At 38.8% G+C, this 72,089-nt stretch overlaps 1 long non-coding RNA gene across 1 annotated transcript; it reads left to right on the top strand.

Moving 5' to 3' along the window:
* The first annotated feature begins 32,463 nt into the window (after nt 1-32,463).
* Nucleotides 32,464-67,721, top strand: LOC144310655 (uncharacterized). The gene is made up of 3 exons (XR_013376301.1): nt 32,464-33,071; nt 63,777-63,919; nt 66,663-67,721. It is a non-coding gene; the product is annotated as an uncharacterized LOC144310655 (long non-coding RNA).
* The last annotated feature ends 4,368 nt before the right edge of the window (nt 67,722-72,089 follow it).

The following is a 72,089-nucleotide window of genomic DNA, read 5'->3' as shown; positions in this document are numbered from 1 at the left end:
AGTGAAACTAAAGAAACTAAAGATTAAATAAAAGGTGCCATGGGAGTGTACACAAGGAAGAGTTCAACTGATGTGGAAGGTTCTGGAAGGTGAACCTACACAAGTGAAGTTCATGCTGAGACCTGAAGTCCAAGCGTTAACCAAGCAAAGATGTTCCCAAGCACAATGGGAGGGCTGGGGGAGAACCTGGGGAGCCAGGGAGAGAGAGGGGTCCTAACAGGGGAACAGAGACACCAGCTTGAGAAGGGCTCATGAACACTACAAGGGATTTGTGGTTTGTCCCCATGTCAATGGGAAGCCATCACTGAGTTTTAGGTAGAGAAGTGATATGGTCAAATAAAAAGGTCCCTGAGCTCCAGTGTGGAGAGTAGAGATGGGAGGTGAATTAGAAGTCTTCTACAGTGGTCCAGGTGGCATCTGGAGATGCCATGATTAAGGGTCATGATAATGGGGAGGGAGTAGTTGGATTTTTAGGAGGTAACATGTACAGAACTTGAAGCTTGAATAGGTGGGATTTGAAAGAGGGAGCTTCTGGTTTGAGCCACTGTGTAGATGGTGGTTCCATTTACTGGGAGAGAGAAAGGAGGGCAGGGAGAAAGGGGAAGACACACTGAGACAGAGACTGAAGAAGAGAGGAGGGATGGAAGAGGAGAGAAGAAAGACCAAGGTTCAGCTATGGATATGTCATTACTGGAATAGACATGAGCTCTGGAATTGGGGTGATTCAGTTTTAAAACTAGGTTCTGCCACTTTCCTGCTCAGTGCATATAGACAAATCACTTAAAATTTCTGGCCCTAAGTCCCTTATTTATAAAATGAAGATAATTTCAGCTTTTAATGTAGTTATAATGCTCAATGAAGATTAAATGCACAATGACTATCATATGGTAGGTGATCAGTAAGTGATCTTTCTCACCTATCCTGCATCTAGATAGTCTTATCAGTCAAATCATTGGTTGAGGGAATAGTACTGAGTGACAAAGAATTCAAGTCTGGAAATCAGAAGACTAGAGCCTTACTGATTGGTAAGTCACTGTGTGACATTAGGTAACTGAGTGCCCTATCTGTGTCTGTGTCTTCTTCCATTTAGTGAGGGAATCAGTCTGGATGATTTCTAAAGCTTCTTCCAGTTTAATAAGTAAATGCAATCAGAATGTCTATAGATCTCAGAGGATCTTCTGGAAAAATATCTCATGGGCACAGGATTGGGACATAGAGAGATGGGAAAGGTACAGAGAAATCCATTTCCTTTTCATTCAAAACAACATGAATCATCTTCTCAGCAATTAGCCTTTCTTTACTGACGTCAGTGACATGCCAATTGCCTTGAAGTGCTTGACCTTCACTCTCCTTGTCAGGTTTTACTGGTGAGAGACGTGTGTATTGGTTTCTCAAAACCAACAGCTTCATGGAATGGGTGTGCCTGAAAGAGAAATTCACATGAAAAAGGAGAATGCCACAAAACTGTATTTTCAGGATAGTACAGAGAAGCAAGAATCTGTTTTTCATTAGAAAGGAGAATGTTTTCCTAGATGGTGCAGGCAGCCTTAAGTGTAGCATTCTAGAATGAGGGGATCAATGTCTCCAATGTATACTATCCTGGTCAGACCACAAAGTAGGGATCGTGTCTGAGAGCTGTCATGTGTAAAACCGCAGACTCTGCAATCAGACAATCCTGTGTTCAAAACTTGACACTATGGTTTTCTGGCTGTGTGACTTTGGAAAAGTAATTTTACTAGTGTAAGCCTCAGTTTCCCCATCTTAGAGTAGGGACAAGAATCACAACATCTCTCCCATTGGTTTCTTGTGAGGATTAAATAAGAGATTGGAAGCAAAGGAATTAACACAGTGCCTGGCAAGTCATGCTGCTGCTGTTGACTGACCTTTGGCCCATAAAAGATTCAAGACCTTACCTCTTGTGGAATTGTTATATTAACTGAAGGTGCTTGGCTGGGAGAAGAGGATGCTCGGGGCTTATGATCATAGGTTTTAAAAGACTGAAGAGCTATATTGAGGAGAAAAGCAGACTCATAGATGGGGTTCAACCACCAGATGGAAAGTTGATTAGATAGTTTTTAATGGCCCTTTTGGGTCTGGGATTCTGGGACCCAATGGGAAGTCTAGAAATAAGTTGCTTTTTTGCTCTTCCATTTGGTTAATATTTGCAGAACACAGAGTATCTTTGTCAGGTGTATCAGGATTCAGAAATAAACAAAATAAGGTCTTGGCCCTCCAGGAACTCAGTCTGATCTAGCAGAGAAATCACTGGACAGAGAGAGTCAAGAGACACGATTTCCATGATCAAATCCTGGATCAGATTGACATTCTAGCGTTAATTTTTTCTGCAAGTCACATATCTTCCTTAAATCTTAGTTTTCTCTTCTATAAAATGGGGTTCACAAATACCCCTACAAATTTACAGAATTGTTTTGAGAATCAAATGAGGTAATAGATGTGGGTTGCCCATCACACTTTGATAGAGTGAGTGTTGGGTGCTAAATAAGACTTTTCTTGATTTTCACAGAATTACTACTAAGATCTAAAGATGGAACATAGTGCTTTAAGTATCCAATGTTCACATTTTAAGAGGGAAAAGTATCAAATTTGGGAGGCACTGCCCTCTCAAGAGGGCTTGCTGAGAACACTGTCACCTCCTTCCCAATCTTGTAGTGGAGGAGGACTGGGGGGAAAAGTGTCATGCTTTAGGAAAGTGCTGGTTTGTCCTTTCATCTCTCAAGTGTCTTCCCCTCCTGAAGCACAGAGAAAAAAACCCAAGAAAAGTGCCCATAAAGATTGAGGACACTCAGGTGTTGTCCCTTCCCTAAGCTGGGGACTGCTCATCTCAGAGGTACTTAGCCAATGACTCAACAAAATGGCCATGGCCACTGCTGTCAGGGTGTGGAAATGGAGGAGCAAGATGGTGGAACTGAATGCCAAAGGGCAATCCCAAGGACATGTGAATTTTCCTTCATCAGATAGCGACTGGATTTGAGCTACTTTGCTGGCACTCCTGAGGCAGAATACTTAGGAAATAGATACCCCAAGCAAGAGAGTGGGGGTGGGATGTCCTTGCTAGAGTACTGAATGGGAGAACAGAAGTCCAATGCAAAGGAGTAACTGCAAGTCAAGATGCTTATTGGAGTACTTTCTGCCTACCAAGAGGGAACTAATAGCCAGTTGGCAGTACCACAATCCAACCTAGAGAATCCAGTGAAGAGGGGACAGTGTGTTCCTGCTTCCTCCACCTCACACCCAATATCAGATGGGAAGCATAGAGAAAAAGGAGAGGGAGGGGATATATGTAAAAGCTGACTATGGTCCTGTCCTCCAGGACCAGAACCATTAGCAAATCTGCATGGTGTGGGGAGGAGGACAGGGAGAAGGAAGGATTGCAAATGGGTTTTTTTTTTAAAGATTTTATTTATTTATTCGTGAGAGACACACAGAGAGAGGCAGAGACACAGGCAGAGGGAGAATCAGGCTCCCTGCAGGGAGCCCAATGCAGGACTTCATCCCAGGACCCAGAGATCATGCCCTGAGACAAAGGAGACACTCAAACACCGAGCCACCCAGGTGCTCCTGCAACTAAGGTTTTAAAATGAATGGCACTATCTGTAAAATGTAATGAAGTTTTATTAGTAACTGTGAGTAACTAAAAGTTATGGGGTCTTGTTGAGGTATGATGTAGGGAGCTTGTATCCTGACCTAGATGGAGATTTAACAGAATATAGTTGATAAGTGTTAGGATAAAACTGTTTCGTGTTTGCTCTTCAACACATGAAGACACCTTACTAAAGCAGTTACGCTGAACATAGCTAACAAATGGAAAGGTCATGATCACATGATTCTGTCGCTAAATGCAGAGATCTCTCTGTTAGAATCTCAGAAGGTGGCAGATGGCAAACACCCAAATAGGGCAACTGAGGAGAGTTTAATAAAGGGTGTGCTCAGAATTTATGGAAACTAAGAAGGGATGGGGCAGTTCTCTAAGCCATCACCAGGTAGGACCTGTGCCCACAGGCCGGAATGTTGGGAGAGAACACCGAGCCTAGCTGCATGGAAAGGGTCCCGTGCAAAAGGTATGGCTTTTGGTGAAGAACACAACCATCCCACGACAACCCAGCAGGAAGCTTACTGATGGGGCCTATTCAGGTCCATCTTCCAGGGCAGAGCAGAAACGGAAGTGTGGGTCTAGAAGGGCAAATGGAGAAGAGCCAGCATGTCCTACAGCTTTTCCCTTTAGCCACCCATGCTATCCTGATTAAAACAAGTAGAAAACTATCATTCTCTATTACCATTTTGTCCACATTCCAACTTTTGGTGATTACCATCCATTTAACTGCAGATGTCAGATATACTGCCTTTGGAAAGCCTGGAGACATTCTCCAGGAATCCGAGAAAGGAAGGCATGTTAATATACCAGTAGCCTTCATCCTTTCACCTACTAGGCTTTAGAGTTAGTATTTGCGCTTTTCTAAATCTCAGAGGGCTGTGATTCAGTGGCAGGCATCTTTTTTCTAACTCTGCAAACCCCTTTAGGGTTAGCATGCCTTTCTATACCTCCTTTTGCCAGCCCATTAGGTAGGTGGGCTTGGCTTAGGGGTTGAGAGAGGAGAGCTTTTCCAGTATTCCAAAAAGGGACAAGGCCTGTGTTTACTCCTTCTCTATCCCCAAATGCCTCATCTCTGGCAGAAATCCTGGATTTTCCTGAGGTCACATAGCACCCAATATAGTGACTTGGAAAAAATAGATACTGAATAAACATTTGTTGAATAGAGTAGAATAGAAAGCAGCAAAGCCAGGTTTGTCTAGATCCAAAGCAGCTTTCCTTTTTCTCTCCTACAGAATGTTTCATTTGAGGCAATTTCCTGTCAGAGCTCGTCAGAGGCCACTGAAAGTCCCCTGCATGAGAGCAGAGTGTTCCAGGCTATGCCTCAAGTCAGCCCAGCCTACATCAGTAGAGATTGTGTAAGGTGGTTTATATAAGCAAGATTTGTATAAGGCGCCCCAAGCATGCTGGGCCTCAACACCGGGAGAGATCTGAGGGGCTCCAAAGATGCTTATGGTTTTTTTTATTTACATTTGTAGCATTCCTGCAAGTTGTCACAATCCATAATAGGTTCTTCACAGATGCAGATTTTCAGAATTCTCCCCCAATCCTTTAATATAACTGGGCAGATTCCTGCTGGATAGGTCAGGAAGCTGAGGCTCAGACAACCAGAATCACTTTTGTAATTGGGTCAGAATTCTAACTCATGTTCATTTGACTTGAAGGACCATTCTCTATGCCATAGTTGACTATGCTGTGTTAGCCAGATCAGCCCAAGTCCCTGGGGTGGAACTCCTAAGCCTTCAAAAGAAATCTTTATAGTCCAAGTACATTAGATACATTAGCTTCCCTATTACATGTTTATAATTATTGTTGAAGTTGCTTGAGTTTGAAGAGAGTGTATTCCTTTAAAGATCTGAATCTGTCTCAAAAGGGAATCAGTGTCTCTTCTGGGTCTTGTGGGCTTCACCACTGGGGCAGATGATTATGACACAAGAGAAAAACCCTCCCTTGCACATTCCACTAAGGGCACTAAACTAGCTGGCCCTCTAAGCCTCTTGGCTGGAAGTACAGCACATATTGTTGGTCTCCACCCCACCCCCACAGCCCTTGTATCTTTTAGGATAATTCAGCAGACTCCTTGATGCCAGTTTTGCATCTCTATATTTTTGGAATGACAGCAGACCACCCCATCCAGCATAGCAGGCTGGAAGTGCCAGGGGATTGAGCCTCAGCTCCTCAGTGTGGTAGCTGACTTAATAATACATCTTTATTGACCACCCCCCGTACCCCCCTCCCTGCTTTGCTTCTCCATTTATCTACCATTGTTGTCTGCACAACCTAAATAAAACCTTTGTACTCAAATCCTTACCTTGAGGTCCACTTCTGGAAGTGCCAGAACTAAGAGAGCTTAAGAGTCATGGTTTTGTGTTGACTCTTGTTCTACGAGGGTATGTCTGAACTTTTTTTTTTTTTTTAAGATTTTGTTTATTCATTCATGAGAAACACAGAGAGAGGTAGAGACAGAGGCGGAAGGAGAAGCAGGCTCCATGCAGGAAGCCCGATGCAGGACTCGATCCTGGGACTGCGGGATCACACCCTGAGCCAAAGGCAGATGCTCAACTGCTGAGCCACCCAGGTGTCCCATGGGCATGTCTAAACTTAACTCGAAGTAGAAAAAATAGTTTGGTTCTATGGTCACATTCACATGGCATAGAAAACAACAAACAACCTAGCTACCCTGTAATGTCTCCACCCAGGGAATTTCAAACTCTTAACAAAACAGTGCAGGCTAGGGTTTTTTTTTTTTTTTTTTTTTTTTGACCATATGATCACTGGCTCTGTTCTTGCAGAGTCTGGCTTTGAAGACATTTGCACACATTCATGATGAATGTTCTTGCTGCCTGCCCTGCTGTTATCCCTCCCATGCCTTCATAAATATGCCCACTTGGCTTTGAAAAATCCACAGTTCTAAGTCTTAAAGCCGTTTTGTTGGGGCTAACACCAGTCCATTGCTCAGATGCCACTGCCTCACTTTCTCTTGTTCTGTAGGAGATTTTCCTATGATGCTGGAAGATGTCCTGGTAGATAAAACCTTAAAGATATCCGGTTTCTATTAAAAGCAAGTCTATAGGATTAGAAATTCCTTAATGCACAATTATGAAATGCACAACACCAGATGTAGTTGCCCATATCTTCTTTCATATTTCCTTTTTCCTGTTACTGCTTAATTTAATATTTGCATGGGGAAGGAAAAACTCTAAATCTTAAAGAGAACTGTCAGTTGATATTCCTGACATACACTCATGCTACCATCTTCCATGTCCACACCTCTTTGGAGGCTACCTCATATCCTAGAATCCAGTTCTGCATAGCCTCATTGACTGCAAAGAACATGGAGGAGGTTAAAAAGGACCCTGCCTGGCAGGTGGAACATGGTACCCGTAGGTCACAGTGATGGATATCGTGTCATGTCCTTCCAGGTGAGGTGGGATGTTTCAGAGATCACAAAAGTGGGTAAATTAGTAATTCTACCTACAAAGTATATAAAAATAGCAGATGACATCACAGAATCTCAGATGCTAGGAGGCCTGAAGGGTTAGGAACTGGGCTTGAGTCTTAGCAGCAGCTTGATAAAAGCAGTGGTTCTTCATCTACAACATTGTAGAAATTATAGGAAGAGAATGAGGACAATACCATCCAGGCTAATATCATAGCTTCCTTACCTTATTTTGGAAATACGGCGTTTTGTGCTCATATACTCAGTAGAAACATTAGCTAATACGCATATTTTTTTAGTAGAGCAAAGTGTGACAATGTAAAAATTAACATAAATTCAGTTTACTTAAATATTTGTTCATCCTTTTATCTTCCCCCAGAGGTATGCTTCTTGAAGTCATGTTTCCATCTTAACTTACTTTGTATTCTCAGCACCCAGCACAGAAATTGCTCTGTGGTAGACTCCGACTCCTTCCAGTCTTTGTTGAATGAATGTTGAATAAGAAACCGTTTGTGACCTCAGCACCTATCACAATGCTCCAGTATGCAAACATTTGTTGAATGACAGCATTAAGTGACATATAAAATACTGCATAATGCAGGGACCTGGTTTGGAAATAAGATGAATTCTTCATGTTGTATAGGCAGAAGTGGGCTTAACCTTACAAGGAAGAGGGAAGTGGAGTTTTAATGTAGGGGAGGGTCTAGTAGAATATAGGAATATATTCCTACTAAAAGCAGAACAGGGAGGGGGCAGATAATTCTCTTTTTTTCCAGCTCCCAAAGCCGCTCACCCATCCCTGATTTCAAATACTTCACAGAGTAACCACTAAATGGAAACAGATCATCTTTATTTTGCAAATATGGAAACAGGTTAAGCAAGCTGGCTCTACTGCTTTGTAAGGCTGAGAACTTGGAATAAGTGTCATCATTTACAGTTCCTCTTTCAGACCACCTAGTGTCTCATTCATGTGTTGTTTCCCTAAAGAACGCACACTTGAGAATACTTTTCCTGGAGTTTGGTCTGAGAACGGTACTAACATTAATTCAAACTTCATCATGTGACTGAGGAATAAAGTGGGTAATAGAAAATTGATTTCTAGGGGGAGGAGGTAATCTGAAGTAGATGAAAGAGTCAGGAGACTGGGTTTTATTCCAAGCTATAGCACTAGTTATGTGGCCTTGGATATGTCATAAAACCTCTCCACACCTCAGTTTCCCCATCTCAAAACTAAAGAGGCTGTGGAAATTATTCTGTTTTCCGACATTGTGAGTCTCTGTAAGACTCTTCAAGTAAACTAGGGCACACAAAAATATTAGGTCTCAGGAATTCTCTCCAAGAACCGTCAAGAGGGAAGATAAGCCAAGTTCGTAAGGCGATTTAATCCTTAGAAGCAAGATCCAGCCAATAGCCAGACGGGCTGTGATTCTCTGTGCTATGTTTTCCTACTTTTGTGCCAACCCCCAAAATGCTAAGTCATTGCTTTTGCTAGAAGGATATTTTCTTATTGCATTCTGAGGATTTGAATAAATATTTTCATTTTGAGGAAAGCTTTGAGAACATTTTCAAATGAAAGGTTAGGCTTTCAGAACAAGAGGAGCCTCCAGACTGCAAAATGGAGCTCCCAGGTTTAGACTGACACTTGAAGGAAGGGGATCAGTGTCACTGGGCTAAACTTGGTCTGACAAGGCCCTTTCTTTTCACTGAGACTCAGATGGCTTTCAGCAAAGCCTGTGGGCGCTGCGGTCACCATGGTGGTGCTTTCTTCATGAGGGACACACACTGACAAAGCATTTAGCTTCGGCCTTAGGACTAGTTACACGCTGAGGCCAAGGAGTTGGCCACCTACGTGGAAAACTACTAGACCTGCTCCCTCCCTCGCTGCCTTTTGCAGGGCTGCCTGCTTTGACATTCCTTGTCTGGGTCTCTCTCTCTTTCCTTCTGACTATGCAGCTTTTTTTCTAACGGCAGCTCCCTTGGGAAAGGACAGCATACAAAATATTGGATCCACGGATTAAAAGGTCACTTGTGATTACCTTATAAGCCAACACACAAGATCTAGGCTCCTATAATTTCTCTATTTATTATGTTTTTCAAGCACTTTCAGATACTTTGTTTTTCTTCACTCTGGATATCAGATGGGAAATGCGGAAGCTCTGAGGCAGTAAGTGGTTAGGGTCCTCCCTCACTGTTGGGTGACAGAGACCACGTTTAAAACAGTTCTACCTAGGGGCACCTGGGTAGCTCAGTGGTTGAGCATCTGCCTTTGGCTCAGGTCCTGTTCTGATCCCAGGGTCCCATGATTGAGTCCCTCATTGGGCTTCCCACAGGGAGCCTGCTTCTCCATCTGCCTGTATCTCTGTCTCTCTGTGTGTGTTTCTCATGAAAAAATAAATTTTAAAAATCTAAAAAAAAAAAAAAAAACAACCCACAGTTCTTTCTAAAACTGCGCTCGGAAAATGGTTACTCATCTAGCTGTCAGTTCATCAACTAGGTGACATTTTATCAGGATTAGAGAAAATAAGCTTTGTGTTCATGTTCTTTCACCTTTAAAAATCATGTCAGGAATTATATCTTCCAAAAGCCTTCCCAGAATACCCAGATTAGAGACTTTTCCTCTGACGTATATTCCCATGGCACCCTTAACTTGGCTTTGTGACTTGCCAAAGCATATTAAAATTGTGTTTCTGTCTCTCCAGTAAAGGAATAGTAGTTGTGCCTCATTTTGGTTTACACCTCTCAATTTCTTAGTTTCCTAAATGCCATCTTCTCAAGGAGACCACCTTATTTACAGTTTCAACCGACATCCCACCCTATACTCTCTGGCTTGTTTCTCCCACAGCACCTATGCTTTATGACACATTTAACTACTTATTTGCTTATTGACTAGGTTTATTTTTATTGTGTGTCTTCCTCCTTCAGCTAGAGTGTAGGTTCTACAAAAGCTGTCTTTGTTTGCTCATTGATGTATCTCAAAACCTGAAACGGTGCCTGGCATATAGTAGACATTCAATAAATACTTGTTGAATAAATGAATCAGGGAAAAAGAAAACATTTCTGTATCCTTCAGGTAAGATGCTGGAAATTTATTATTGTGTTGAGGTTAAAGTTGGAGGGCTAGATTAAGCCAAAGTTACAAAGTATGCTTATGCAGTAGGGGAATAATAGTGACTGTATTGTTTTTAATAATACTGTTTGTTCCCATCTATTAGACCTGGAGTCTGGAGCAGGGTTTTGACCCAGATAATGTGAAGGAAAGACTATGGAGCAGTGACTCTGCCTAAGGATTAATTAGCTACAAAAAAATGCTTGGCAAATTGAGAGGACAAAGGGTCAAGGGAGATATTATAAGATTTCATTCAGAAGGAATTGATTAATCTTTTCAAGACTTTTTCCCAGCGGACAACAGGAAGCCATCGTGAGCAGGATACATACGCACAGCAGCATTTTCCACTAATCCTTTTAGAATCTCCAGGAAAAAAAATAAACAAAACAAAAAACTTTCATAGCCAAATCATGTTAGGAAACTTTGTGTATTTCACAATCCATTATAGCACAGGATTTGACATTTGATAGGATTTCAGATGTCCTGTAATAATGAATTTATTTAATTTTGTTTAACCCAGTTTTATTTGACCTCAAAAGTCTGTTTCCTTTTCTCTTTTCTTTTCTTTTTAACATCTTGCACAAATACTCCTTTTTTGCTTATAAAATTTTCCTTAAAACTATCCTCCCGTCCTTCCCTCCTTCCCTCCCATCTATTCACATATGGCCTAAATCCTCCTAAATAAATTCTAACTTCAGAACTAATCTACCAATGACTTCTGAGAGAATAGTATCTCTGAGAGGGCCATAAGCCAAATTATTGTCAAAATACAATAATCATTTATTAAGAAACTGCCTTAAATGAGAGCCCGGTCATAATCACAAAGAACTTTCTATTTGATAGTGGGATGGGATACATATATAGAAATACCTCTATACATGGTAGAGGATGGTGAAGAGCATAATTGAGATGCCATTAAAATAAACTCAGTTTATTTTTCTTGTTTTTTTTTTTTTTTGTTTGTTTGTTTGTTTTTTTTTTTTTTTTTATAAACTCAGTTTAAAGATATGATAAACCCCATGGCTTTAGCACCAGGGGTCAATGAGAAGAGGAAAGAGAGTAGAATTAGCCACAGAAAGGGTTGGATGAATTTTGGAAAACTAATCTGGCTCTAGCACTAGTCTTTGAGAGACTAGGTCAGTAATTTAATGTTCAGTGTTTCAAGGAGCATAGAGAATGCATGCTTAGTCCCAGCAGGCATGAATAGTCATGGAACTTCCATGGATAAGGTGAAAATGGCGTTTACTTAATCAGCAAATACTTATTATTGTGTAGCAACCACTTGCTAGGGATATAGAAAAGAATAGATACAGCCTCTATTCTGGAGACCACAGTCTAGAAGAAAGGAAAAGGTAGATGATCAACTTTATCCTGTTACTCATCCATGGTAAAGGAGATCTATTTATTTGAGCAAATTCTCAGGACTCCATGTGAGATTTCAGGAAATATGACATAAAAGTCAGAAGGAGCTTGGCCTTTTCAGGCAATTTATTCTTTCATGTCAGGACCCCAATTTTAGGGATTTAAAGAAACAGTCTCTTTAGGGAGTGGGTTAGCATGAAAATATCAGCGGGCAGGTAGGCATGTGGCAGGTATCACACATAGAAAATCTTGTTTAATCTTTATTGCCATCCTTTGAGCTAAGTATGTTACACATGGGGAAAGTAGGATTCAAGATGTCAAATAACTTTCCTAGCATTCCCTAACTTGTAAGTATCAGAGTCTGATGTCTTCATGGAGTTCAGTCTTGATGATCTGCCATGAGAAGCTATCCAAATTTTAGCAAGTCAGAAAGTTTTGCAGGTGTGAAGTAAGATCCTGATACTTCTGCAATTAATATAGCCCAGATTTTCATAGTCCAGTTGGTTCATGTGGTAGTGTTAGCACTAAAAGGTATCACCCACTACAATCTGTGGAAATTTGGAACCTGATTTTGGAGCAAAACATGGAGACATGGAGATAGGTAAAAATGGTATGGAATATTAGTAGAGTCAAAGTGTAAGTCATAAGAGAAAAAACATTTTTTTAAATCTGGTTTTCCCCTAAGTATACAGTGATTATTTTGCACATACAATGCTAAATCTCAGTAGTATCATAGTAAAATATGTGGCACATTCACTCAGAAATCACATAAAAAGGATCTAGCATTACAACATCAAAAATCTAGACTGTAGATGTACCAAGCTTTGTTTAAATAGTACCCTGTAAATGATGTTTGTTTTCTACAGAATCTTTCAGCCTGGGACATAATGAGGATAATGAAAATATTTTTAAAAAATAATTGGTCAGGGGATCCCTGTGTGGCTCAGTGGTTTAGTGCCTGCCTTTGGCCCAGGCCTTGATCCTGGAGTCCCGGGATCGAGTCCCATGTCGAGCTCCCTGCATGGAGCCTGCTTCTCCCTCTGCCTGTGTCTCTGCCTCTCTCTCTCTCTGTCTCTCATGAATAAATAGATGAAAATCTTGAAAAAAAAAAAAAAAACCAATCTGTTTAAAAAAAAAATAATTGGTCAAACTTGAATGAAACCTTTAAAAAATATACCACCAGTGAACTCAAATCTAAAGATACACCTCTTGCTCTAAATGCTTTTACCTCTTTTTTCTCTAGATCTATCAGTGGTATTCTGTAATCAATTTATGTTTTCTCTGCACTTTTAATTAATTAGGATTAATCATTTCACTAAAAAAAAAAAAAAAAAAAAAAAAACCTTATTCCGGTCCAATATGGATTCTATTTTTTTTTTTGTGGGTTTCTTATTTTTGTGGTCCTCATCCTCTTCTGTGTATCTTACAGGTCTTGCTAGATTTTAGTTTATTATGAAATAATTATGTCTGTATCGGTATCTCTTTATCTTTGTCTATATGTATATCTATCTATGCACACACATACACATATATGGTGACAGTTTCCACTCCTTATAGCAGCACTTGACTGACTTAAGGCATAGTAAGTGCCTTTAAAAAACATGTTTTTTTTTACAAATTTTTTTTACAAAATGTTTTTTTACAAAATTTTGGATTCATGATTTACATTTTAACAAAATGGTTTTTTTTTTGTTTTGTTTTGTTTTTTACAAAATGTTGGGTTCATGATTTACATTTTAACTCCAGGAATCTATTTTCTGACTGTCTCCCCAAATGTATATCTGTCTAGCAGGTAACTTCCTTCTTGCCAATGATCTCCTTGCTATTAAAGATATTAATTTTGAAGAAAGGGGTGAAAATAAAAATTGATTTCCCATTGGGCATGATTCTTCTCATATAACACTGTTAAATATCCCTCAAGAGCAATATTACCTTTTAAGTATTTTGTATGATGATCTTATGGGGTACTTAGCACATAGAATCCTTTCCCTTTTAAAGCCCTTGATTCAGTAGACTTATATGGAGATCTCCGCCCACCCCAGGATGAATGTTATTGCCCATTTAAAGGGATATAAATATCGATTTTAAAGGTATCTCTTTAAAACAGCAAGAGAGAAAGGTGAGAAAGAGGATCAAAGCTATTCATTCTTGTAACTCTTCGCAAAACAATAGCCCAGCTGCAAACTGGACCCACCACCCTTAGAAGGAAGTTTAGTAACCATGTTTTGTTATTTGAGAATGATTCAGGTGGCTTATCAAAGTATTCCATTAAGGTACATTTAGTGCTTTCTTTGAGATGAACTCTTTTGGATTAAGTTTTCTCAATTTTGTTTCTTTCTCACTGTTGTTTTAGTGTTTCTTATAGATTGTTGAGCCAGGTATCCTCAGTTTGTCATGATCCTTGATCTGGTTCTGCCTATACCAACTACTCTATCCATGAAACTCATACCCTACTGAACAGTGGGAAGTCAGTGCCATATAAAAGAACATAGTGTTTTTTTGTTTTGTTTTTGCTTTTGTTTTGTTTTGTTTTGTTTTTTATCCAGGCTGATCATTGGATTTAACAATGAAATGAAAACAACCGCTAGCCAGTGATTTAAACATGTTTTCCTTTCTCCCTAGTGAAATATTAGTGAGATCAACTTGGGGAAAAAAATCAGGTATCAACTGTATTTTTTTCACTTAAACTTTAGATTATTGCTTCCTAAATTGTTTTCCATTCTCAAACACATTCTCAAACAATAGTGGATTATCATGGGATGGGAGGGGATCCATGGCAAGCCTACAGGGTGTAAACTCTGGTTACAACCTACATTTAAATTGCAACATAAATAGCCATGAGTTGGACTAAGAAGGTAATTTGAGTAAAGATCTATTTCTCCCAAACCACTATTAAAATGGGCCTAGAAATTTAAATGGGTAAAAATATTCATTAAAGCCAAAATAAAGGAAGATGCCATTCATATTCTAAATACCTCAAGGAATTTCTGGAGTTGGATTGAAAGAAGATATGCTCGAATCCATCCTTCCTGATAAAGATGTCCAGCATCATAGCAGTAAAGAGATTTTGACAAAGTCCCAGTAACAGCCCTAACTTAGGTGAGAGCTATCAGTGAGGAATGAACATGTTAGAGATAAAGCATGCTATCCATTTTAAAGCTACGATTTTACAGCAATAGCCAGCAAACTTTCTCTGTAAAGGGCTACATAATAAAAATGGTAGGCTTTGCTGACTATGTGTTATCTGTAGCAATAACTCACCTCTGCCATTGTAGCAGAAAGCAGCCATAGTTGATATGCAAATGATATGTATAGCTGTGTACCAATAAAATTTTACTTATGGATACCAAGATTTGAAATTTACATAAATTTCATGTCATGAAATATTCTCCTTTTGATTTTTTTTACCCAAGCATTTAAAATGTTAAAATGTTTTCTTGGGGGCACCTGGGTGGCACAAACTCTTGGTTTCAGCTCAGGTCATGATCTCAAGGTCCTAGAGCCAAGTGTTGGCTTCTTGCTTCTAGTTTCTCTCTCCCTTTACCCAGCCCCCAAATGCTCACATTCTCTCTCTCTCTCTCTCTCTCTCTCTCTCTCTCAAATAAATAAAGAAATCTTTTTTAAAAATAAAATTTTTTTAGGTTGCAGAAAATTTCTTAAAATATCTGCAGGTCATACAAAAATAGGTGACAAATAAAATTTGTCTCACCTTTTGCAGTCTGCCAACCCCTGACCCACAGCAGGAGAAAGAAACTGGCCTTAGGGGCCCCAGGGCACATAGAAAAGCTTACCAAGTGCTGAGAGTGCCTGGGCAGACAGCAGCACCAACAAGACCAGTGATAATTCCATGATCTGCCTGGAATGGAGGCCTGGCCAAATGCAATGCTGGAAAAAAGAGTCTGTTGCACAATAGTTTCAGCAACTGACACATACACATCCAGATTTCACAGATTGTTTTTGAAAAACAGTCTATCCAGAAGAAAAATAGAGAAGATAAATATACAAGTTAAATACATAAATAGGCAAAACAAATATACAAGCTCTTTACAACATAATGATGAATTGGAAAGTCCATCATACATGGAAAGTTTCAATATCAGTAGAAATAAAAGGGGAATACATTAAGACAGCTCAATACCATTTTTTCACCTATCACATTAAATAGAATTTTAGTATCTAGAAATGCCAATAAAGTCATGATTACCCTTATGTCTCTGGTGGCAGTATAGAGTGTAATAACCACTCAGCAAGCCATTCTGGTATTTCAACATATATTGAAATAAGTGGTAATATAAAGATGTAGGGGCAAGTTACATTCTTGCAATGCTATTTATTATGGAAGAATGTTTGAATTCATTAAATGTTCAATAGTAGAGGATCAATTAAGTTTGTTACATCCATATTCTAGACTTCTGTGAGGAAAATGAAATCATTCATAGATATATTTGACATGAGAAACCATTTATAGCTTATTCTAAATTAAGCAAGCAGGTTATAAAAGTATATATATAAAAGTGTATACACACACTATATCTATCTATCATCTATCTATATTTTATATATATATATATAAATGATCTCCAGCTTTTAAAAAATTCTGTGTAGTTACGTAGTACATGGTGTGTATATATGTTTATGGAACAAAGATTGGGTGAACATACATTGACAACAAAGCATTGTCTCTCATGGGGCCATATTGTATACAGAAATCTATAAAGTTTATGATTTTGCATTTTACAAAATGGAATAAAATGGTATGTATTCTTTTGAGCTGCTTTCTAATGTTTCAAGATTAATCAATGTTGATGCACTTATTACTATTACATGGCATTCTGTTGTACGAATATACATCACACATGATTATGAACAGCACCCCTGTGAGTAGTATTCTACATGTCTCCTACTGTGTATGTGCAAGAATTTGTCTAAGATATACACCACTGGAGAAAGTTAATGAGTTGTAAGGAATGATCAATTTAACTTTATTAGGTTATACAAAATGCATGCCAAAATTCATAGTTCTACCAAAAATATATTGCTGATTCCTCCACAGTTCAGAAAAAAGCTCAGCAATTATAAAATTGAACATTGTGTGTTTTCTTTCTGTCATTTCTATCTGAAACTTTGATTATTCATATGTTAGACCTTTCCAGTATTTATTCTGTGTATCTGAATCTCTCATATTTTTTCCTTTTGTATTTTTGTTTGTTTGTTTCTCTGGGTCATATTTTGGATATGTTTTTGGCTTTGTCATTTAATCTACTAATTATTTCCTCAGTTGTATATACTATGACTTTCAACCAGTCACTGAAGGTTTAATTTTAGTAATTATATTTTCTATTTCTATGAGTTATTTTTGGTGTTTTTCCAAACATGCTTGGTCATTTTTACCTCAAGTTTCTTATCCTTTGTTCGTATTTAAGCCTCTTTTCAGTTTTTTGGAAAATATTAAACATTCTTATTTTATGTAAATATTGAATAGTTCCAATCAATACATGAAATTGTTATAGCTCTGATTTTCCACCTACTTTCTATGTTGACTTTCATTCTTGGTACTTTGTTTCCTTGTGTTTTTGTTATCTTTTACTTAGAGCATGTTTTCCCTGGAGCTTTTTCTTTTTCTTTTCTTTTCTTTTTATTTTTTTTATTTTTACTTTTTTTATAATAAATTTATTTTTTATTGGTGTTCAATTTACCAACATAACAAGAGTAATACCCAGTGCTCATCCCGTCAAGTGTCCCCCTCAGTGCCCGTCACCCATTCACCCCCACCCCCTGCCCTCCTCCCCTTCCACCACCCCTAGTTCGTTTCCCAGAGTTAGCAGTCTTTATGTTCTGTCCCCCTTTCTGATATTTCCCACACATTTCTTCTCCCTTCCCTTATATTCCCTTTCACTATTATTTATATTCCCCAAACGAATGAGAACATACAATGTTTGTCCTTCTCTGATTGACTTACTTCACTCAGCATAATACCCTCCAGTTCCATCCACGTTGAAGCAAATGGTGGGTATTTGTCGTTTCTAATGGCTGAGTAATATTCCATTGTATACATAAACCACATCTTCTTTTTCCATTCATCTTTCGATGGACACCGAAGCTCCTTCCACAGTTTGGCTATTGTGGACATTGCTGCTATAAACATCGGGGTGCAGGTGTCTCGGCGTTTCATTGCATCTGAATCTTTGGGGTAAATCCCCAACAGTGCAATTGCTGGGTCGTAGGGCAGGTCTATTTTTAACTCTTTGAGGAACCTCCACACAGTTTTCCAGAGTGGCTGCACCAGTTCACATTCCCACCAACAGTGTAAGAAAGAGGGTTCCCTTTTCTCCGCATCCTCTCCAACATTTGTTGTTTCCTGCCTTGTTAATTTTCCCCATTCTCACTGGTGTAAGGTGGTATCTCATTGTGGTTTGGATTTGTATTTCCCTGATGGCAAGTGATGCAGAGCATTTTCTCATGTGCATGTTGGCCATGTCTATGTCTTCCTCTGTGAGATTTCTGTTCACGTCTTTTGCCCATTTCATGATTGGATTGTTTATTTCTTTGGTGTTGAGTTTAATAAGTTCTTTATAGATTTGTGTGGAATCAGAAAAGACCCCGAATAGCCAGGGGAATTTTTAAAAAGAAAACCATATCTGGGGGCATCACAATCCCAGATTTCAGATTGTACTACAAAGCTGTGGTCATCAAGACAGTGTGGTACTGGCACAAAAACAGACACATAGATCAATGGAACAGAATAGAGAACCCAGAAGTGGACCCTGAACTTTATGGTCAACTAATATTTGATAAAGGAGGAAAGACTATCCATTGGAAGAAAGACAGTCTCTTCAATAAATGGTGCTGGGAAAATTGGACATCCACATGCAGAAGAATGAAACTAGACCACTCTCTTCCACCATACACAAAGATAAACTCAAAATGGATGAAAGATCTAAATGTGAGACAAGATTCCATCAAAATCCTAGCGGAGAACACAGGCAACACCCTTTTTGAACTCAGCCCACAGTAACTTCTTGCAAGATACATCCATGAAGGCAAAAGAAACAAAAGCAAAAATGAACTATTGGGACTTCATCAAGATAAGAAGCTTTTGCACAGCAAAGGATACAGTCATCAAAACTAAAAGACAACCTACAGAATGGGAGAAGATATTTGCAAATGACGTATCAGATAAAGGGTTAGTTTCCTGGAGCTTTTTCTGTGGGAGTATTTAGTGGCATGGATTGAAGTTTTATGTTTTCTGAGAGATTTTGCATATGGTTCTGCTAATTGTTTTTAATTCATTATGACTCAGGGCCATTTCAAACTAAATTATCTTCATGAGATGTTTTGTACTACAAAGTAGCAAAAATTTGGGCGGAAATATCTATATGAAGATTGACTTGTATTAGCAGTCTCTAGAAAGATTTTCTTTTTTTCTTTGATTTATGAATCAAATCAATGGTGGAAAGTTTCCTTGCTTTTCTCTACTAGCAATTTTATTTTTTCTTCATTTATCCTTTCACCGAGGGTATAGTTCTTTGAGGGCCTAGATTTATGTGTGGACCTTCTATTACATTTCTAAATTTGCCTGCATCTTATATTAGCCTTCTCTGGCTGCCAAATGCCATAGACTGGGTGGCTTAAACAACAGAAACTTATTTTCTCACAATTTTGGAGTCTGGAGTCTGAGATTAAGATGCCAGCAGGGGAAGAAAAAAAAAGATGCCAGCAGGGTTGATTTCCTGTGAAAACTTTCTTCCTGACTGTATTCTCACTTTGTACTCACATATGGGAGGGAGAGAGATTTATCTGTTGTTTCCTATTTTTATAAGGCTACCAATTCTATCTGATTGGGGCTCTTCTCCTATGACCTCATTAACCTTCATTTCATCCTAAAAGCCCTAGCTCCAAATACAGTCACATTGAGGGGGTTGGGCTTCAACATAAGAATTTTAGGGGGATATAAGTCAGTCCATGGTATACCCTAAATTTTGATCTTCTGATACTATACATTAGATAATTGTTAAAATGGAAAGTTAATGCCATCAGAATGTTGCCAAAACCTTTTATCCATGATGATAGCCATGTTTAGTGCAACTTTAGCTTTCTTTCCATGTTTGGTACCTTCATACTCCTTCATTTTTGGCAGCTCAGGTATCTATTTACAGGATCTGGATCACCTGTGCATCTGAGTCTTGGTTTTCATTTACTTGTTTTGTTTCTACTCCTGGTGTTCAGACAGTGTTCTATCTGACAGCATGTCTAGTAGTTTTCATTGAATGCCAGACATTGTGTATAACACATTATACAAGCTCCAAAGGATAATACATTTTTTTCCCAGAGATAGCTCCCCTTTTATGTAGTAGGCAAAGAGAGTAAAGGATGGATCTGAGTCAAGACAGGGTTGCCATTCTGGAAAGTGCACAGTGACCTCCAGTTGGCTTGTGGTTATGGCATATCTCCCTGGGACTTCCAACTAAAATCCTGGTGTGTCCACCAGTGTCTCTTCTTGATGGATCTTAAATTCTGATCTTGATCTTTTCAACATGGAAAAATTGCCCAAGATTGCAAACTCTCTTTCAGGGGCTTTTTGCTTTGTCTCAGAATTTGGCAGCTATCTCAAGAGGAAAAGTGAGCATGAGTTTTCCCAAAGTTCTGCTGGTTCCTCTGATCCTTCAAAGGTGTTTTACACAGATCTTTAACTTCTTATCCTCAAACCAGAATTAAGGAATACCCTCAGACAAAAAGCAGATGGAGAATATCATCCCACCCCCTCTGTGGTCTTGTTTTCCCTTTTCATAATTTTGGCTCCCAAAGTCTTCAAAACCTCCAGGGGTTTTCTGATGCCTTTATAAAAGCTAATTTTTGTATTTATTTATATTGTATAATTGTTATTCGTAAAAGCACTTGTTTTCTGCGAGTAATTCAATTCTATACAAATGTAGAAGTATCAAGAAAGCATTTAAAATATATTTATCCATATTTAATTCAACTTTACTAGTTGTCTTTTTCAGAAGGATTGTGTCAGGTAACCAGACATAATGTCAGAAACTGACTTAAATAGGAATTTTTCTGAAGAGAATTCTTTTTGTGGTTTATGGTCTAGAAAAACAGAAACTGGCAAAAAATAAACTCTGTTAGGTAGGAATAAAGGGTATTGGTGCTGATCTGCCATTTTTACTATTTGATTTTTATATGAGGATAAAATATGCATAAAGAAGGTACACAAACTTATATGTAATGTGCAACTAATTATTGTAAGCTGAACATATTCATGTAAGCACAACCCAGGTCAGGAAATAAAATATTATCTCTATCCTAGAAGTCCCCCTACACCTTTTCCCAGTTACTTCCCCTCCCTCGTTTCTTTGTTTTTTTCCTCCTCCCTCCTTTCTAAGGGTGATCACTATCCTGGCTTCCCATACTATTACTTAACAAAATATTCCACTATGTGAATAAACCACAGTTTATTTTCCCATTAGACTGTTTATGGCATTTGGTTGTTTCTAGTTTGGGGCAATTATGAATAATGTTTTGATAAACATTCTTATACAGATATTTTAAGGTACCCATGCATTTCAGATTTACATATGATTAGAATGGAACTGATGGGTCATAGAGTATGTTTATGTTCAATTTGAATAGGTAGTGTCGGGATTTCAAAATAGTTGACATAATTTGCAGACCTATGGGCAGTATATGAAAGTTTTAGTTTCTTTATAACTTTAGCAATATTTGCAATTATCAGTCTTTTAAATTTTAGTCATATTGATGATGCGATAGAAGTTCGTTGGGATATTAATGAACACTTCCTTGAATATTTTTCCTATGTTTATTGACCTTAAAGTACCTCTTTAAATCTCCTGCCTACTTTTCTATTGGCTTCCTGTCTTTATTTGTTATGCCTAAAAGTCTTTTATCAGATATATTAGGGTCATAATATTGAGAGTAAAAATATATGCTATTAATAATTACACTGTACTGTCCTGAACAAACTTGGATATATACCAGAATAATTTTCTTTGTTTTAATCAACTTTATTAAGGAATAATTTACATAAAAAACACACTCATTTAAAATATGCAGTTGGATGAGCTTTGACAAATGTATACACTCATGTAATCACTGCAGCAATTGGGATATAAAATATTTCTATCACCTCCTGCATACCCTCCCATTCAGTTTCCCACAATTACCTAACCCTCAGCCATCACTGATCTGCTTTCTTTCACTATAGAATAGTTTTTTTTATTTGTAGGGTTTTGTGTAATTGACATTGTACAGTATATATTCTTGTGTCTGGCTTATTTTACTCAGCATAATGTTTTTGAGATTCATCTATATCATTGCCTATATCATAGTTCATTACTTTGTATTGCTAAATAGTATTCCATTTTATGGATATATCACAATTTGTTTATCTATTTGCCTCTTAATGAACTCCCCCCCAACTAGATTTTGTGCTATTAAGAGCAACTGTTCTGTGATGTGTACAAGTCTTTGTGGCAGGTATATTCATTTTCTGAAGATAAATACCTTAGTGGAATTAATAGGGAGTATGGTAACAATATGTTTAGGCATTTAAGGAACAACCAAAATTTTTTCCAAAGCATTGTACCATTTTATATTAACAGCAATAATTTAAGAGAGTTCTAAATACTAACATCCTCACCAATACTTGATTTTGTTAATCTTTTTAATTTGAGCTATTGTAGTGTTATCTCATGATGACAAATAATCTTGAGAATGGACAATGTTTTCTTCTGCTGAAACATAGAATTAAGTTTCTGTTAAGCCCATCCAGTGAAAATTCTATTTTGGATATTGTATTTTTTTATCTCTAGAAGTTACATTTGGTTCTCTTAAAAATATCTTTCCTCACTGTGTTCATGTTTTTCTTCAATGCTTTGAGCACATTGAGCATATTCATAAGAGCTCTTTTTAATATTTGTGTTTGCTAGTTCTATCATCTATGTTATTTCTTAGTTTATTTCTATTGACAGATTCTTCTCTGGCTAATGAGCACATTTTCCCCCCTGCTTTGCTATCTATCTAATTACTATAAGTAGATGCTATATATTTTAAATTTTACATTGTTGAATTATGGATTTTGCTATATTTCTCTAAAGAATATTGGGCTTACTCTGACAGAGAGTTCTGCTACTTGTTAAATGGCTTGGTCATTCTGAAGCTTGTTTTTAAGTTTACTTTGTTTTGTTTTGTTCTGTTTTTCCTAGACAAATCTAGAATAGCCTTTCATTTATAGTTTAATAAGGCATAACTAATGACTAACAAGGCATGACTGTTTGGGAGTCTCTACTAAATCCTCTGTGTATTCAGTCAGATTTCTTTACTCTTTGAGAATTCAAATGACTACTTATATTCTATGAGCCCTAGAAATTGTTTGGCTTCCAAGTCCCCAATAATTCTTTCTTCTAAAGATGTACTTTCCCCAGTTTCATAGAGTTTTGCCCTATGCATGTGCATTGGCATTTAGCCAAAGACAGTAAGCAGATTTCTGGGGCAGATTTCTTTCTGAACCTAGCTTTCTCTAGTTATATTCTCTGCCCACAAAGCCTAGCTAAAGTTTTCCACAACAGCAGTTTTGGCCTCTTCAACACATCAATGTTGGTCTCTGTCATGGTTCTCTTCCCCACACCCTGATCCAGAAATTGCCTTCAAGCTAAAAGCCAAAGTGAGCATAGAACTCAATTTATTTCTGTTCTCTTAAGGATCATAAATATTTGCCTGAAAATCATTATTTCCTATACTGTGTTCATTTTCTGTTTGTAGACGGTAGAAGGGTAATTCTGGAACTTATCAGTCCCTCAAAGTCAGAGGAGGAGTTCTGGTCATCCTGGTTTTTACAGTACAAATATCTCCACTCATTCTGTATAATTAGTCTTTCCACTGTCTTGATATATTGATATATAATACTATTGTTATTGAATTCTAGGTATTTTCCCATATTTAAGTTGTTAATATATCTCAAAATGTATGTGTACCACAAATAAACATTAAAAAAATGAAAACTTATTCTTCATATTTTCTAATAATGCTTATTGTTGACATCTATGGAGATTTTAAACATATTTAATGTGCATTTGTCAAATAAAAAATGAAAAAATACATGTCATGTTTGTCTTCATTTTCATTCTATATTCACTTATAATGTAATCACATTATAGTTGAAAAACATGTGATATAAATGTTTGTTATTTGTTGGCATTTGTTGTGAAATTGTTTTAACCTTTTGGTTAATTGCTTCTTGCAGACAGAATGTAAATTTTTTTTAAATTATTGGATCTACTGTATATAAAGATAGGCTTGCTCACTTTGTTTATACCTAGCCTATCCCTATTAATATGTGTTACTTTGATCTATCAGACACTGATAGATCTATCAAATACTGGAGTGATGACCCAGCAGTGGCTCCCATATATTCACACAGTCTTTAATGTGAATGGCACCTCCTGAAGCCAACCACAAAGAGCAGGCTTTCAGCCCTTACAACCATTCCCAGTTCCTGGGCATTGCCTACATGTATGGTACATCTTGGGCATGGTCCAGTTCCCCTCCTTCCTGGCTCAGCACAAAAAATAGAGAGACAGGTACAAGGTCAGTACTAGGCAAGAAGACAGAAAGTTTAGATGATAGATCTCAACATGTGGATTGGAAGCTGTGGAAAACAGTACTCTTAAGTCAAAATCCAGTCAGAAACTACTGCAGTGAATGTTGCAATGAATTGTTAACTTATTCTTTCAACAAATATTTCTTGAATTCTTTCCTTTGGCAAGACACCAGGGGAGGATGTGATGCCCCAAGATAATTTAAACGATTCCCTGAGTGCTGAATTTCAAGCTTCAATAAATTGTTCACACAGACTAATAGCAACAGGGTTTTCTCTGATGAATAAAAACAGAGTATTATCTTTGTCGTTTTAGAAAAGAGTAAGGAATAAAAAAAGAAAGAAAAAAAAGAAAAGACACTGGAGTAATTTCCGGTCTTTCAGATGTAGCCTCAGGATTACATGGCAAACAGTTATTAAACAGAATGAGAAAAATCCAATGGTTTCATCTATCCCACACTGGCTGTTTTTAGAAGAGGACAATAAACAGTGACAATTGCGAAACTTGATGGAACAAAATGAATGAGGCTCCAGGAAACATTCTCAGTCTGCGCTTATTGCTTTTGCAACAGCTTTTGAGAAAGGGCCAACTAATTTGTACCAGATCTGATGTCTGTTGACATACTTTAACAGGTGTCTCTTATTTCTGTTTGGGGAGTTTTTCTGCAACTCATCTCCCTACTGCCATTCTCATTACAATCCTCCAGATTCCTCTTGAAACACAGCTTGGATCATGCCACTTTTTGGTCCAACCCATCAATACATGATCATTATCTATAAAGTTAACACCTAACCATCACCTCTACCCACCCTTATCTCAGAGCCACCCTGTTATTCATGCTGTACCTTGACCACACACAACACCTTTCTGCACTACTCCCTCCACACACATCCCCCATTCTTCCGCCACATTTCTGTTCATTATCAGAGCCTGTCTGGAATGTCCTATCATCCGGCCTTCATTTCAGAGTTCTAGTAACCATCAGTCCTGTGATGATATTTGATGTTAGGTCATGTCAATAGGTATTTAAGGAGTATCTAGGCTCATATCAAACATTGTGATAGACCCTGATGATATAAAGATGAAGAGATAATTCAGGTCCTTCTCTTGAGGAGCTCCTAATCTAGATGAAGTGATAAACATGGGTGTATATTCACAGGGCAAGTGTGTGCCATCCTGACCTTCTCATCATACAGGGCAATGCAATGTCAAGGAGCTATGGTGGCTCAGGAGGGGTGAGCCCTGCTCAGCCTGGGTGAAAATGTTACTGAAAGAAAGTATCTGAGTTTGATACCAAGCTAGAAGATATTCATAGCACTGGAAGTGGGGGAAAATGTGGTAGGCAAGAGGAGCTTGAACAAAGATTGTAATCTTCTATGATAACTCTTCAACCTCCCCTCATTTCTATAATTACATTTGTGTTACTGTTGCTGCTGCACCATTACAATAATAACCATACTCAGCCTTGTATTTTAGTTACTTGATTGTAATTAGTATTTATCAAGTACCCAGTAAGTTTCAGGCACTATGCTAAGTCTTGCCAAAAGTTGTCTCATTTAAAGCACATGGTTACATATGACTATTATAGCACATTATGTGTGTATATGTGTATGTAGAGAGGGATGTATATATAATATCTATCTGTTTATCTATCTACATTCTATCTCCTAGTGGTTCTATTTCTCTGGAGAGCCCTAACACACAAAATTATGAAGTTTTATGATCCTGCATTTTTTCCAAACCAGGCCCCACAAAATTACTTTCAATGCTGTCAATAACTTTCTACAGACATCCCCAATGCATTTGTGCTACTGAATGAGAATTTTTGCTAAATTACAAACTACAAAGCTATGTCACTCTATTCCTTAAACCCCTACTATGACTTCTCATCACTAAAAAGAAAATGGCCACCATACTTAGCTTGAGGTCTGAGGTCATTTGAAATCAGATAACTTATCTAACTTATCCCTCTCTAGTCTTTTTTTTTTTTTTTTTTTTTTTTTATGATAGTCACAGAGAGAGACAGAGAGAGAGGCGGAGACATAGGCAGAGGGAGAAGCAGGCTCCATACACCGGGAGCCCGACGTGGGATTCGATCCCGGGCCTACCAGGATCGCGCCCTGGGCCAAAGGCAGGCGCTAAACCGCTGCGCCACCCAGGGATCCCCCCTCTCTAGTCTTTATGCTCAACATCCTCACCTCTGCCTGCCTATGTACCAGCACTCCAAACTTCTAGTTTTACAAATTTGTAAAATTGTCTCCTCTTTGTCTGCAGGTCCCTCTGCCTGTGATGGCTTCCCCATACCAAACCAGTTGGCAAAAGCCCACTGTTTCTTTAAGACATAACTCAAATGTCTCTTCTTCTGTGTCTAAATTCTCCCATGCAGAAATAATCATTCTCTCTTTGGTTCCATATGTCTTTTATGGCACATTTTGTTTATAACCCTATCCTTTCCATTAGAATATGAGTATCTTGAGAGATGATACTGAGTCTTCATCCTCTCCATTTCGTTAGTAGTTGGCACAAAAATGTTCAGTTGCATTTTGTTAAGTTAATAGGTGAGAGAAGGAATGAGTCAAGGAATGAAAGAGTGGTTGAATAAATGAAGACATGGGTCTTTATTTCCCATCTTACATTTGATCCATTAGGAAATCTGTTAGCTCTACCTTCAAAATATTTCTAGAGCCTAATTATGTCTCACCACCTTCATTGCTACCATTCTGGCCTAAGCTATCCTAGCCCCTACTCAAGATTTCCCTAGTAGTTTCCTAATAGTTCTCTGTGCCTTGATCTTTGATAACCCCTAACATCTATTCCTATTGTGGAAGCTAGATGTATCCTTTAAAAGTAGAAATCAGATCAAAACCCTCCTCTGGCTTCCATTTCATGCAAAATCAAGGCCCAGTTCTTTTGGTGGCTTAAAAGCTTTGTATGAACCATCACCTCCCCTTTCAGTCTCCCACCAGGCCTTGCTTACTTTCTAATCACATTTCCTACCACTCCTCACCTTACTTGATCCACTCCAGCTGCCCTGGCCTCCTTGATCCTCCTCAAATACCGCAGGCTTGCTTCTACCATAGGGCCTTTTCACTGGCAGTTTCCCACCACCTGGAATGCTCTCTGCTACTTGCCAGCATGGCTTACTCCCCCAACTCCTGCAAGTCTTTGCTCAGATGGTACACTTTCAATGAGCCCAACCTTGACTACCTTATTAAATATAATTGTCCTGACCACCATGTTTTAATTTCATAGCACTTGGCATCTTCTAACATACTTTATACCTTAATTACTAATTACATTTATTATTTATTGTCTGACTCTCTCTACTAGGCTGTAGGCATTACCAGGACTTGTTATATTTTGTTCAGTGATATATTCTAATTGACTGAACAGTCCCTGGAACATAGTAGACGCTCAACAGATATGTTCTGAATGACTAAGTACTTTACTACTCTAGGATGTAAGCTGATGTTTCTTCTTCTTTTTTTTTTTTTTCCAGGTTAGGGTTAAGGTTAGGGTTAGGGTATGTGCCTGATGGAATGAATGTAAGTTTCTTAAGTGCTCTGAACTCCTCTGACTTTCTTATTGAATCCCTAGCCCCAAATAGAGTGCCAGCCTCTTGGTAGGTGCTCAATAAATACTGGTTGAATGAATGGATACATATGAATTGAGTTTCAATGAATCACTCATAAGGGAAAGAAAAAATCCTGTCAGCTAATAATCAGTTTAGTTTATTTAAAATCTCTTGGTGTTTATTTTAACAAAAGCCTTCTCGGAATTCTAACACTAAAATAGGATGTCATTGAGACCTCTGTGGTTTTAATGGCTATGACCTTTAGCGTCTTTCTCAGGATGGGAGGCTGAGTGTACATGGAGGGCCTTAATTAATCCAACCCTGAGGCTGGAGTGATGTGCTGACAAAATAATCAGGAAACCTTACAGACCAGCTTCCCTAAAATAACCTTGCAATTGTTCCTAACTACACCAGAAACTCTAATTTGGGCAGTTTCGGCTCCTCTCAATTGACTCAGAGTGCTTTTAGCTAGCATCAAATGCTTAACAAATCTGAAAGTTTCCCACGAGAACCTTCCATTAAGTTTGTGTTCTGCCAAGCTACAGAAAAGGAAGGTCTGTGTTTTACAAATACAGAAAATAACTTTAACCGTACTCCATTTTTGCAGACTCATGGGTAAATTTTCCAGTCAAGCATCAGTCTATGTGATCTGATTTTTGATCAAAATATAATGTCTAACAGGTGGCCTATTTGAGACTCAATCTTTGCCAGGTGGTGTGAAATAATGACAAATGATCATAGTGCCTATATATAAACGATCACAGGTCACTCTGCTTGACCTATGGTTCAGACTAGCCTCCCTAGAAACCCATTTTCAAACTACGCCCACTCCTGTGATTGAAAGTGGGTATTTTCAAAATTGCTTGGCTCGGCACACTTGCTGCTCTGGAATTACTTTGAATTGTGGCTTGACTGACAGGATTATAGAATAGAAATGTGATATCTGAGTAAATAAATAGCTCTACTGGGTTCATGCATGGACTCCTAAGTGTGGCATTTTTTGAAGCACAAGTAGATATATCATCAGGAGGGTCCTTATAAAAATGATACTAACTTTAATCTTGGGAAAGTAGGGCCAAAAACTATTCATCTTTATGCCCATATTGTAAGCAGTTTCTAACACAAGTTCATTGCTTATAAGTGTTTAGAAATGAATAAATTACAAATCTGTTTTGTAATCATTAAAGGAAAATCATCACTATCATATGATTCTTTTCAAAAGCATATACGTAATTTTTTAAAAATTTTGTTTGTAGAAAGATTTTGTGGTAATTGTTTATTAGAATAAGTTATATCTTACTATGTTCCAGAATCAGATTTCCTTTAGTTGCAAAACTACTTTTGGAAATCCATTAGGCATATTAAAATGGATATATTGGATGTACTACATTAAGATCAATTTCCTTCTAGAAAAATATTGCAAAATATTTGTTTTCAGAACTAAAAAATATATTTTGTTTCTATATTTAATAAGTTAAAAAGAACACTCTTTCATTTCAATAAGCCTTTATTCTATACTTTCTACGTGCAAGCACTGTGCTAAGCCATGGGTTAAGAAGTGATAAAGGCAAGTCCAGGTATAGCAAGATTGACACCCCCATCAGCAGCCACAAAACAATGTGGTAGTGGAACACCTGGGTGGCTCAGTCGGTTGAGTGTCTGGCTCTTGGTTTAGGCTTGGATCATGATCTCAGGGTCATGGGATCAAGCCCCTGTGTTGGGCTCTGTGCTCAATGGGAAGTCTGCTTGAGATTCTTCCCCTCTCCCTCTGCCCCTTACCTGCTCACATGTGTGCTCTCTCTCTCTCTCTCCTTCTAAGATAAATAAATAAATCTTTAAAAAAAAACAAACAATGTGGTGATGCTTCCATTTATATGAAATATCCTGAGTTGGCAAATCCATAGAGATTAGTGATTGTCAGGGACTGAAGGCAGAGAGAATAGGGATTGATTGTTTAGTGGGTACAGGGTTTTCTTTTGGGGTGATGAAATGTTCTGGAACTAGAGAGTGGTAATTGTTACACAACATGGTGAATGTACTAAATATTGCTAATGGCACATATCGTGTTATGTGTGTTTTACCATAATACATGTTTTAAAATATTAAAACAACAAACAGGGGCACCTGGGTGCTCAGTGGTTGACTGCCTGCCTTTGGCTCAGGTCATGATCCTGGGGTCCTGGGATCGAGTCCCTCATCAGGCTCCCTGCAGCAGGGAGCCTGCTTCTCCCTCTGCCTATGTCTCTGCTTCTCTCTGTGTGTCTCTCATGAATAAATAAATAAAATCTTAAAAAATTAAAACAATAAACAGAAATCCTAGTGTGGTAAGAACAAATTGTTCATTCATTCATTGACAAATGTTTACTGAGAGCTTATTATGTGTCAGCCACTCATTTGGTCCTGGTCACAAACTGTTGAGCAACACCATATAATACCATTCTGTCCTAGACTATGTCTAGTAGCAAGACAGAAATTAATAAATATTTTTAAAAGGTTAACCATAGATAAGTGCTATGAAAGAAAGAAAATGGATAACTAATATGTTTGACTTAATTGAGGGCTTTGGTCAAGGGTCAGGGAAGATTATACAGAGGAAGGAACCCCTGATCTGAGTTCTGATGGATGAATAGATGCTGGAAGGGAATTGGGGCAGAGGGATGGGAAGGACATAGAGCTGGCTAGGGAAAAGGAATAGTGTGTGTAGAGGTTGGATGTAAAGAAAGAGGGGTTTGGAGCAAGGATTGAAAAGGCAGGGAACAAATCATGTAGAGCATTTGAAATGTTGGAGGCTTTGGAGAGGGGCAAAAGGTGAAGTGGAGAAGCCATGGGAATATAATAGACCTTCTAGGAGTTTATTGCTATGAGCAAGAAAGTGGTGGTTATAGAGACAGTGCAAAGGGTGTTTGGAAGATTAATGAGACAGGACTTGATGATGCATTGCACCTGAGATTGTAGAGGAAGGAGGGAGGAGACAACAGGAGAGAGAAAGAGAGAGACAGACTAGAGACAGAGAAAGCCTCTGTTTTAGCTTTCTGGTTTGTAGATGTATGTGACTGATGATGTCACTATGAGATAGAAGTGAAGTGAGGATAAAGGGTGGTGGTGCAGGACAAAACAGTGTTGGAAGTGGGTCATGTTGACTCAGATGGGAACCCCGACATAGACTTTTCTTCAACTCTTGCATAAATTTTTTCCCTATGCTCTTTGGAGGTATAATTAGTAGTCAACCATAGGTCTATATTGCAATGATAGCTACATATTTTTGTAACTCATTAAATATATATTAACTGTCTCAGAAATGGTACATAGTTCCATTATCCTTAGCCAATACTTTAATTTTTTTAAGGTTACAAGTATATTTTTTATATTCCCCAAATGAATGAGACCATATAATGTTTGTCCTTCTCCAATTGACTTATTTCACTCAGCATAATACCCTCTACTTCCATCCATGTCGAAGCAAATGGTGTGTATTTGTCATTTCTTATGGCTGAGTAGAGACTCCTAACTCTGGGAAATGAACTAGGGGTGGTGGAAGGGGAGGTGGGCGGGGGGTGGGGGTGACTGGGTGATGGGCACTGAGGGGGGCACTTGATGGGATGAGCACTGGGTGTTATTCTATATGTGGGCAAATTGAACACCAATAAAAAATAAATTTAAAAAATTAAGTTACAAGTATAAAATAAGAATTTAAAGGGAGAAGAAGTCAGTTATTGAGTTTCTACTCTGTACTGTCAGGAACTATATATACTAAGCACATATTATATATATTATTTCATTTCTAAATGACCTATAGAATAGGGCTTTCCCCTATTTTAAAGATGAGGAAACAAGAGCTCAGAGTAAATTAGTAAATTATTTACTAATATTACTGTATTATAAATATAGATAATAAGTAGGAGAGGTAGGATTTTTTTCCATTTCTAAGTTTTGGAAATTAAAAAATTCAATTAGCCAACATATAGTACATCCTTAGTTTCAGATGTAGAGTTCAGTAATTCATTATTTGCACCCAGTGCTCATCACATGTGCCATCCTTAATGCCCATCACCTAGTTACCCTATCACGCCACCACCTCCCTCCAGCAACCCTCTGTTTCCTATAGTTAAGAGTCAGTTGGGTAGGTAGGATTTAAAATCAAGTCTCTGGGGGCACCAGGGTGGTGAGTTTGGTTAAGCATTAGACTCTTGGTTTCTGGTTAGGTCCTGATCTTAGGGTCATGAGATCAAGCCCTGCATTAGGCTTTGTGCTCAGCAGGGAGTCTGTTTGAGATTCTCTCTCTCCCTCTCTCTCAAATAAATAAATAAATCTTAAAAAAAATCAAGTCTCCAGTTGCCTTCCAAGATCCACATATATTCAATTCAACTGACATTTTTTTAACTTCAGTCATTTCCATGTCACTTTCATGATTTTTACTACATGGGTGTATCACACTAGTATTTAAAAAATATTTTCCTTTGAATTGGGTCATCTTTTTAACCTGAAATATATTTTATAAGGGCAGTTTATATTATTATCATGAATAGTAAGTCAGTGTAAATATAAAAGCAATGATAAAAGACAAATGGAAACCATAAAACTTACAGTTAAAGAAACATTCTGAAATTCTAGCTACATGCTGTTGTTTTCTATTGAGGTTCTGGGTTTGATGCTTGTTATCTCCCTATTAAATGAGGGATTAGGAAATTCAGAGAGGTGTTGAATAATTTTCTCACCATGTGATTCAGTGTTATTTATAGCTCTGAACCACTTGAAGCCATTTTGTATGGCTTGAACTATCCCCCACTACTTCCATCAACTGAGATATCTACACTTTGGAATTTCTCTTGATACTGATCCAATCAACATTTGTTTTCAAGATCATGGTGCTAAGAGCATATGTAGTAGTTCAAGTTGCCTCTTTTAAAAGAATTATTCTGGATAGGGTCTAATGTAGCCTCCCACTGGCTATGAAGGCATAAAAGAGAAAGGATTTGTCTATTGAAATCTCAGTTCTTACAACATTTTATGAAATTTACCTCAAGATGGAACATTTTCAAAGCTGATTTTAAAAAGTGGGTTCTCATCACTTGAATTATAAAACTTCAGAGACTCTGAGAGAATTATAGCCCTGAGTCCAGGAAGATGAGCCCACAAAAACAGGTCAAAGCTGCAGGCAGAGGAGGCACTTAGGGTTGACTGAAGAAGAGAAGAAACAAACCTACAGCACTTGGCATTTATTGAAGGGAGACAGAGAAGCAGCAAGTGCTTTCTGAGGAAAGAACAGATGGAAGGAAAATTAAGCAAAGTTAAAAAACATTGCTGTGGTCTGTTCCACAAAAACCAGCAGAGCTGTGGTTTCTCCAGAGTCAGAGAATTGAAAGGTAAGGAAAATAGAGATCACATTACATGGTACTCAAGGGTTTAAGGCACAAAACAACAATTCTAATGAAGGTTTGCTAACTCCTTTTCTGTCTTAGAGATGAGTAAGGGGAATGAGAGGTATCTAAACCTATAACAGCATGTATTAACCCAGTCTGAATGATTTATTGTTACCATATTTGGGCTAACTTTGAGTTCAGGAGAGGAAAAAAAATGAAGAAAAACAAGCTTACCCATAAAAAGAGATTGTAGAACTTCATGTCCCAACAAGTGGGTAAAAATGTTAACATTGTTTTTTATGGCCTAATAAATGTCTTTCATAAAATTCGCTAAAAACACACTCCCTAGATCTCTTTATTAGATTGAAAGAGATATTGATCAGAAGGAGGAGTTGATCAGGAAAGAGGGTAGAAGGAAACCAGGTCTTAGGTTACATAAAAATATATTGACTATCTTTTTAAACTTTATAATCTGGTAAAACAAAATATTTTTATACAGGTGATAGAAATGAGACAAGAGAAGTTAGATAATCTGTATGGACATATACAGCTGACAATGTGGAAATCAGAATTTAGAGCCTGCCTGCATCTATAGCCTTTGCTTTCACCAAACCCTTAGTCTTCTCTAATTACTCCTATCAGCTCAATTGACATGGCCTATATACTACTATTATTACATTTAAAACTTCATGGAGTCACAAAACTTCTGTGTCAGAAAGGAACGACAATGATTTTGACCCCATTTTTAGGACATTGCAAAACTCCATGGGCAGCAACATAATGGTACCCCCACTCTATAACAAAAATAAGGGTCAGGCAGGGCACCTGGGTGGCTCAGTGTTTGAGTGTCTGCCTTTGGCTCAGGTCGTGATCCCAAGGGCCCAGGATCAAGTCCTGCAGCAGGCTCTGTAGGGAGCCTGCTCCTCCCTCTGCCTATGTCTCTGCCTTTCTCTGTGTCTCTCATGAATAAATAAATAAAATCTTTAAAAAAATTTTTTAAAAGACTCAGGCAATTGCATATCATGCCTCAGATGATGTAACTAGCAAGTGGCAGTTCTGGTTATCCATCTCAAATTGCAGGTGGAATTCTTCTATCACAGTAACTTTGGGCTTTGTTTGCATGGATGGCCAAAAATAGGGCTTCAATAACCATGATCAAATGTGTTTTATTAGTGATCATCTTTGTCACTGGAAAAATCACTTTTAAAGATCAAATTACTATTGTGGGGACTGAACACTTTTTCAAAAGAGAAATTCAGAATCTGATTGTCTTTGCTTTTCTGAATTCAGACAGATTTGTAGGTGATCCAGGCTTCTACTTGGCATACCTTAGTTCATTAATTCTTTCATCCAGTGAGTGCAAAGATACAAAACAAAAGAGTAAAGATGACAGGGTCTTGATCCTCAAGCTGCACACTGTCATGGATATCTTCAGACAGGCACAATAGTTTAGAACTGAGGAATCTCTTTATGCAAGGATCGCTACAGGGCTATGGGGCCTACCTACAGTAGGCCCAGCCCGCAGTGCAGTAGGTAGTGAGCACAGGATACGAGATCAAAAACAAGGAGGAAAGGGGCAAGGCAGTTGTTACAATGCTATTGACTCAAAGGTTTGAGTCTGTGATCCTAGATCCACAGGTTCTGATCCCCCTCCAGGACTGCCATTTGTAGCATGCACCCTTTTCATTATCCTTGGAATCCTTTAATATCAGCAATTAACAAGTGTTTTAGCACTAGATCCTTCTGCTTTAATTCTCCCCATCTTCATGGCCCCTGATTCCTAGTTTATTTTTCACTGGAGATATCAGTGTGTATGTAAGACTTCGGATTTTTTGCCTGTTTTGGGGAATGGTTGGTGAAACCTATATGGGGATGGCTTGGTGCATCAAAGTAACCTCAAATGTTGAGAGCCAAAGCCCACCCTGGACTATCTCCCGGTGAACCACAGGGTAAGTGAACTACTGTGGGATTACTGTGTCTAGAGATAATCTGTGGAGATGATGGGGATGATAGAAGCTGTTGATGAGGGTCACCATGTTTCTCTAGAGCAAGAGACAGAGTAAGGAGTCGTACTGTAGAGACCTGGTGCAGAAGGTTATCATGCAGCCTGGTAGACATGGCAGCACAGAGTGAGAAGCTGAGTGTGTTTAACAGAGGTTTACCAAACCTGTGAAGGGTTTACCTTTTTTGTAATTCTGTCTCAGATTATAATGGATCATTACATAAACCATGTGCTTCCTTCCACATGACAGTTAATTTAGTTAGAGAGGCCTTTCAGGATGGTGTAATGGAGAATAGAGGTAAAAGGCTGTACAGGGAAGTGTGGCTTCCCTACCTTCATCTAGTGCTGCCCATAAAGGGAGGACAGCACTGTTGCAAGGGGGAGTGTGCCCAGGAGTTCCAGGTGGAGACCATTCCCAATGAGTAGGGGCTTTGAGTGGTGGGCAGGAGTATGGGGGAACCCCGAATGGCAAACTAAGTGATTCACGTGGGGCCAATCATTCTTTTTCAAGGATTCTAAGGAAGGCGCCCCTTGAAGTAGGAGAATCCTGCAAGGCTATTGCTTCCATAATGACATATCCAGGTAGAGTCAAGGTTAACCCTATAAAAATACTGCTCTTACCTTACAGAAGGCTTCCTTGATGGAGAAATACGAGAGGCCATCAGAACTCTGGAATGTGAGGTGGAAGTGGCCTATGGGGTATAACCCATAAACAGCAGTATCTGTGTGGTTGCTCAGCACAGGGGAGAGTGCCGGACTGGGAGCTTTAGCTCCTGAGGCTCAGCAGAAAAATAGAACTGAAAGCAGTTAGAGGAGGAGTAGTCGTGGCACAGCAGATACAACAGAAACAATATGAGTTTTGGAGTCGAGAGTGACCTGGATCTCAGTCTTGGCTTCAAAAACATATTCTCTTTTTGAGCAGGGTACTGAGACAGTTTCTGTATCAGTTTTATTATCTGCAAAATGAAAAACATCACTGGCAGGAATTGGGAAACATCATGTAAAAATTGGTAGCATCTCGCAAGTACTTAATAATTAATATCTATTATTGTTTTTATTATCGTTATTACTTGTGATTCTAGCAAAAATCTTGAAATTAATTCTTATTAGCTAATAACAGCAAACATAGAGATAACACTCAGCTGTGTTCTAGGCACTGTTTTAAGCACTTGCCTTGTATTAACCAAAGTAATCCCCATAACAAACTGTGAAGTAGCTGATATTTTCCCCATTATACAGAAAAGGAAATTGAGACCAGAGAGATTAAGTAACTGGTCCAAGGGTAGACAGCCAATAAACGGCAGGATCAGGATTTGAATGGAACCTAAAGCTGTCAGGCTGCAGCGCTCCTTCTCTTAAGTATGATGTAATAGGGCAGCCCGGGTGGCTCAGTGGTTTAGCGCCACCTTCAGCCCAGGGTATGATCCTGGAGACCTGGGATTGAGTTCCGCATCTGCTCCCTACATGGAGCCTGCTTCTCTCTCTGCCTGTGTCTCTGCCTCTCTCCCTCTCATGAATAAATAAATAAAATCTTAAAAATATATGATGTAATAAATGTGACTCTCCATCTATGTTTCCCTAGTTGTTAATGGCAGCTGAGAGTATCCATGGAAAGAAGCAAATAGGCGTATCACTAACCTTGAAGAACATGGGGACACAACTGAGCTATATGAGGCCAGTAGGACAAATACAAACTCATGTGGATCCAGTGGTGTATCACACCTTTAATCTAATGCAGTTGGAGCCAGAGACTCCACAGTGAAAGGCAGGAATCTGGGAAATCAGGTTGGAAGGGGAGCCATTCCTAAAGCAGACTAAAGTGGGGTTATCAGGGAAATATCTGACTGGTGTTCTTCTCTTCCATCGTAGAAGCACAGAGACCAACAAGGAAGAGAAAGAGAAAACTCAGCAATTTTAAATCCACAGGATTTAACATTAGATGCGATGGAGTCTCTTCATTTTACGCTGGAGGAAATGGGGTCCTAAGTGCTGACAGTGATTTTCTGGGGGTCACAGAGGTAGACTATGTAAAGCATCCAGAAGAAGTGGGAACAGCTCAGGGTAGCTATGGAGGAGGGTATGCTTTGGGAGCAGGGGAAGGGAAGACAGGAAAAAGGATGTGTGTAAAAAGCTCACAGGAAGCACATTGACAGCAGACTCTCGGCAATGGCTGCTGCGATCTCTTGTGCTAGTTAACTTGTGCTAGTTATTATTTTGATAAACGTTGTTAGAATACAGAGAATTGTCTTTGAGGGAGAGAGATGGGAGGTCAATTGGGAAATTCTTTCCTAATCTAAGGCAGTAATGATGAGAGTGTGAGTGAGGTCAGGAGTCATGGTGGGGTAGAGAATGGGGGACATATTCAATAAACACCTCAGAGATAAAACAGATGGATTTGGGGGGCTATTGAGACCTGAGCATGTGATGAATCATGGCCCTCTTTCTAGGTGGAATACCAGGGCCAGTATGGGAATAGGAAGGAGGCAGAGGCTAAGGGGTGGGGGGTGGGGAGACAAACCCTGCCTGCTTGTCAGTTTGGCTCTCTTCACTGCACAGATTTGGATTCTGTTGAGCACAGAGGAGACCTTTCTCTCTCCAGCTGAGCACATCTGGTTTTCAGGACGAAAGGATCTGATGTGTCAGGTTTAAATGGCTTGAATGACCAGCTAAAGAAGAGATGGGATGGGAAGCATGTCAGGTCAACACTGTGACCTCCCTGGGGCTGTAAGTGATCTTCCCAATAATAAACATGGAACCTTTGCCAGCAGAGGCCCATGATGGTCATTGTTTCCCTGACTAGAATTTTATATGCACACAGGCTAGAAAACTTGGCCAGAAGTTTGAATCATGTGTTTTGTCAAGTCCTATAAGTCTTTAGACTCCTTTTTGATATTATCCCAGTGAGAAACATATTAGGAGATTTATATGAGCCAGACCACTGTCCTGATTTTTGCAGAGAGCATCATTGATATTTGGGTAACCCTGGTTAAAAAAAAAAAAAAGCCCTATACACAAGCACATGGGTATGGAGTTGGCAATTATCAAAATGAAGACAAACTGGACAATTAGCTTCATTGCTTCCACAGTGCCTATTTGGTGGTGTTTGTGCTTTGATGACCTCCCAGATCTTGGAATATTTTCCATTATTCCAACCTGATTTCAGCAGAGTACTGAAAATTCACATTAAGATGTGAAATATTGACGAAGTTTAAAATGTTCCCCTCTCTGGGCATTTGCAGGGACAAAGCAGTAGGGTTGTAAGGCATTGCCTTTCAGAAACCAGCCTTTGTGATATGGAAGTCACCTCAGTTGCTTCATCTGAAATGCACTTGAATCTCTTCCTGGGGTCTAACCTGTCCTTGGAAGCCCAAATCAACCACATCCACTTTGTAAAGCCTTATGGTCAACAACAGCCTCCCCTACACTGAGGTTTTCTTGGGTTTCCTGCATGTTCATGGCTTAACAGTTGTATAAGAATTGCAAAAAGCAGACCAATTAACTATCTTCCTTGGATGGTGTAGTCTAAAACTGAGTCCTTGGGGACCCAAAACTTAGAGTTGAGATCTTAGGTTTACCGCTTACTAGCTGGGTATCCTGAGGCTACATTAGCACACAATGCCTCAATTTCCAAATTTGTAAGCTGGGTATTAGTGCCAATCTCACAGAACAACTCTAAGAATTAAGTGGAATCACATAAGAAGATACCAAGCCATCAACATAAGCGTTTTAAAGAAGTTAACTATGTCCTTTTTCAAACTTCTAAAATTGTGACAAAGGGCCACACATAGTGTTTCAATTATTTTCCAAGCTCCAGGAATTTGCATTTAACATACATATATATATATACATATATATATATATACACACAAATACATACATGCAAATATGCAAATACATACACTCTGTGTGTGGGTGTGCGCGCGCTATTTATATTGGTAATGATTGAATATTTTCTTTAAATCTACTTATGAAAAATGTAAATTTATTTAAAAAATAAAATTTGTATTACAACTCTGAGTGGAAAAAGCAGTATTCTTGCTCTAAAAAGAAGGCATACTAAATGCAGTAAGACAAAGCAATATTATTAAATTCTAAGTAGCCTCTAGGCATTAGATCTGCTCTCTTAGTATTAGAAAAAGGAGCATCAGCAAATATTAAAGAGATTTTGTGGGTAGGCTCTTACAAAACTGGATATTTTTTTCTTGATTTAACCAGGTTGGAAATATAATTGAAAAGAGACAAACTATTTCACAATAAGATTCATTGCCATTTAACCGATGTCTTTTTTTTAAAAAAGTTTTCTTTTTTTTTTTAAGATTTTATTTATTTATTCATGAAAGACACAGAGAGAGAGAAAGAGGCAGAGACAGAGACAGAAGCAGGCTCCATGCAGGGAGCCTGACGTGAGACTCAATCCCAGGTCTCCAGGATCACACCCTGGGCTGAAAGCGGCACTAAACCGCTGAGCCACCCAGGCTGCCCTTAACCGATGTCTTTTCATCACTTAAATCATCTTTCAGGTCACTCTCTTTAGAATAAGAATTTACTATATAGTGAGACGTTTTGGAGGTAAAGACACCAGCCTTTGAAATGTGGCTCTGCTCCCTACTTGCCAATTACATTGAGCAACTTACTCAAAGTCTTCTTACTTTGGTTTCCTCATTAGTCAAATGAAATATTAACACTCAACTTGAAGGATATTTGCATGGATGCCATAAAGTATATTAAGTACACAGTAAAGTGTCTTGAATTCGTAACAGAAAAGCATAATGATGATGACAGGGAAAATTGCCTTGTCAAAGTACAGATAAATAAAATAAAGAGCGGGTTGTTTGTGTGCCCAGCCATTCAATCTGCTAGGACAAAGATGTTCTGTGACTCCCATCCCAGACATCTGGACAGGCTGTCAGCACATCACTGCGTGGTTTTGAAGCACTCCAGGATTATATAATATTGGATGGCAACCAGGACTGTTGGACTTTCTTCTTTTATTCCTTATGTAGATTTCATTTTTTAACCACACAAAGTTAGGAAAACATTTATTTTGGTAAAATATTGAGAGAATACAATAAAGCAGAAAGGAAAAAATAAAATAATTTGTGGTTCCATCACCCAGACAAAACTGAATGTGGTATTTTCATATATCTTCTTTTAGATTGTTCTATTCAGATTATATATATATATATATAGCTTTTTGATGGAAAGCTACTCCACCCTTCATTTTCTTATCAGGTCTGTTTAACTAAGAGAATGTGTACCCGTGGGAATATTTTTGTAATCATTCTACAACATGATTTTCATGGCTATGATAGTATATCACATGGATGTAGCAAAATTTACTTAGCTATATCTAATATTAGTCATTTAAGTTTCCTTAATCTACCATTTCCCAATTTAAAATATTACAGTTCACTTCCTTTTAAATGACCCATTTCTTTCAGATAGATTGCAAGAAGTAGACACTCTAGTAAAAAAATACGTGTAGTTTAAGGCTCTTTGAGACTGCCACGTCAGTCTCAGAAAATTTAATGTGAATTTACAGTAAATGTATAAAGAACACATATTTCTTAGCACCCCTGCCCAAAGTAGGTGGTATGACATAAAAATTCTTTTTGGCCAATTTGGGTGAAAATGTTATTTTAGTTTATATGCTTCCTGTATACTTACTGATGGCTTCTGGGTTTTTTTTACGAATTTTGTATTCAGATCTATACTTACTTTTCCCCATTGGGGCATTTATCTTATTCTTACTGATTTGCTAGAAAATATTTACATACTAAAATTACTAATTTGTATGTTGTGCTTTCATGCATATTGAAACTGGTTTTTCCAATAACCTGTTGCTTCCTTTTTTTAAAAGATTTTATTTATTTATTTACTCATTCATTCATTCATTCATGAGAGACACACAGAGAGAGGCAGAGACATAGGCAGACTGAGAAGCAGGCTCCCCACAGGGATCCTGATGGGGGAATCAATCCCAGGACTCTGGGATCACGCCCTGAGCCGAAGGCAGACACTCAACCACTGAGCCACCGAGGCATCCCTGGTTTCTTATTTTTACATATGCCATGTGTGATAGCTAGAACATTAAAAAATTATCATTGTACTCATCCGTTAGTGATTTCTTTCATAACTGTGCCTTTGGTATCAAGCTCAGAACGTTTTACTCTATAGTCAGTTGTATAAATTTTTGCATATATTTTCTTTCAGTGCTTTACCAGTTTTGAACAATTATACAACATATATATATATATACATATATATATATTTATATATATATAGTTAAGAATTTGAATATTTATGGGCAGAATCACCAAAACATGCCCTCATTCCCTTGGTTATATAATTCAATCTCATGGCTTAAAATATGACCTGATGACTCCCAAATTTATATGTCCATTCCTGACCTGTTTCCTGGATTCCAGGGGGGTCATACAGCTACCTATTTGAAACCTCTACCTGGATATCTAACAAGCATCTCAAATGTAACAGACCCAAAACTAATCCCTGCCATCTCCTCTACAACCTACCTCTGCTGTCAGCCTCTCCATTTCTATTAAAGGCATATCCACCTTGCATATCACTCATAATGAAGTTGTTAGAGCCTTACTGACCCTCTTGTTTTTATAGTCCTTGTCGAACTGATCAACAAATCCCGTAGCTCTGTCTTCAAAATATGTCCAGAAGCCAATTGCTTTATGCCAGCTGCCCTGCCACCACACTGGTCCCAACCTCCATCATCTCCCTTCTCCAGGTTTGCAATAGTCCCCTATCTGGTTTCCCTTCCTGCTATTCTTGGCTTAGAAACCACAGAGTAATCCTGTCAAGAAAACTAAGGTAGATCATGTCTGTCCTTGGCTTTAAACATTCCAACAGATTGCTCTGTCATTCAAAGGAAACAGCATAGTCCTCAAATACTCTATAAGGTCCTGTAAGGAATGCCTTATCCTGCTGACCTCATCCCCTGCCACTCTTTCTCCAAGGAACAGCACCCGAGCCAGGAACATGCCAGGCCCACTCCCTGCTCCTTACACTGGCTGTTCCACTGTCTGGGAATATACCCCATATCCACATGGGACTTTCCCTCACCATTGTCACATCTTTTCTCAAATGTCACTTGCTTGGTGAAGTCTTCCTTCTTTATCTCTTTTTCTGCTTTATTTTCCTCTGTAGCATTTTTCACCATGTAAGTACATTTTACTCATTTATTTTGTTTATGGTCTCACACTTCCCCACTTGGACGCATGCTGCATGAGGGCAGAGTTCATGTGGAGGTCCACTGCTATATCCTCAGGACCAGGGATAGTGCCTGGCACATGGCACATAGGCAAGTGTTAAATGAATCAATTAACTTACATAAACCTCCCTTTTTTCTTCTTCTCTCTCTCTCTTCTTTTTTTTAGATTTTATTTATTTATTCTTGAGACACAGAGAGAGGCAGAGACCCAGGCAGAGGGAGAAGCAGGCTCCCTGCAGGGAGTCCAATGTGGGACTTGATCCCCGAACTGGGATCACACCCTGAACCAAAGGCAGACACCCAACCACTGAGCCACCCAGGGGTCCCTTTTCTTCACTCTCAAATTCAGTCCCTTCCCCACACACCAGAGGTAACTAATAATAAAGAAAGCAAACTCAAACTGCAGAACCTCCTAGACAAGGAATCCTTAATGTAAAATAGACAAATGCATAAGTAAATGCCAAAATAAAGTTATGAAGGAACGCACACCAAACTAAGATGCTCTTATTCCATCTGGAACTTATTTCTCTATGAAGGAGGGGAAGATGTATTTTTTTCCCAAGTGACTAACCAATTGTGCTATTATTATTAAAAACTATCCACTAATATCTTAACATATCCTAACTGATATGTTATGCCACTTTTAACATATATTACATCTGTCTCGACTGGGGCCAGTTTCCTGAACTATCTAAAGCTGTTATGCACAATTTTGAAATCATAGCATTATAGCAAACTTGCATATCAATTAGAGTCAGGCATCTCTTATTACTCTTCTTAAAAATGTCGCTGGCTATTTTCATGATTTTATTTTCTCAGCTATCTTTTGGATATCTTTTAAGTTGTTAGGTTAAAGAATTTGAATTTTAGTTGGAATTTCATTAAATGTACAGATTAGTTTGTGGAGAATTGACATATTTATACCATTTAATTCTTTCCATCTTGGAACATGGCATGTCTTCCCAATAATTCATATCTTTTATGGCTCAGAATGTAGTCATTGTGTCCTCATTTGGTTTAGTACATTTCCAATTCAATGTTTTAACATTAATATGCATAGATAGAACAGCTATTCATTTTTGCATAATTTTATTGTGAGCCAATGTACTGAGTCCTGTTACTAGAATTTTGTTGCTGTTGGTGTCTCTCTTTGGTTTTCTAGATAGGCAATCATCATCTTGAAGTAATGATAATTTTGTCACCCTTTGCTGCACCTGGATTCTCCAACATTCAGAGCTTGAGGTGGTGGCTGAAAGATGAATGATTTGGTAGGAAGTGCAAGGACTACAATCCCATAGAATGGCTCTTTTACACTGGGGAGCAAAGCAGAGAGAGACAACCAAAAGATGTGTTATTGAGTGGGTCACAGCTAGAGGTTATTAGTTGTCTGATCCCACAGGACTTATTGAGGGTCATATGTGATGCATTTCCATATTATCTGTAACAAGGAGAGTCAGAAGAAGAGTTTATCCACATCTGTCTATCTGCATTTGCTAAAGTCTCACCCTGAGAGGTGTTAACTTTGCCTTACTTCTGGGTTTGGCACATGTGGATGCTGCATATAGCCCCAGCACATTTCATTTTCATGCCTCAGGATTGAGAAGGAAGCTTCAGGGAAGGAAAGGTGCAGTTCTGACGTGAGGCTCTGTCAGATGGCACTGGCAACAAGTCAGACTGAGACTACACAGAACAGTGCTTGCTGGACTAAGAGATAAACAAGGCTAAGGGGATCTGAAATAGTGTGTAAGAGATATCTGATACAGTCCACCCCTTGTATCTAAGATCCTCTAGTGCCTCTAGTGCCCTCATATCTGGCTCCCATTCTGCAGTATGGAGCCAAATAATGCTCACCTCATCTCCAAGACAGAGGAAATGCAAATCCAATCTTTAGTGGAGTCACCTTCAGAGAGGTAGCCAGCCATAACTCTGTATGAGAGTTAATAAAACAAAGTCTAGTCCCTACTGCTCAAGGAGCACTGAGTATCTCTTGCTTTCTGCCCAGGGTATTCTCAGACTTGCCTTTTGAGATACTCACACACATGAAACTGTGTGAGCCATTCTGATGCAGAGAACAACAAAGTAAGGGGTCACCCATAAGGTGACCCTTGACAAATGGAGGAGAACTGGCAGATAATATTTCTCTTTCATTCTTCAGTAGACAATTTGGAGGTTCATCCTAAATTATTCTTCAGAGGATCTCTAGCAGGATAAAGCAATAGTTGCCCCCATTAGAGACTAGCTTGGTAACATATCATTGGATTGGTTTTTCCCTCTTCTTCTGCTACATTATTCTCATTGGCCCTACTCTGATTCTTTGATATTTCTTCTGCCCATAAACTACCTATAAGCAATCCCTGTTTCAAGCTCTGCTTTTTGGGAAAATCTAAACTGTTATCCATGTGTTTCATCTCTGATGTATTATACAATATTCTTTGAAAATTCTATGTATTCTTTTCCCAATACCTTGTTTCCAGAAAAATTGCACATGTTTATGAACAAATCACCAAAATATTTGTCATATATTCTTGTGATATTGTAGGGACCCTCAACAATGGGACCAGGACTTCTCTTCTGTCAATAGGGGCTGGTTCTGTGAACAGTCTTAGATCTGGAAATGTGGTCGGGGACCATAATTTTCCACAGCAGCAAATGAAATCAGATTTTTGCTTTCCAGCCTTCCCCCCCGCCCCCCGCCCGCCCCAGTTATACACATTGAACATCACCGTGGTCTGTTGCTCACCTATTTCACTCCTAGGAATTTCAAGATGTATTATGTATTGCCACAGATCTTTGCAAGTCAAAGCATCCTACTGGCCACTCCAGGATTGCTGCCCATTTTGGTAATTGTGGCCACTTTGCCTCTGATGGTTGAACAGTTTCCTGGCTTCTACCATTCCAGCAGCACCTCCTCTGTCCACCTTCACCTATACTAGATAGTCATCACTGAGTTTCTAAAAAATGCCAATAGCTTTTTTTGCTAGTGTATATTGTCTTAGGAAAGTGAATATCCTTGAGGCCCTCCTTGGAAACACAGACAGTAGAATTTCTGTTCTCTCCTAATAAATCCATTTTAATATTCTCAATTCCCTGACTTTCTGACCACTTTGCTTATGGTATGTTAAACCAATTCTTGCATCTCCATCTCATTATTGTTCTGTGTCAGGTTCAAGCTAGTGAACTGGGACTAGCTGCATATATTCTTGCAAGAATGTTGAATCTTGAGTCAATAAATCCTCACTTATCCAATTTTATAGTCCACCATCTTAATTTTTTTTTATTTAGATTTTGTATTTATTCATAGAGACAGAGAGAGAGAGAGGCAGAGACACAGGCAGAGGGAGAAGCAGGCATCATACAGAGAGCCTGATGTGGGACTCGATCCAGCGTCTCCAGGATCACGCCCCGGGCTGCAGGCGGCGCCAAACCGCTGCGCCACCGGGGCTGCCCTAGTCCACCATCTTAGATCCCACACCTCAAGGTCCATCTCTATGCATGCTCCCTGGTTCCTGTGAATGTGAGAAGCATGATGCTATTTCCTGAAGCAGAGACAGCAATTCCCTGCTTGGACTGTGTTGGAGACAATGAGTGGCAGGGTGGATCTAAAGACAAGCACATATTGAAATGCATTTGCTTCAGGTGATGTCTTAGGTTGGGTTCTTTCAGAAATAGATTCTGTGCCAAGGATTCTGGTGCAAATGATTAATTCATAAAGTATCCCTGAGGTACCAGTAAAGGAATAGGAGAACCATAATAGGAAAGGAGAGAAAGCCAAGCAAATATGCAATTTCAGATGAAGTCCCAGATTCATTTGTTCCCAAATGCTCATAGCAGTTTTAGCCATAATAATAAAAATGTGCAATTTAACAATCTAAATGTCCATCAACAAATAGATAAACACATTGTGATATAGTTACATAATGGGAAATCACTCAGCAAAAAAAGGGAACAAATCACTGAAACACAACAGCAAGGTTGAATCTCAAAAACATGCTAAGAAAAAGAAGCCAGAAATGCAAGAGTTCATACCATATTAATGCACTTCATGAAATTCTATAATAGGGAAATGTCATCTATAATGACTGAGAGCAGGTCAGTTGTCACCTTAGGATGGTAGTAGTTAATAGTGGTGGTAGGAATAATCTAACTGCAAGAGTATTTTGGGGTGGTTATGGTGGTATACGGATTATATACTTTTATTATTACTTACTGGACCATACATTTAAAATGAGTGCATTTAATGATATGTAAATTCATTTGTTCTTCTCTCCTAGCTTCTTAAGTAGAAGCTTAGATCATTTTGAGACACTTCTTTTATAGCATAAGCATTTAGTGCTATAAATTTCCTCTAAGAACTGCTTAGAAACTATTTTACAAATTTTGATGTGTTGTGCTTTCATTTTCATTCAATTCCAAATAGTTTCTAATTTCACTTCAGATCTCTTCATTCATTCATGGATTATTTAGAAGTCGGTTGCTTAATTTCCACACATTTGGAGATTCTTCAGATATCTTCTTGACATTCATCTCTAGTTTAAATTCCTGTGGTCAGATAACATATGTTTGATTAAATTTATTGAGACTTGATATGTAGCCCAGGATATGATCAATCTTGTTGCAGAACTTGTATTCTGCTGTTGGGGTGGAGTATCCAATAAATTTCACTGAGGTCAAGTGGGTTGAGAGTGTTATTCAAGTCTTTCATATCCTTGGTGATTTTCTTTCTGTCTTAAAAATTCTAATTCCTTGTTGATTTTCTGTCTTCTATCACTAGCTGAGAGCAGAGTTTTGAAACTCTCAACTATAGTTGTGGATTTTTATGTTCCTACTTTCAATTCTGTTTTTGCTTCATATATTTCGAATCTCCGGTGTTACATGCTTGCATTTTTTGGGGGGGTTGATATTTCTTCTTGATGAATTATCCTCAGTACAGTTCACCTTCAGATTATTATTATGCTGCTTGATGTGCTCTGTAAGAACCCTCATACTTCAATTTCCCCTTCCTATACTTTGGGCTAGTATGGTCATACATTTTACTCTACCTATGCTCTGAATAACACAATTCATGCTATTTTTGTATTTTATAAAGTTAATTGTTAACAAGAAATTAACAATGAGAAAAAAAGTAATATATTTGTCATTTCTGGGGCTCATTTTTAAAAATTAGATCTGAATCTCCATCTGGTAACATTTTACTTCTGCCTCAAGTATTTCTTTTTAACATATCTTACAGTGCAGATCTGCTGGAAATGAGTTTCACACTGCTTTGTTGGCCTGAATTTTTCAGACAATATCTTTCATTTTGAAGGTTATTTTCTTTGTTTTGTCTTGATGCTCTGTTCATTTCTCTTTCTCTTTGTGTTTCATTTTGAGCAATTTTTTAGAAAACCTTATTTATTTGAGAGAGTATGAGCAGGGGGAGGGGCAAAGGGAGAGGGAAAGAGAATCTCAAGCAGATTCCACTGAGCACAGTCTGATGTGGGGCTCGATTCCAGGAACCCTCATGACCTGAGCCAACATCAAGAGTTGGCCACTCAACCAACTGAGCCACCCAGGTGCCCCACATTTTGGGCAATTTTAAATGTTAGATCTTCATATTAATTTTTCTTTTATGGAAATAATTCATTAAAAAGATATTATATTTTTATTTCTAGAAATGCTACTTGAGTCTTATTTTTATATCTTATATATTTTTTTGATCTTCCTGTTTATGTGTTTGCTGTCTTCTTGAATATATGGAACATGTTAATATTGTTTACTGGTTTCATCATCTCTGTCACATGAGGGGCTGTTTCTATTGATTAATTTCCCCCTGATTATGGTCTCTGTTAATTGGATGCCAGATATTGTGATTTTATATTGTTAGGTGCTGAGTTTTGTTACATTCCTTTATATAGTGTTGGATTTTATTCTCACATGCAGTTACTTGGAACAACTAAATCCTTTCAGTGTTTGCTTTTTAAGCTTTGTTACACATCCAGAGTAGCTTTACATGTAGAGCTAGTTTAGTCCTAGTGCTGCAGTGATACCCTTCTAAGAACTTGACCTGGTATCATAACCATTACAGTGTCTTTCAATTCTGATTGGTTGACACACACACTATTTCAGCCCTCTATATGGCTCTTTCCTGACTTTGGTAATTTCTTTTCATGCATGCATAAAATGGTACTCAGCCAATAATTCAAAGGACCTTTCTGCAGATTTCTGGAGCTCTCTCTGGGTGTACCTACCTCCACTCTGGTGCTGTGTCCCTCAAAATCTAGCTACTTTTGCTTGCCAGATTCTGACCTATTTGAGCTTTCCCCACCTGTGCTGTTAGTCTAGGCAGTAAGCTGAACAATCACAGCTTTGTTTCCCTTCTCTCTGTCCTGTGCTGCCTATTGTCCAATGTCTGAGAACCACATTTTTACATTTATTTTTTCCAGGATCTCAGGTCATTTAAGGGAGAAGAGTATATAGGTTTCTTGTTATTCTATTATGTTCTGGAAAAGGAGGCCACTTGCACAGAAGTTATACTTCCAAAAGTTTATGTAAAAAAAAAGAAAATGTAAATTATTCTGATTTTGAGTGTAAAACAAATACTTTTGAGAATTCTTATTCCCTTTAATTATGGTTTAAGTCTCTACTTTGACTCTATACTTAGGTATGTTTAAAAAAACTATAATTAACATTAGTGATTTATTTGACAATTGTCAAGAGGAGAAAAAGATTGGGGGTAAATTGAGGAATTCAGTTTTGGACTCCTTTTTTGAAGTTTTCTGTTCAGTGTTGGATGGAGGTGTTCAAAAATCAGATCTATAACACTGGGCTCTCAAGAGAGTTCCGAACTGCATATTTACATTTATTTATTTATTTTTAGAGAGAGGGGAGAGAGCAGAGGGAGAGGGAGAAAGAGAATCTTAAGCAGGTTCCACACCCAGTGTGCAACCCATTGTGGGGCTCTATCTCATGACCCTGAGATCATGACTTGAACTCCATCAAGAGTCAGAGACTTAACCGACTGAGCCACCCTGGTGCCCTTGACCTGCAGATTTAAAAATCACCTGCAGAGAGCTGGAGACTGAAACAATGAATATGAATAGCTTGTAAAGAAAAATGAAAGAAGAGGAGGCAGGGCAGTGTCCTGTCCAAGGACACAGACTCATAGAGAAGCAGAGGAGAAAACTTACAAAGCAGCACAACCTGGACAAGTGTCTTTGTAACTGAGTTCAGTGCTGGTTTTCTTGGAGAAACTAACATTTGGATGAATAGAGTGCTACTGTAAACTCATTCAATGTTAGTAGAACCCCGTGAGGTAGACTGTTCCAGAACTAACTACTGCCATTCTTTACCCCTTCCTCCATCTTCCTCAAGCAGCCCAGGGAGACTGAGACTGAAGATGAGGTGCCTCCACTGAGCAGGATATTGCCTGGGATCATGTCTGAGGGTCCTTCTGAATCTAATCGACTATAAAAAATTTATAAAGCACAGATCTTAGAATAACATAGCAGTAAAAACTTGTCAGAAGACTTTGTGAGGTGCTCTGCCACACACACTGTTAAGGCCAAAATAGCTGTTCAATATATTTTCCATGGCTTTTATAAAGAAATTCTTGGAAAATATTGCAAGCTGGCTTAGGGCTCCTCACTTATGTAACTCATATTTCTATGTCATTTCTCTCCATCTGAGGTTGAATAACTCTGAGGTTACAATTGTATTGCTCTTATGTGGTAAGACGGTTTAGCTTTTGAAATTATGCTTCTACTCAGGACTTTGGCAGTGAGTGGGTTCTACTCTTCCTTGAATAATGAATCCACAAAAAAGGAATTAGATTGGTCCTTGATTTGATCTCAACTCTTCCCAATAAATGTCATTTTATATGAAGGTGTTAACCCCCAAACAAAGCAGAATTCAGCCTTCTTTGGAACTCCATAATTGAAAGATTCAGAATTTGATGGCAGAATAAGTACTTTCTTTAAAAATATTCTTTATTGGCAGCAGAAGAAAATAGTCATTTAGGAAACAGAAAAGATCACGAGTTAAATTTGTTGAGTTGCCGAGGTGTTTAAAAATATGGTTTTCATTCCTTACCACCCAGAGAAATAAGACATATTATTTGACACATATTATTCTCATTTTCTACGTAAGAAAATGCCTTCAGGGAGTTAATAACTTGCTCAAGGTCATCAAGCTAGTGTACTGTGATTTGTCTAGGCTGCTTCTTAAGCCTTTTTTCTCTATACATGTCACGCTGCCTCCATAGTATAGGGTGATGATTTCTGCTTTGTTCTTTCTGAGAAATCAGAGTTCACTTCATCTGGCAGGTTTAGGAATGAGAGAGTACTACAGAAAAGAACTTTTACCACCACACTTAATATGATGCATTGTTTTTACTATTGAAGTACTAAGTGCATAGAACAAAGTAACAGTCCACTGTAGGAGCAAGAAGCATGTGCTTGGGAAATGGCACAGGATTTGGTCTCAGGGCACCTGGGCCCCAATTCCAGATCTGTCACTACTAGCTCCATGTCTTTAAACAAGGTGCATTACTGTCCCAAGCCTTGATTTCCTCATTGGAAGAATGGGGAAATGATGCCCATCTCACCATGCTTCCGTAGAAATTTCAATGTCCCAGGAGCTCAGAGAGGCACCTCTCGCTTCTAATTTCTATGTGTGGAGTCCATAAACAGATCATGAAAGGAGTAACTTAGGGGAAAGCTAGATCAAAGCCCATATGAGTAGTCTGAAGTTCCATCACTGAGCCAACGGGCCATGGCAAGCAAGGAAATGGAGGTAGGGTGTGCAGGCAAATAGGACAGATAAAAATGACATCTAATGAGAGAAGAGATCCACAAAGGGTGAAGTGGGGGGAAGGTCAAGTCTGGCATCAGGTCTGCTCTGAAAGGAAAGTGGCCGCCAGCAGTTCCTACATCTGCAGGAAGAGGTGTGCTGGCAAGTATATGGGAATCAGGAGGGAGGAAAAAAGGATTATATGATATTTCCAATGTAAGAGTGTGTGGCATTCTTAATTGTTCCTGTTATACATTTGGGTATAACTGGGAAGATAAACACTACATAGAATATAACATATGTATGAAAGTACTTTGTAAATGACAAGCATCATATACTTAAATGACTATTCTTCCTCTTTTATAAATGAGGATAAATATATTTCTATAGTTTCTAAAGTTAGTAAATGGCCGATTTAGGACTCCAGCCACTCTGAAAGCCATTGTTCTTTATCATCCAGTGCTGTTCTTCAGTAAAACCTATTTGAGTATATGAGTGTGATCTCACTGAGGAAACAAATACTAAAGGAGTGCCCAGCAGGCACTGAATTAGACACTGGGAATCAGTGACCTAAGATGTCATGCTTTGGGCCATGAGGGACCTCACAGGTTAGCATGGGAGACAGACTCATAAAAGAAGAAAAAAAAAAAGAAAAAAACAAAACAAAACAGAAGGAAGAAAGAAAGAAAGAAAGAAAAAATTCTCATGGGTTGAATACTCTGAGGAGCAAAGAGGAAGGAGGACTTGGGAGTTCATATTTTATCCAATTTACTGCATATCTATTGATCCCCATTATGTTCTGAGACCTGGGCTGAGTTGAGGAAACAGATAAATAAGACAAAATACAGGCCCTCAAATTTGTCCCCCCAAAAGGCGGCACCATTGCAGAAATTTGTTTGCTCATATTTAAATAAATACCTAGTCCTTCCATACAGAGACCACTAAATCCAATTTTGCTGCTGGGTCATTTTTGGGAGCTCTAATCTTGGCTTTTCTTGTATATATTACACCGTGTCCTCTTTCCCCCTACTTGTGCCTAGAGACCCATGTATCAGGCAAAGTCTTTTTATTTAACTAAGTAGTGATGAATAAAGGTGATATAGTGAAGAAACAGCTAAACTGAATGTGGGTAAGAAAATGATACTTCAAAAGTGGTTTCATCTAATATGAGATTTGAACTTTGGCCAGTTTTCGCACCTCAGCACCTTGACGGTATTGTATTTCTAGAAGGTAGAGAATATTAAACATTGTTAATGATTGATTGCATCTCAGCTTTCAAGTGTTACATCAAACAGACCTTTAAAGGGGGTAGTTTTATTCTCTTCAAGCACATCTACAGAACTTTTTAGTTATTAAAAACTAATGCTGTGGATTTACTACATTTAATCCAAATTTGATCTGAGAGTGAAATTCCTTTTTGGCAGCATCATCAATAATTTACTGTGTCGTGAGCTTTCCTTTTGAGGGCACAAAGTATTGGCTAGGGGAGTTCTTTCTGGCTGACACATTATAAAATAAAGCTGGCAAATGGATTGTATGGGAATTTGCCAATGCTATACCCATCTGAAGATTCCCAAGCGAATGAGTATGGCTTTCCTTTAAGCTGCCCTCCGAGACCTGGTGTGTACCACCAAACACACAGAATGGCCTAGAACTATGGAAATGTACACCTGGAATGGATATTAGTAGTCCTCTAGCCTACCCACTTTCCTAAATCAGAAATTGTTTTATTTGAAAACACCCTGAGACAGGTTCATCCAGGTTCAACTGAACTTAAAAGTTACACCATTTTTGGTTAGCTCTGAACACTAAACAGCTGATAGATGCCCCCCTCTTGGATGCTTCTTCCCCCATGGCTCTAGTTCTTTCCTCTGAGCCACAGTAAACTTAGCTGCCCCCCTTTTAGCACAAGTCTTGCAGATAAATGAAAAGTTTACTATCAGCACCTCTAAGTCTGCTAATTTTCAGGAAAACATTATTGAGTCCTTCAACTAAATGAACTGCTCTATACTGGGCTTTCTCTTCTTTATCAGAATCCTTTATATATTGTGAGGCACAAGCTAAATACTCAGATGTTCACTTGATTTCAACACATTGCTGACCAGTTGAATATTCAGTGATTGTGAATGTGATGAATCTCATGTTCTGCCTCCGACCTGTTCCTTACTAGTGGCTGTCTGGCATGCTACATTGAGGAAGGTTCTAATGCTTTATCTGTGATCTAAGATTGCCTCTGGGCTCTGCAATGTCTGCCATGGGCACCTGAAGTGAGAGTGGTGGCTGGCTTGCTGACACCTTAGATTGAAGGACCCACCGAATAAACATCTTTCCAAGCTTCCCCATGGAGTTAGTGAAAGCAAAAACTAAAAAAGCCTTGTCACTCATGTTTTCTTAAATGTAGCATATGCCAGGTGCATCCTCTCCTGTGACCAGCACTCTCTCCATAGCCCAGTAACCTCCCTCTCCCCTGTCCTTTCAGAAATTAGAGGGGTGTGATGACCTCTAGGTCTGGATTAGCAGGGAGAGAGGGCACGCCAGGCAGAAGCTATAGCCAATTACAACTCCAGTCCCCAAGACTTTCACCAACCCAGATTGGTTCTCTTAACCCTGACCTTAACTGTAAATAGGGCTTTCATTAAAACCCTCTTCAATTCCTTCTTTGAGAGTGATTTGCATTTTCCTGCCAAGGCCCTGACTGATACCACTGACCCAGGGCAAACATATCTCTGTTGTTCTTCTATGATTTACAAGGCAAACTTAGGTCTCAATGACATTTAGACTGGATATTAAAGAGAGGCTGCCCCATTCTTTGGTGGGATCAATCACCAAGGCACAACTCAATTCATTTTGTTGGGAATAACCTCTAAGGAAAGATAATTTCCTAGATTTAAGACCATATAGAACCTTGGGGCGTTCTCAGACTGTAGGATTATTGAGAGGAATACCTTCTTTTGATAATCAGCCAAATTTGATTTATTAACCTATTTTATTTGTGTCAAAATAGAGCCTCCATTTCTTGGCAACATAAGTGTTAATTATAGAGTTCACCATCTAGGTATATGTATGTATGCATCCCCCCTCAAAAAAAAAAAAAAGCTCATGGTATGAATATGGCAAAGTTTATTATTTAAACCACCTATTTAAACTATTTCTTAAATTCTAAAAGCATAAAAAGGAAGTAGCCCATTAATTTCCCAGCAATGTTCTTTTATAGCCACTGGACTTTCATAGAATATAATTTGCTAACTTTGTGAGATGTTTCTAAATTTCCTTCTATCTGAGTCTTCTAAACACACAGGCCATGATGGCTGGAATGCTCTTTTATGCTTTCTATTTCTTTACTACAAGTGTAATAGCTATTCTCTCATAAGTTATTATGTATGTACAATATAATGATATCACTCAGACATATGTGTAGGAAACATATATCACTCAAGGATTTTTAAAGATCTTTTAACAGGGAATTCAGGGCTTTCTAAAGTATTAAAAGGGCTGGAAGTGTGGACAGTAGCTGTATATCTAGAAATGCCCCAGAGCATCACAAGAATCACACTTCTTCCCCCACACCCCAGAGCTGCTATTTCTGCGCAGTCAAAAAAGTGAGGAATGTGGAACTAGCTACTGAAACAACTGAGTTCAAGAACATACCTCAGTGGCTGCAATCCAAGGAAGCTCCCGTTGCTGTCACCACCTTGACCTCCAGAAATGTGTTAATTGGGCAAAGGGACACTGAGTCTGCTCAGTGCTTTAATAATCTTGATAGTCAAGCCTAAGTCAAGTTGCTGGAATGACACTGTAGGAAAAACTGCTCACATCTCAGGCCTGGTGATGACCTCCATCTTACTCCCCCTTTAAAATCTCTTGTGAGTACATGTGATTTGCAAGTCCTCCTTTGATGCTGAACCTTTGCCACACAGGAATCTGGAAAGAGTGGTTTTTCATTTAGCTTTCAGCAGTGCAGGGAAATATGGTATGTTGAAAGGAGGTAGGACTGGACATTGCATGCTAATCAAGTCTGCCTGCCCCAGCAACAGAGGAAAAACTGAGCTTTGGAGGCAAACAGACCTAAGTGTACTATTTACTAACTGTGTAACCTTAGTGAAATTGCGTATCTAATCTCAGCATCCATTTCCTTCTCTCATAAATAGTCTAAAGAATTATACATAACTCTGAATTATTGGGAAGACCAAACTTGATAGATATGTATGTAAGAGTTCGCAAACTGGGTGCCAAGTTACCTTAGGGTAACCAGAGCAGTTATAGGGGCATTTCAGGATTTCTCAGATTTTCAAAGGAAACACAGTGATCCTTGGCATCTATTGGACTCCAAATTACTAGTCTGAAGTAATTCACTGTCTCAACATTATGTTACATTTTGTTTGACAATGTCATATCTCTTTGAAAATGCAGTTTCAGGGCACCTGGGTGGCTCAGTTGATTAGGCATTTCATCTACCTTTGGCTCAGTTCATGATCCCAGTGTCCTGGGATAGAGCCTTGTATTGGACTCCCTGCTCAGTGAGGAGTCGGCTTCTCTCTCTCTTCCCTGCTCATGCTCTCTCCCAATATCTATTGCTATCTCCACCTCTCTCAAAAAAATAAATAAAATCTTAAAAAAAGAAAAGAAAATGCATTTTTAGCAGTAACTGTGGTGCCAAGCTTGTGATGTACAAAAACTGATGTGAGTGTCCACATCAGTTTGCAGCATCCAAAATGATTCTAAGGTCTGAGAAAGGGAGCAACGCCCAGTAGGCACACAAACTCCATGAGTAAGTATTATGGTCTGAATTGTGTACCCCCTGCCCCAAACTCATATGTGGAAGCCTTAACCCCTAGTACCTTACAATGTGACTGTATTTGGAAATAGCATCTTTAAAGAGGCAAGTGAGTTAAAATTAGGCCCATATGGTGGGCCCCAACCCAATCTGACCAGTGTCCTTATAAGAAGAGTAAATTGGGGCACAGAGAGGGGCAGCAGGGATGCATGCGCAAAAAGGAAAGCCCATAGAGGACATGGCAAGAAGGCAGCCATCTGCAAGCTGAGGAGAGATGCCTCAGCAGAAACCAAACCTGCCAACATCTTGAACTCAGCCACAAAAGTTTCATCTTATCACAACCTAGAAGAGAAGGGACCAGCCAAGAAAGGAAAGATGAAATATAGGAGCCAATTGTGAAGGTGGGAGAAGTGAGAAGAGAATGAGACCCTAAAGAGATCAACAGAAAGTCAGGCAGTCATCAGATTGCCGGATTCCATATCGCTGCCTTGCGTCAGCTGTGGTCAACTGGTGTGCTAGTATAAGCTTTGCCATTCATCAGCAAGTCATCTCTATCCTTACCTGGATCATGAAATGTGTTATTCGGCTTCTCTAGGAGACGAAGCTGCACTATCCAGCTCAGGGTGCCATACCCATGCCTAGCCTCTGCCATGGAATCAGAATTCCTGCTGGGTATGCCTTGGCTCCTTCAAGAAGTACTGAATAAAGAAGAAAAACACTCCTTGTCTCCAACCACAGTAATCACGGTGTAAGGAGAAGGGAGAGTAGGGCCCTTGGATGTTTTCATAGAACTATTATAAAATCCCTTTGGTAGTGTCTCATCGTCATTAAATTTCTAAATAGAATCTGGCCAAGCACCTGTTGCCTGTGAGTGTGTGTGTGTGTGTGTGTGTGTGTGTATAAAATATACATATCAATCTACTAAAGTGGGACCTTGGTAAAAATTCTCAATGTGGATCATCAACAGAAAGGCTGGACCTACATGATTTGTACTACATTTCAAGGCAGTGTTACCTTTTCCTTTTTGTTCACCTTTACTGAGTGCTTACTATGTATCAGGTACTTGTCTAGATACTTCATACATAGTAGCCCTTCTAAAAATCACACTGATCTTAAGAGGTTGGCACTCTTAATCTCATTGTTTTCAGATGAGAAAAACTGATGCAGAGCAGGGTTAGTGACTTCTTCAGAGGTGCCCGGATAGTAAAAGGTGGAGTAGCCAGGATACGAGTGCAAGCAACCTGATTGATAGAACCCTGTGCTCCCCCTATCATTCTGGACTGCACCCATGCAGGCAAGCCTCCATCAGCCCCTTCCCTCCCTTCTCCTTCACACAGGACTTGATGATTCTGACACAAAAAGGCCCTGTATTTGCTCTTGTGCAGAGAGTCACACAGAGAGCCGTGCCCCAGGCAGGGAGATGAATTAGGAGACCGTTGCAAAACCCAGGTGACAGATTTAGGAATTGGCCAAAGGAAAAGTACCAGGTTTTCTCCCAGAAAACTGAAGGCCTCAGAAATGACCAAACGTCACTCTTCCTTGGAATCTTCCTCTCCCTATCTTAATATTCCTGCTGGTACTGCTGATTCTGGAGCAGTGACTTCATGGCCATTTTGGAATCAGTTGGGAATGTTCTCCTGGGCCCTTCTCAGCTCCGTAGCCTTCTACAGTAACTCCCCATTTTTCAATAGATTTTCATTTTCCTCTTTTGCAGCTCGTCTCCCTCACCAGTTATTACTTGACCTTTCATCTTCTGAAGCCCGACTAGCATGCAGGCAGCTTCCTTGGAATTTTTAGCTGACAGATGTGATCTAAAGTTCCCTGCAGTTGCCTGAAAATAAAGGAATCAGAACACAAAATCTTCCCTGGTCTTTAAGGAAAGGATGATAAAATAAGTGTTGGGGGAGGTGGTAATGAGAAGACCATACCTACTCCTGGTTTCCATCTGCACACACTCACCGTGCCTCTCGAGGAGAACTCCTAGCGGCTGTGGAATCTTGTATCCAAGTAGGTTTTTGAATTTGAGATTCCGTGTGGACCAAGTTGCACGTGGCCAGAATTTCTGCAAGAAAGGATTGGAACATTCTGTTTTGCCATGTCATCGTTTGTAAAGGAGAGTGATTATTTTATGAATTTTTGAAATAGTAGAAAGAGAACTCACTGGACTTGTCAGTAACCTGAGTTTGGAATTTTATCCCAGCGCTCAGTAGATATGTGGGGTAATAATCCACACATCACAGGGGTTTTCATAAAGTAATCATGAAACACAAAGCCATTTTGGTGTCCCTGCACAGTACTTCATGGAAACTACCTTCGTCAAGGTTACCTGTGATGCTCATGATGTGAAATCCAGTGACACCTTTATGTTTTCACCTGACTCAACCTATTAGCTGCATTTAACACAGTAGATCCTCCGCCCCTTTTGCCCTTACAAGCGGCTGCTTTTCTTCTCTGGCTCTTCAGTCGGCTTCGTCCTTGTCTCATCCCTTGTCTGATGGAAATGTTGGTGATCTCATTCATAGACTTCACCAGCTCTTCTTTCTCTACGCTCCCTCCCAAGTGATCTCACTTGATGCTTCCTGTAGTATGTTCCACAGACATCTTAGACTTCACATGCATGTGCCAGATATTTATTGGTTGATTATTAACCCTGTGTTTGCTCTCTCATGTTCTCCTGGGACTGCGAGGACTGGAAGCCTGCAAATGACAACTCCCAGACTCTAAAATCTGCTGGATTTGTATCGGATGCTGCCAATAAAAGGCATTACATGGCGATGAGGAAGGGAATGCAATTAAAAACACTTGCACTCCTGGCAGCATCTCTGGCCACGGTGACCTTGATGCCTTCTGCTCAGTGGCAGCTGCCAGGATTCCAGCAGTTTCTGTAATGACAGTTTATGCTCCTTCAGTAGTAGAGGTTGCTGCAGCGTTTGAGAGAGCAATGAGGGCCCCTGCGAGGCAGTGAGAACTGGTGGTTTCCTCACTTTCAGTGGGTGAGTGTGGCTGATGAGCTCCTGCCTGCTGGGAGCAGCTGTTTCCCCATCCCTATGCAATACTCCATCCCTTCTGCTCTCCAGTCCCTTTCAATGCCATTAGTACAGCCAACTTAGCTGTTAGTCATGGCAGGCAACGTACCTTGAGCCCACAACAGTTTTAGGGGCTCTGAAAATGTTTTAATTATCATTTTTTAATCAGAAAGAAGAAAAAAATGGAGGAAAGAACCCATAAAAAGTGAAAGTACCTACTTAAACTGCAAAGGTTTTAATGCAACTATGACCTGTGCCACCATTTTCCAGCAACAAATTCCTCTTTGGGTGAAAAACTAGTAGTTTCTGCCCTCCTCATATGGACACTGGCTAAGCATTATTATGCTTAAATAATACTCTTGATTCTTGTCACTGAAGCCCCTGTCCTTCTCTATCTCTCTCTCTATCTGGGAATGGTGCCATCATTCACCAAAACCTCAGAGATCCATTATTCTTAAGTCTCCACATCTAAAACATCACCAAATTTTTCTGTCCATTCAATGAATACAACATATCTCAACTCCGCCCACTGGTCTCCACTTTTACTGGTACCAGCTAGACCAAGTCTCTGTCAGGGCTTTCTTCTTGGCCTTAAAATGAAACAAGACCATGTTAGCATGCCGCACAAGGCCCTGGGTCTGGACCCTGCCTCCTCTCCCAGTCTGTTTTTGTGCTCCACAACCCTGGCTTATGTGCCCAGTGTGACAGATGAGTACATTAATGGCCCCAGCCTTCATGCCTCCCTATTCCCATGTCTCTCAGTAGTACATTCCCACACTGACTGTGAGCTACTGTCCTTCACATCTTTATGCAGGAGTGACCTCACAGGTAACGACCTAAAATTGCCCCCACCTCCCCCCCTACCTGCTCTTACACTGTTGGAGACACGGCAGACCTGGTTTCAAGGGCTGCCTCCACTATTCTGTAGCTCTGTGACCTCCTAACCTCTGAGATCTATTTTCCTAATATGCAAAATGGGAATAATAACTACCTTGTAGGGCACCATGAGAATTTAGTGGAATAAAAAGACATAATGCTAATTCATGATAGGTCCTTAGCAATAGTCATGTTCCCTTGTGAAAATGTCACCAGCAAGGTTTTAAAATCAACTTTTGTTTTTGATTTAGGAGTCTACCCACTTACCAAGCAGTCAATAAGACAGAAACAACTTTGAGGAATAAAAATATCTTTGTTACTCTGCCTCAGAAAGTGTTTTATAATTGTAGTGAGCACTGAGAATCTTGGGGTGCACTACACCCAAATGTCTTGGTATTAAATATAGGGCTGTGCCTGTGTATGTAGTATACCAGGGACCCAGGAGACAAATAACATTGAATTCCTCACATGAGTGTGTTTTACGAGTGTTTTCCTGAGGATCATAGTGGAGGCATTTATGGCTACAGAAAAAGAGACTTTTCAAGAATCATTTCATGGGACCAGAGATACCAAAGTGGTTAAGGGCCCTCTACATAGTACATCTTTTGGAAAGCTTGGCATCACTGCCCCTCTGCTTCCCCCAGGTCATCTTCCCTCTCTTTTTTCCCTGAGGTGCTGTGAGATATAAAAAAAACAGGTGAGGCTGATTGCAACCTCTTCTGCTACTGAAAGATTCCACTCCTTAACACCAAAAAAATTTAAAAAGGGATAAAAACTGCCTACACAGGGTTTTTCCCCTGGACAGCCCTGTCATTTACGACACACAGGGCTCAGCCCTTGGCTGCCATAAGCACTGAGAAAACTGTTGAACTCTTTCCTCTGTATTTTGTATTTCTCAATATTACAGCTGCCACTGAGATTTATGTGCTTCACCAGAAAGAATGGACAAAGAAATCCATGCTTCTGAAGGAATAGGATTGCGTTCTAAAGGAGAAATCAAAGCAAAGAGTAGATTTGAGTTTGAGTAGAGCCCCACCTCCCACATCCCTAGAAGGAGTATGGTAACCTCAAAGGCAGAAATGCCAAATACATTCTCTTGCTAACAGTTGAGTTTTCTTTAACATCTCTGTGTTTACCTCTCTTACTGTGTTTACCTCTTACTACACAACATACTTTCTTTTAGCAATTGGTATGAGGGGAATTCCTTTTATATAATAAAATTAGTGGGTTCCACTATCTATCACTATCATTACTCACCTGCCATCCCAAAAATAAGGAGAAATGGAACATTCAAGAAAGTCATGGAAAAACACTATTTCTCAAGATTTATTTTCTGAAGCATTAGATACACAACATATTAATATGTATTCTGAGATAAAAGATCCTGTGGTCAAGTGAGGTTGGAAAATGCTTCTTTAGTTAAGACTAAATGAATCTCTTTTCTGCAGAACTTGTTAAAACCTTTATCTATTAATATGTATTGTGAACCTCCAAGACTAGGATATGGTATGTAAAAAAATTGATAAGAACACTATTCATATCTTATGGGAACAAAATGGAAAAACAGTTAAAAAATAAACAAAGTTCCTGTTTTCAAGTCAGTTGTTCCCTAATGGGGAGATAATCTCATAAATAGACTATTAAAATCAACTAATTAAAGCATAATAATTAAGGTAAATACAGAGAGGACTGTGGAAGCTCAGTAAGAGGAAATTAACCAATAGGTAGAACCAGAGCTCCCTGGAGGAGGTGACCCTGAAGGCTTCATTCCAATCCCACCTACATCGGCCCACGATTTCTGATTATCTACACAGAGTAAAACAATCCTGCATATAGCTTTTCTATGTCAGTATTTATGTGCATTTGCCTTTTGTTGTTTTGGAAGCCAAATAGATCTAGATTCAAACCTCAAATCTGCCTCTTATTACCTCACCTCTGTGATCTTGAGGAACTACCCTAACCTCATCTGTTTTTCTGAATTGTCATAAGAATTAGAGATCATATAAGTAAAGCACTAACAGAGTGCCTGAAATGTGACAGGTTCAAACATTTAGACAACTATCACTTTCATTAGGTTTTAAGATTATAATGGATTTACAGATACCTAATCTATGCATTCACTGGGTGTATACAAATCCCATTCTATGTTTATATTATAGCTTCTGTTTGAAACTCTGCTTAAATTCAATTTTATTTAATAAGCTCTCAGACTCTGAAAGACTATAGTGCTACATCTGGTATATATACAAAATGAATTAACCACAGATCTTGTCCTGCATCAAAAGTTTCCAGTTCAATGTTCAGAGTTGGGTAAAGTTAGAAAAATAAGAGCATAACAATAGGCACAATAGGTGTGGGAGTCGATAGGCACTAAATAAGAGACACAGCAAAGACGGTGTGGGAGAGATCACTTCTCTTTGGCAGATGAGGGATGTCTTCCTAAAGCAGGGCCTTAATGTATGAGTCATATATGGACATAAGAGATTAGCAAAGGAAGAAATCCAGAAGAAAACAGAAGCAGGAAAGTACTAATTTGCCCATTTGGCCAACTTATGTAGCTACTGTGGGTGATACATGGAATATGAACCCAGAAAGATAAACCATCAACAGATTATAAAGGGCCAGACTTCATGTTTGTCAATGTGTCACACTGAACAGCTCTATAAGACACAACAAACATCATTTAAAAATATAGTTGAGTTGACAAGAAAGGAAAGTCTGTAGGAATCCCCAAACTCTGGAAACTTCCCCAAACAAGCTCATGAGCTGACCCTGTTTCTAACAAGGTCTTGACTTTGATATGCCTAAGCAGACAATTAATGAGACAGCTCTGAGTGTTGAGGATAGATGGTTGCATACCTGATATCTACCCACAAAGTAAGAGCCCCTCAAGGGTTATGGAAATAAAATATAGGGCTTCAAGGAATCTATCTACTGATAGAGGAATTCATAAATAAGATCTGTGCATCAGCCTGGACATAAAAACAAAATCATCATCTCTGGTGATTTCTTACCAACAATCTGCTATGCGTGAGTTTGGAGGTTGAATAAATACTGCAGGAGAGATCTGGAGAACTACAAGCTGAGAAATTAACAGAAAAGGAATTCCAGACAGCTATTATTTTGGTAGCTCCAGGGAGAAGAAAGCACAAAACCATTCTGGCAGGACTTACCATCAAACAAGTTTACAAAATATTTTTCAAGCTGAAGCCCCACCGAAGATTAGCTCACAAGGAAAATTACATAATTTGTGAAGGAATAATCCTTAGGGAGAGATAGAAGACCAATAAACAACAGAAGTAGACCTCCAAGAACTTCAGGTAATAGAAACTCTGAAGTGAGTATATTTAAAATGATTAAAAACATTTAAAAAGGAACTTCATATATTTTCAAGACAACATTGAAAATGTATCTGAAAAAAATATATAAATGAAAAATAGTTATTGATATTGAAATCAATATGTAGCATAAATAGTAACCTAGAATAAGCTGAAGAAAAATTAGTAAACTGCAAACTAGACCCAAAGAAATGACTAAGAATATTGTTGTTGTTGTTGTTGTTGTTTTTTAAGATTTTATTTATTTATTCATGAGAGACAGAGAGAGAAAGAGAGGCAGAGACACAGGCAGAGGGAGAAGCAGGATCCCTGCAGGGAACCCTATGTGGGACTCGAGCCCAGGTCTCCAGGGTCATGCAAGACTCCTAACTCTGGGAAACGAACTAGGGGGGTGGAAGGGGAGGTGGGCGGGGGGTGGGGGTGACTGGGGGACGGGCACTGAGGGGGGCACTTGACAGGATGAGCACTGGGTGTTATTCTGTATGTTGGCAAATTGAACACCAATAAAAAATAAATTTATATAAGAAAAGAAATTTAAGAGACATAGCAGATGGAATGCAAAATGGCAAACAGAAATGGCAAATGAAAGTAATGGCTGGAAGCTGATAACTACAATCATTCTGTGTTTCTTCCTAACTACACTCACCACCATGACCGAAATCCAACCCAACTTTATCTTTCACCAGGATTATTTCCATAGCCTCCTGCCTGACCTTCCTCCTGCTACCCTTGCCTGGTCTGCTCTCAACATCTGAACCTGAAAAACATAGAAGTTGGATCATATCATGGTGATCTGCTTACCTTCTCCTGGCTTTCAATCCCATTAAGGGTAAAAATACTGGCCTGTACAACCCAGTTTGACATGCTCTGTTCACTCTTCGAATGTGTCCTCCTTCAAGCCTCTGCTTTGTCTGCTCTGCTCCAGCCATACCTCCCTCCTTGCTCTAATTCAAATGCTTTGGTCAAGTTTCCCTCACAGAACCTTGACCTTGTGGTTTCCTCTGGCTGGATGCTCTTCCATCAAATATCTGCACAGTGCTTTCCTTCCCCTCCCTAGGGTCTTTGCATAGATATCACCTTGTGTGTGAGGCATGGCTTCATAATTCCATTTAAAATCACAAAGTCCCCTCCCTACCCCTAGCCCTCCTCATTCCCATTTCTTACTCATTTGTCTATAGCTAATCACTTATAAAATGTATTTATGTATTTATTCATTTATTTCTGTCCCCTGTCTTCTACTAGCCAATCCAAGAATATAAACTTGTGAGTGATAGTGTCAACACTGGTGAAAATTGGCTAACACAACAATAGCAGAAAAAAAATCACAACTTTGAATTGCTATATTACAAAAGAAACCTGAATATATGAATATTAAACTCAACAAATTAGAAAATTTTAAAAAGTGTAAACCCATAAGAAGAAATGAACGGTGTAAGAACAAACGTAAAAAAATAAATAAATAAATAAATAAAAATAAATAAATAAAAATTAAAAAAAATAAAAAAAAAAAGAACAAACGTAAAAGCATAGAAAACAAAGCTATATTATAGAGGATTGTTAAAATTAAAACCATTATTCATTTTTAAAACATAAATTCAAGAGTAAAACCTCCAGAGAAGTTAATTAAGAAACAAAGGAAGCAGGCAATGTTCATAATAGGCCTTAAGAGTTAAGAAGTGGCCTGACCTATAAAAGTAAGAGAAATGAAAAATATTAAAGCACTTCCATGGACAACTTTACATCAAAAAATTTGAAAACTTAGAAGAAACAGATGATCTCCTACATGAATATAACTTATTGCAACTGACACAAGAAGAAATAGAGCAAAAACTAAAACTAAAACCCCGAATAAATTGATCAAAGGAGATAGGGTGAATTATAACATATACACGGAGAAGGGCTGAGAATAGTAGCTCTTTACTTGGAAAGAAAAAAATACAAACGTATTTCTCTCACACCACATGCAAACATTGATTTCAGTTTGCTATATAAAAGATAACATTTATGTGCATTTTAAAACCTGAAAAATGCCATGAATTGTTTCTGGATATATTTCATATATAGCAGAAGTATAAAAAACATATGTGGGAACGATGTATATCAAAATCAGACTCTGCTCACTTCCAAGAAGGGAAGTAAGGGAATGAAAAGGAGAGTATCTAAGGACTTGTGTACCTAGATATAATTTTTGGTGTCAATTTTAAACAAATTTGATGCAATTATAGCAAAAAGTTAATTTTTGACAAAGGCTAGGTTGTGCATACATGGATGCTTATTATATTATCTATTGCATTTTTTAGGATCTTAAATACGTCACTATTTAGAAATGAAGCCTATGCCAAAAAATCTTTTTTGGTAAGCAGTAACTTTTGAAGGTCTTTAACAGGAAATCTGACCATTTAGTACCTCAACATGTCATCACAGAAAGCTGAGTGCTCTTTCATCTTGTAGAATGGATCTCAATAGTCCTTGATTCAAATAAAAATCCAGAATGAACAGGTACAGACAAGGTTGGTCTCACTAAGCCAGACATGCAACAAAGATGCTTTATTGAGAAGCTTTCTGAAGAGAATAATATCAAACTGTTTATTTTGTCTATATGTCAAGGCACCCAAAGACAACCACACAACATTGTGAAATCTTTGGAAAATAACCAATATAAACTGGTGGTGTTTGAAGCTGGGAGAGTGAACTTCTCCGTGAAAAGGTTTTGAGACTGCACAACACCTTTGTGATTTGTTATAATCAAGCAGCAGCAAAGCAAAATGCTTCTGCCAAGTGCAACTTATGAAAAAGATTGGGGGTAGAAAGAATCATTTAAAAACTATGTGTATTTATATCTCTGCTTGCCACAGCTTATAAAAAAACCTCCTCTGTAGGACTCCATTATTGATGTTTTATGTTTTTCAATTTCTCTGTGCAATATGTAATTATTTCAACCTCTTCCCCTTTGTGTGGTGTATTGGTGGGCTAGAATTCAGAAGGGTTTCTTTCTGAGAACTCCAATAGTCTCAAGATAGCAATCTTCCCCACTCAGCTCATCTTCTCTGATCTAAATAATTCTAGTTCTTGAATGCCCCAATGACTTGAATAGGATGAAGGATTCAAGACATAGTGTTCCCATAAAGTATTTAATCTCAAAGAAAAGCAAGCTCATTCCCTCAAGGAAAAAGAAACCTAATGCTAAATATGAGTTGCTTTTCATTTCTCTGTTCTCCTTCCCCCACTTTGGAGACTGTTTTTATCTAGATAAAGGAACAAAATGGCCAGAGACATTATCTAGATAATTTAATTCTAGTATATTTTGCCAAAGATTGAATGAACAAGGCAAAAGTAAGGATTTTAAAATGTGGAGCTATTAAATAGCTGCTGCCTTGATGCTTAGAAGCAGTCAGAAAAGATTGGGAGTCTATCTTTAAGGGATGAGAAGTTAAAGATGGACAATAAAATGAGGTCAAAAGAAAAAGAATGAAACTTTTCTGAATGCTGTGTTCCAGATACTCTATGTAAATCATCTATGTGACATCTCGCACTCTCTCCAGGGAGTATTTATTGTGTTCTTCATGTCACAGATGGATGACAAGCCGACTCTAACAGGTGGACTAATGAGTCTGAGACCAAGTGGGAGGCATGGAGGTGCATCATCCAGATCTCCAGTACAGAAAACCTGCTGTACAGAGCAGATGACAATGCTGCTGTGTCTTCTGATGGAGCCTGGCATTTACACTGAGGCCGCCCTTCACCCAGCCTGTTCCCAGGCAGTGACCAGGCACAGCAGTGCCACAAGAGCCTGTACCCTGTTGCCCAATGTGAGATTTCTCCAGCTTCTGCTCTAAGACTCTGCATTGGCCAGGCTAGGGTTTTCTCAGAACTGTACTCAGATCGGCAGAGATTCTTCCTACCGGATGCTCCTTTCTTCCCACTTTGCTTTCACTGTGTTGGAGCTGCCTCACCTTCCCTCTCCTGTTCCCTCCTTCTTTATCCTTGGTATCATTCTCCCCAGCAAGGGTCTTGTCTTGTACAACCTGTCTGTCTTGTCATCTTCTCCTCAAAGGACCTTACCCTGACACAGACCACGTAACTAATAACTATCATAATTAGACCTTGATGCCAAAGGCAATGCTCTTTCAGTATTGACATTAACTACTAATGGTACTAATAAGGACACTACTACTAATAATTAACAGTGTATAAATACCCTTGTTGAGTATTTACTGTGAACTAGGTATTGTGCTTGGACTTCCACGCATTCTCTTGTTCAGTTTTCACAACAATCTATAATAAGATAGATAGTCTTTGCGTTTTACAGATGATAGACAAAGGCTTAGAAATGTTATTAACTCACCTGCATAACTATCTAGTAGCATAACCAGAATTTGCCCTTGGGTCTGTATGGCTCAAAAATCCAAGTTCTTAACCCCTCTGTACATTTTGTAGACACAACTGCTTACCATATACCATTCTACCTCCTTCCAACTTGCATTACTTTGCATGTTTTTGGCTCTGATTTGATGGGTATTTTTCCACTTGAAGTGAGAATAAGCAAAAGACATTTATAAAACACCAACTTCATGCCCAGGTTTTTTTTTTATATATATATAACCTGAGGATTCAATAAAAAGAAAGGGCTATTTCCTGCATCCAAAGTAATCATTATTAATCTGTGACATTATTAACAATTTAAATGAAAGGAAAGTATTGACACCTCTAAAATGACCATCCAAGAAGCTAGACAATTATATGGTCGTTTTTAAATGACACTAACTGCTTTTTGGAATAATGTAACATAAAAATGAACAAACGTCAAAAGCTATGAAATTTCAAAATAGCAAAGAGATCCTATTTAGCTGTAAAAAAAAAAGAACTAGGTCTCCAAGGTTCAATAACATTTGGAAAGGTAGAAAGTGGGAGATACCAAATTTGCTAGCTGGAGGAAAAAAGTCAATCCTTCAAATAATGACAGGGTCAGGGAGAAACATAATTAGTAAATTCTCACTTGGCATCACTTAAAACCTTTCCTCCTAGAGAATAGAGTGGAATGTATTATAATGGGAATAATATGCACTTGGCTGTCAGACAGATTTGAAACCTCCAAGACTGTCAGCAAGAACTGGTTAAACAACAAAACAGTGAACCAGGGCAACCAGGAGGATGGTTAATGCTGCTACATGGGAAATGTAATCTTGTGCAGGTATCTCCCCAATGGGGGAGTCGGTTTTGATTTTGGACCTCATTCAGGAACTTACCCTTCCTAACTCAAGGAGTCTTAAAATGCTTTCTCCTGAAAAACAAAAAGACAGAAAACCACACACTAAACCCTAAAGAAAAATGATGAGGCCACTGGCCTTGAGTATACAGACTACCAAAAAGCTGTCGGATTTGCACTAAGAATCAAGCCTCACTAGTTAGTAACTTTCCACCTACCTGTCCCCTGTTAGCAATTTGGAAGCAAGCAAAGCCTCATTAGTTCTTTAAAGAAGCTTAAATGTTTGAAACAAACACTAAAATGAGCATGAGCCAAGGGTACAAATTTTTTGTAAAAATAGCACGAAGAGCTATTTTTAATAGCTATTAAATAATCAGTACCTTAGAATGCAGTTGTCTTAGGTCCACAATTCTGGAAAGATTCAGGAAGAGATCCATAGAATTTGGATGATGTAGTAAATGAGGAGTTGAGACCAGACCATTAGGCTTAGCTAGTTAAGGCCATCCTCCTCAAAGAGAAGGAAGAAACCTGCCACATATCATTCGCCTCCCTGTAGCCAAGTGCAGCATGAGATGCACACCCCATTAAGCTTTCTGGGTAGGGTCATCCCAAGTATCCGCCCTGGCATGCTGAATGACCCCAACTGAGTGAGCTTCTGAGGAGGCAAAGTGAGAATACCTGGATGGGAGGGAGATAGAAAGTCTTACTTTTCCCTTTTCATTGGAACTTGTTCCCAAGATGATTAATATGGTACATCATTTTCATAATAAGTAGCAAACAGATAGATGAGCTAAAATGAGAAGAGTGTGATGCTAACTGTGGGAAGGTGTGGTTAGCAAGTTTGGAAAAGGCCAGATCACACAGGGTCTCATGGGCTGTGAGAAGGAATCAAGTCCATAAGCTATAAATATGGGAAGACATGCAAAAATTCTAAGAAGGGAGGTGACAGATCGAATTTCTGTTTCCAGAAGATTTTTCAGACTGCAGTGTGCAGAGCAGGTCATAGTAAGATTGGATATCTGTGTAACGACAGCAAAGTTATAACAATAGTTCAAACAAGAAATTTGGTGTTAGTGTGAGTGGAAGGAGAATGGGTTGATTGAACAGCAAGTGAGAGTTGCAATTGATAGAATTTGCAGGATGGGCACGATGTTGGGTAAGGGAGAGGGAAAATGTTGGAGATGGTTCCTAGCTTTCTGACCCGCATACCTGGATGGGTGGTGGTGAAGGGAGCACAGGAAGGGGAGAAAGGGAAAGATCACAGATTGGCTTTTCTGTGTGAGTTGACACATAAGAAAAGTAGAAGGTGGATGTGTGACCTGGAGCTCAGAGGAGTCTCCTGGACTGAGACTGAATGATAAAATGGAGTTTACAGAAGTGTCGAGGAAGGAAAGAACAGTTATTCTCTCAACATCACTTGAATTCTCTTCTCCTTGATCTTTGACCAAATCTGTTATCAGTTCTCATTTAAGGTAATATCATTGTTTTTGGGTTTTTTTTGTACCCCTCTAGACTGCAAGATGGTGGAGGGCAAGTCTCTTTTACTTATTTAAATGTACCGTGCCTAGCAGAGTGTTTAGTATAGAGTGAGGGCAAATAAATAATAGATTAGCAGTGGCATGAATGAAGAGGATGAGAACAGAATAAACCAGGGATTGAGATCCAGGAAATCTGGTGTCTGGTTTTGTTCTGTGTGACCACTGGTAACTCACCTGATTATTTTATAGCTCAGTTTTCTTATTTATTTAACTTAATCTGCTTGATACATTGTATGACATGTGCTTAGTAAATAAATAAAGCAGAGTCTCCCTAACATCATAGGATAAAGGGGTCCAAGATCTACTGGATACCTAATATGTGCTACTACTCTGATCTTGGTGCATATGTTCATACACAGACACACACACGCACAATCTCAGTGTTAATCCTCATAACCATGCTTTGGGGTAAATACCATTGTCGTCACTTTTACAAATAAAAATTGAGATTCAAATACATTAACTGACATTTCAGGTTCGCACAGGGTTAGTAACTAGAATACAATCAGAGCCTGTCACAGACCTAAAACCTTGTTGCCACGTTAGAGAAAGTTAAAAACAGTGTATACATGAGGCATCCCCATTGTTTCAGACACTAGCCTAAAGGCACACATCTAAATGTTGCTGCGTAGAACAGCCAAACTGGTTCTCCTACCAACTCACACAGGATGTGAGGCAACAGAGATTCAAATATTTATTAAGTGGGGGATAAAAGGTCCAGATTTTGGTTAAGACTGTTTTGTTTTGCTTTTACTTTTCAACCTGGCAGCTAATAGCAAGTAAAGCAAGTGAAATGTTGGCAGACAAGTTGGCTAAAGTACCAGACTTCTCTGTCGTCCAGTCAGACACTAGACACAGATGGAAAAAAATCTGCCTGGTTATCTTTGTCTGGTCTTTCCTGGCTGAAAAATAGGATATTCCTTGGAGGTAAAAGGGATGGTCCATTCCCCTGTTAAAAAGGACTTTACACACAAAGGTTACACAGTATAGGGGACAGGGAGAGAATGAATGATGGACATACACAAATTACATAGATGGAGAATCTATCCATTTTTTTAACCACATAAAATGTATGAGAATGCATGCACATAGAGGAAATATATTGGTGAGTTAGATGTATGTGTATGCATTTTATTTCCTTGAAAATTGCTATTATTTCTTTTCTCAGACATCTCAGTTTCTTTTTCTTTCTTTCACAAAGAAAATTTTCTTTTTCCTGTTTCTCTTTGATTGTCAGGAATCTCGGAATTCATGCCATGCCTGATTAGAACAGTTTCCTGGGGTTTTATTGTAAATGGTCTCTCATAGATGAGTCTTTTCTGTATAGGCCCCCTTCCATGCTTTTTGTTGTAAGCTATGGCAAATCCCTGCTGGGAGTATGAAGTAGATTCTATTAATAGCACTGATTGTTCCCCCATCCCAGCATGCACATCCTTGGGTGGAGTTTATTTCCCTGCCTTTGGACTTGAGATTCACCATGTAACCTGCCTGGAACAATGGCAAATGCTGGAAATGAGAGTGTACCAGTACTGAGCCTAAGTTTGAAAAAGCCTAGTGTCCCTACTTGCCATCTTACACATCTGCCATTACAATAAGAAGGACGAGTTTAGGCAGCTAACTGGTCGCAGAAGGAAGATGAGAGACACAAAGAGCAGAGATGCCCTACCTGAACCCAGATGGTTGTCAGCAGACTTCCAATAGACTTGTAGATACAAAAGCAATAAAAAACAACTCTGGTTTTTAGCCACTGAATTTGGCCAATTTTTTTTTTATGCAAGTAAGTTAACCAGTATAAGGTATGTATATGAGAATATTTGTTTTTAATATACATAGATGTATTTATGGTTCTTACAGTGAATTTGTGAATAGTCTTTTAATTTTCAGAAACAGTGTGTTGTTTCATAACTTAATGCTACTGAATATGTCCTTTTTCCTAAGTCTGCTTAAGGAAATTCTATTCACCCTTTAAAACCCTGTCATCATGTCAGAATTCTCTGGGAAGCCTCACTGATGTCTCCTGAAAATGGAATCATTTCCTCCTCTGGATTAACTGTATACCTTCAACATATTTCTGTTTTTTCTTTCACTGGATTTTTTTGACACCCAAGGTCAAAGACTGTGCCTCATGGAACTTTGTAACCTCTTTCATAGACATATCAGACATTCAAAAATATACATAATGGGATATACTCTGTGATCAATTTCCAATCAATTCACTTGTTGAGAACAAGCTGTCCAAGAAGATGGTCCTCTAA

This window comes from Canis aureus, chromosome 3, assembly GCF_053574225.1.
Source record: "Canis aureus isolate CA01 chromosome 3, VMU_Caureus_v.1.0, whole genome shotgun sequence".
Taxonomy (NCBI): domain Eukaryota; kingdom Metazoa; phylum Chordata; class Mammalia; order Carnivora; family Canidae; genus Canis; species Canis aureus.
Note: the sequence above shows the minus strand (reverse complement) of the source record. Positions and strands in the feature narration are given on the sequence as shown.